Source organism: Carya illinoinensis, chromosome 3 (genome assembly GCF_018687715.1).
Source record: "Carya illinoinensis cultivar Pawnee chromosome 3, C.illinoinensisPawnee_v1, whole genome shotgun sequence".
Classification (NCBI taxonomy): domain Eukaryota; kingdom Viridiplantae; phylum Streptophyta; class Magnoliopsida; order Fagales; family Juglandaceae; genus Carya; species Carya illinoinensis.
Window position 1 is genome coordinate 45,832,619 of NC_056754.1, and position 57,807 is coordinate 45,890,425.

A 57,807-nucleotide genomic window follows, 5' to 3' on the forward strand; every position below is an offset into this window, starting at 1 on the left:
TTTGACGAAAAACAGTGTGTTGTTCTTTTTGGAAAAAAGAGAGAGGTATATAAATTGTGTATATATTTTTGAGAGATTTTTCAGACAATATAAAAATGTGTTTTCTGAGTTGAGCTTTGAGTTTAGCTACTTGTGCAGAATTAGTTTGAGTTATACGACGATCAGTTGGGCTGTTGTATCATGGAGGAGTCAAGTCAAGAAGAGTTCTAATATACCGGTTAATTTGAATCTTTTTAAAGAAAGTGAGATTTTCGTGCCTCAGTCTAAACTGGCTTCGTTTCAATTTTAACTTTATTGTAATTTTCATTACATTATTATGTAATTTTACCAACAATTAAAAAAAATGTTGAATCTCCTTAAAATATTTAAAAATATTTAGATAAAATAAGATGATATGAATTGAGAATTATTTGTGGCTTTTGTTTTTTCTTTCCCATAAAGTATGTAATTATTTAATAAAAATTTATACTTCATGTCAAAGTCATGTGAAATCTCAAGATATATATATATATATATATATGAAAAAGTCTATATGCAACCGGGGTATATTCTCAGTGCGGCCTCAGGTCCTACGTGGCGTCATAATGTAAACGACGCCGTTTACATTTTGATTGAATTTGGCTTGACGCTGGCTTTCTCCTTCCGGACTTGTTTTACTCTCATCTCTCGCTTCTCTCTCGTCCCCCCTCTCATCTCTCTCTTTCCTCTCATCTCACAGGAACCCTAACCCTAACCCTCTCAGCTCCCTCTCATCTCTCCTTTCTCATCATCCCTCTCATCCGACGCTAACCAAGACAAACCCTAACCCAGAGAACCCATTTGAAGGCAACACGAACCCTAACCCAAAGCCGTGAAGCCACTCGTCCTCACTCTCCCCGTTTTCCTCCCAGAGAGCCGTGAACCCACTTGTCTTCCCAGAAAACCCACTCAGTCTTCTCCCCGTGCCCTCCCCCAAACCTCCACCCAATCGTCTTCACCCCCTTGAGGCCGCGATGAGACACGAACCCGAAAAGCACAAATCTTCTTCGGAGAACCCAGGTTTTATTTTTATTTTTATTTTTTGTTGATTTTAGTTTTATGAATGAAACTAAAAATTGTGATTGTGATTATGATTTTTAAAGTGTTAATTAGTTGAGTAGTTGATTTTGGATCATCGGCCATTCAGTTTATTCCCATATTTTGAAATTTGGAATTTCTTTTTATGAATGCAAGTTGTGATTGTGATTATGATTTGCCATTATAACACCAAATTAGAGGGGATTCATCACTCATTATTGGACATATCGTCTTAGCTTCTCTGAGTTAGGATTAAGACGTGTATTTATTTTATTTCTTTTAAGGATTAAGATGTGTGACTTTATGGGTTTAAGTGTATATAGTTGAGAAGTTTAGCCTGTTCTTTCTCAAGTAATCTAATCATCAACCCAAGTTTATGGGGGAAAGGCAAATGAGAGTAGCCATCTAACAGTACTTCACAGATCAGAAACAAAAATAATAATAATAAATGCATGAAATTCTAAATTCACATTTCGTGATCAAGAGTTGGATTATGGAGACTCAATTTGAAAAATATTCCTTATAAATTATTGATTTTCTTCCAAAATAAGTTGAGAGAACTTCCTCCATTTTAATGTGTAAATTTATCGAATATTCTTTGAGAATATAACAAATGTGTAACATTTTAATAGTCTAGTCTGTAAAATGTCAATGTCTTTTGAATACAGGATTCATCAAAAGGGATGAAAGGCCCTTAGTTGATTTTGGTGATTTTAGTTGAATTGTTGATAAACTTTGGAATTTTGAAAAATGAATGGGTTAAAAAGCTGTAGTGGACCCAACCCAGCACCTCTAAAAAATTGCTGTCTATTGCTTGATTTTAAGTAGATTAAGAGCTCAAGGTCTGACAATATTGTACCAACTAAGACATTTGTCAAAACTTGCTGCTCTTCATTAATAACAGCATCATTATTCAACTGTTATTCAATTTTTTTATGGGGGTTCATCTTAGAATGTCAAAATCATCTTCATCAATATCTTCATTATCTTTTCGCAAACGTATTTTGGAAAAAGAATTGTGCTTCTACGAGCTGGAAGCCACATTGAAATGGTCAACTACTACAAAAAATCCTAGACGGCCCTTCTTAAGGTGTTCAAAGTATAATACGCAGGTAACTACATTATTTGTTGCCTAAAACATTTTTTGTATATAATGATTAATATATTGTACAATTCAAAGATGTCTAATATATGCATTAAATGAAATGAGCAGGGCTTACCATACTGTAAGTTTTTCAAGTGGTTGGATGGTAATGAAGTGACTGAGTTACAATATAGAGAAAGAATTGATGAACTGTTAAAGAAAGAGAGAGATGTCGAGAAGATACTTGAGCTGCTCGGAAAGAGGGAGATTGAGCTCCATAAGATAGTGGATCGCCTCGAGAGGGTGCAGATGGTGCTGTCCAATAAAAGCGACGAGATTATGCAAAAGGAGTTGATATTTAACGCACAAGAAGCTAAAAGAAGGCATTTATGCACACTACTTTGGATTTATTGTTGTTTTGTATTTGTACATGCATTTTACCTAGTGTTATATAAGTAATTTGGGATTGTTATTAGTAGTTATGTGTTTAGGTATTTTGGAAATTATTTTGGTGTTTATGCAAAGTTATTTTGTGGAAGTTGTTGATTAATGTGTTAAATATGTGACCGGTTTCACTTTATGTACTGTTTTATATGTATGGATGTGAAAGACAGGTTGAAGCAACTTTTTTAATATTTTTTTGGTGATTCTGCTATTTTTGGGTGATTTTTACTAGTTTTTGGTATGTTCTGGCCTTGCCACTAAATACTCAGATTTATTATCCTGTTAGTGATCGTGTGGGAATTTAAATACTGCATTTTTGCTGGAACAGTCTAATATTATTACCGTTTTCCTATAAAGACTACTTATACTGGGGGTTTCATTTCTGCTTATCTTGATGGGCTATTTGGAATGGCAATATTTCAACATTTTTGTATCTTTTTAGTGTATATGTGGGTTAGAAGTCAGTTTCTACAAAACTACTAAAAAATTCCCTTCGGACTGGTCTTATCAGAATGCTTTCTAGTCATGGGTATTTAATACTCTCAGGATTGTAACATGTTGAAGTTTCAAAATCCTTCATTTTAGTTTTTTCTGTTCTTTTGCAAATTGGGTGTTTCTGAAATTGCTAAAAAGCATGGGATGAAGGTGAGCTTCCAGTTTTTGTCAGACATGAAATCTCCACTTTTGAAAAGATAAATTTTTGTTGGCCTTGAAGGTTTGAAAATAACTAACAAATCCCTTTAGAAGAAAATTTCTCATGAAAAGACTAGGTGTTGCCTAAAGTATGAAAGTTGTCCCTAAAAAAACGTTAACACTGAACCAATTGGTCAAGTTCAAAAAAAGAGTCCCTGCTTAGCCTTAAAATTTTCCAGTTTTGCTATTGGAATTTTTTTTAATACTGAACCATTACTACAAGAAAATGGGAATGCATATCTAACAGTAACTCTTGTTGTCAAACGTGTTATAATTGTTCAAAAAATTCCTGCAAAATTCCTGCTGGTCACATTAAATAGCTACACAAAGTGCACAATCCAAGTGGAATAAAGTCACAACAAGAAGCTAAATCCATCCAAGTGCCTCAAATACATTCAATAATATTCATCATCTTATCCAAGTGCAACACAAAGTGCACAATCCAAGTGGAATAAAGTCACAACAAGAAGCTAAATCCATCCAAGTGCCTCAAATACATTCAATAATATTCATCATCTTATCCAAGTGCACAACAAAGTGCACAATCCCAGTGGAATAAATTCACAAAATTAAGCTAAATCCATCCAAGTGCTTCAAATATACAAAAAATATTCATCATCTTATCCATGTGCACAAGAAAGTCCCTAAAATATATTCAATACACATATATTTCATCCTAGGAATACATTCAATAAACGACCCGATATATATTCACAATCCCAACCATCAAAAGCACTTCCTCAATTCATTGCAAAGGTTGTGATCCTTCCAACCCAAAGTGCACCAATTGTGATTTTTTCAACCCGATTTCCATCTGTAAATAATAACCCAAAATATTAATTGATACCACATAAAAATTAGTATTAAACTCGGAGAAAAAATTTGATATCACTTACGCTTTCTTGACTCTGAATAGTTATTTCTCGAGACTGGGTTTCAATAATGTCGATAGCCACGCTTTCTCTTTCAGGAATAGCCTGTTGGAAATGAAAGGTAAGTTATACAGCCAAATATTGTAAATTAGTAATAAAATTAAACTTATTAATATACCTGCATGTGTCCAACATTAGAGACATTCATCTCAGAATGGTCAAATAAATTCCTGCATACTTCCGTCACAGGTGTATCTCCTTTATCCACAACCTGGATATCTCCTCCATCCCGCTAATAATTAATTAACAAAAAAATATACATTAAATCTTCTTCATTAATATAATATAAATAAAATGCGGATATTAAAATATCTGCACCTCTTTACGCTTCCCTCTTTGCTGGTGGTTTCTTCATCTTTGCTTTAGCTTTCTGCATGTCTATCTCCATCATGGATGCTTTCCTTAGAGATGGAGGTCTGCCTTTGCCTCGCACAACGCGTGGACTACGTACTTCCCCAGAAACACCGACTACAGAGTCATTCGCCGTACTATCAACATTGGAACCAATTTGAGTCATCGATGGGTGTTATTGATTAGCACGATACAACTTAATCATTGCATATAACTTATTTCTCGCATCCTCAGTATGCTCTCTCGAACCCGATGCATAAGTAATCATCTGATAACAGATATTTAAAAGACTTAAATAGCTATTCGAATCTGCGTGTTGTTCCCCTGCATCGTAGCTACTGTGGATTAATGTGTATCGCCTTCTAATATCCTTCCTCCATCGATCTAAAATATACATTTCAGGCAAAAATTTAATATCATTACACCTGAATACGACCAAAATGTGACGACACAATATCCTCCTCATCTCAAATAATCCACATGAGCACTTTGTAAATGCGTCTTCCTCACTAAAGTCCACAAAATGTTTAACCAACTTAGTGAACTCTTCCAAACAAACTTCATCCTCAACCATATATGTCTTTATTGCACCAACAGAATTATGTAACTTTGGATTCAAGTCAATGATACCGTTGACTTCATGTTGAACTTCTTTGAACTTATCTATCGTGTACAACTCTTGAAACCTCTTTTCAATCAAAGATCTAGATATGCAGGGGATTGTCACATTAAATGATTGGAAGTCCGCGAGATTTTCATTCTCAATCTTTTTTTTCAATGCATTATCAAATTGGTCTATAAACTCCTTTAAGTTTGTCCTAGAATGTACATAACCATTAAAGAATGCATTCATGCTCTCGCTTCGCTGTGTTGTACTCATTCCAGCCCAAAAACACTCCTTCAAAAATGCCGGTACCCAATGCTCACGCTCAACGTATAGGCTCTGCAACCACGCATTCTCTCCCAAGTTGTAAGTGGTAAGCAACTGATCCCAACATTTCTCAAACTCATCAACACATTGAGTGTCATATACACATTTCATCAATGCACTCTTCATCCCAGTTTTGTATAAACCATATGAGCCAAACTTCTCAGGAACTTTCTTCAGTATATGCCAAAGAAAAAATCTATGCCGAGTATTTGGGAAGATAATTGCAATTGCATTTTTCATCGCTCTATCTTGATCAGTGATAATAGCTTTTGGAGCGTTACCATCCATGCATTGCAACCATGTTTTGAATAACCACACAAATGTCTTGGTATCCTCACTAGAAATCAAGCCTGCTCCCAACAGAATTGACTGTCCATGGTGGTTTACACCAACAAATGGTGCAAATGGCATCCCATATCGATTCGTTAGGTATGTGGTGTCGAATGTGACCACATCGCCAAAATACTGGTACGCTACTCTACTACGGGGGTTTGTCCAGAAGACGTTCTTTAACCTCCCATCATCATCTATATCCATCATATAAAAGAACCCAGAATTTTTGTATTGCATCCGTAAAAAATACTGTCAGAGCGCTCCAGCACCACCCGCGCCAAGTCGCAAATGTCTTGCCTTATCAATATAATTACGACAATCCTTTTCCAAGAATGGGAGATTCTCAAATCCACCCGCACCAACAATGAGAGATCCGTAACTCTTATTCGCTCGGATGCCAACCAAGTCATTTGTATCTAGGACCCTTTTTACTGCATCACTAACTTCTCTATTACATCGAAAGAAGCGAGATTTCTTTGGACTGAGACCATGGTTATGGATATTATGTACTATCGTCAACCGAAGCACTCCATCTTGCCTTAAGGCATTAATCTTTGCCTTGCATTCCGTCTTTCCTGTCGGGCGTAGGTTGGCAACATTCAGCGCCCTATTCCAGGCCTTCCCACCACAGGCACAAGAAATAGTGACGTATCTAACAGAGTCATCTTCTTCCCTCTCAGTCCGTTTTATCATCACCCAAAACCCGCATTTTTTATCATATTCCTTATAATAACTGAATAGCTCTTTAAGGGAATTATACTCCATTCTCGACTTTGGCTCATCAATCGTATCATCATCAACCACTTGGACATTATGAGATTTCTTGGCACTGCCATTATTAGAGTCATCAACTATAGGAGATCCACATGGCGCTTCAGATTCCCCACCATCAGTAGTATTATCCAGCCTTGAACCAACTATTTTGCTCGTGGTAGAGCTTTTATTGCTGATATGACTAGGAGGTTCCATGATATGTTCAAATGAGTAACCAGCATTCTACAAAAAATTATAAAAGGTCATCAATTAAACCACTGCAATTAAGCCACCTTATTCTTTTAATAGTTGCAACAAAGCCAACTTATTAAGAATAAATTAGGATAAGTTATCACTACCAGTATGTTGATTGGATATTGATTACTAGCCGGATATGGTAGAAAATTGTTGGTGACCACGTAGGCACTAGTCCAAAGTAACCAGACATATAATTTGGAATGTTTTGACTAGTTGATGTTATGGCCTAACATGTTATTAGATATAGTTATTGATGTATTTTGCAAAACAAAATATCAACAGTACCAATGTTAAATATTTTTCCAATTATATAACATACATACCTTAGATGGGGGATTTGAGCTAGATAATGTCTGCGTAGTTGGTTGTTCTTTCTCATTTTCCATGCTAGAAAAATATAATAGAACTGGCAACAATTAAGTAATTCAACATAAATCTACAATCTTAAATACTTTCTAATTCCATTTAATCATATGACCACATAGTATTAATTGCAACCTCAAATCTCTTACCACATGAATATATTAACATTTATATTCATCAACTGGTGCCAGATTGTATCTTCATTAACTGGTGCCACATTTATATATTAACAACAGATTGTGCATGCTAATAAAGATAGAAACCATTTATATCAACTATTGTTAATGAAGAAATAAACATTATCAAATAAAGGTGAAATAAACAATCAAATAATTGTTCAAAAAAAAAACAATCAAATATTTTTATTCTTAACACATTGCACTCTCTCTGTACTTAAAAAAAAAAAAAAAAAACATTTCATGCTTTGTTTTGTCAAATGAATACCAAGCAATAGGAAAAGAAAAAAAAAAAAAAAAAAAAAAAAGAAAGAAAAGGAAAACAAACAAAGAACGACAAAGGTAGAGCAAAAACCCAGATCAAACCGTTCTAATGTTTACCCACAAATGCAGATGAAAGAATAAGCTGGCTACCCAGTTAAAGCTCATCGGTCTCGGTCCCTGGTTCCAATTTGGGCTCTTGCGTAGGTTTCATCGCTCGGGTTAATCAACCCTTCTCTTTCCCACGCTCAAGGCAGATCAAAGCAGCTAGAAAAATATTCAGTTGAAACTCGTCGGCGAGGTGGGAGGACTGGAAGACGGGAATGGCGCTCTGTTTTAGATGAAAACAGTTCAAATCACGTGAAATGCTTCCCCCCCACTCCCGCATTACCTTTCTGCCTTTTTTTTTTTAATTAATTACCGACTGACGTGGCAGGCAGGATTACTCCCCGGGGATATATAGCATAACTGTATATATATATGGGAAAATTCTTCTTGTCATCTTCACACTTCACACACCACATTTATTTTAATTTTTTTTTTTTCATTTTTTCTATAATAAATATGTAGTGTGTAGATGATAAATAGAATAATTCAATTAGTTTAATAAGAATAAAATGAAATAAAAAATAAAAAAAATAAAAAATAATATTTTAATATATAAAATATGTGGTATGAGATGATATGTAACATTTCTCATATATATATATATATTATTGTTTGATGTTGATTACCTTTCCCACTCAACAATTTTAAAAAGTTAAAAAAAATAAATAATTTTCATGTTGAATTGTCTACGTACGTCCTCTCTTATTACTTTAATACTTTTGTGCTAATGAGATACAGATACTAGGGCGGTAGTCATGATGTCGCTTTTGTTCTTTCTTTCCCAAAAAGTATGTAATTCTTTAATAAAAATTTATATTTTATGTCAAAGTCACGTGAAATCTTATGGTATCTATATACTCAACCATTTTAAAAAGTTAAATAAATAAATAATTTTCATGTTTAAATGTATGCGTTTGGTTCGTTATCTCGTACTACTTTAAAATTATTCTAAAATAAAAACCGCCTCCCATTTTCGTTTCTTTGTTACCAGCTGGTCGTCTCGGTCTTCGTCTTCTACATTTTCAGTCGCAGATAGATAGAGAGAAGGAAAGGGCGACGGCGCGATCTTGACCGCATATCTTTGGGTTATCTTTCCGATTCGGTTGCAATCGAGGTCTTAAAGCCGAGAGCTCTTGATCGAGGTACGTTTCGCTAATATTCGTTGGTTGAAGCTCTAAATTTTTTAGTAAGAACAAAAACGAAGAGATTAGAAAAAATAGAATCTTGGTTTTTAGAGTTTAGTTCCGTTCTCTTCTTTGGTTATTTTCGTAAAAAAAAAAAGGAACTTTCTGCGTTGAAGCGTGTTTGAAGAGACGATCAGAACTCTACGATCACTATGCGAAGGTAGAGAGAGCTTTTTGGGTCCAGACCATCGATAACAGGAAGGGACCTAGAACCCGTCTTACGGAAGGAAGATAAATGCGAGGGAAAGAAAGCGGAACAGTTGGGTTAAAATGATTAAAATAATCATTCGGTCTGTGAACTGTAACTCGTCAATATTGACTAAATTCCTTATTGCTCGTATCTTGAGCTTTGGAACGGGTTTTGACTTTTCAACATTCTAATAGTTTATTTTTTTTTTAATTTTTATTTTTTTTATTAAATATTTAATATATAAATAAGAAATAAAATAATTAAATTAATTTAAAAAAAATAAATTCAAAAAAAAATATTAAAAAATTAAAAAAAAAATAAGATATTAAATTGAGAGGTTGTGTAGATTTTTTCTACAGCCAAATTTGGGTAGAACTGTTTGTCCCAACAGAGCACCAGCAAATTGTGGGTCCCAATGGCTTTTCTATTTCGCTTGCTTCAATCGGCCTTCATTTCAGTATAATAAAGCAGGGATCGATCCAGCACCGATCAATATCGTTGGCTAAGCATGCACTTATAATTTAAGTACTGTGCTTGCAAGTTCTTGCTGCTAGCTTGCTGCTGCTCAAACCCAGCCCTGCAGGCACCGTCTCTCTCTCTCTAATGATTGCTTGTATTAATCGAGGATGATATTTGGCAATTTCTGTAGGTATCTGTACTTTTGTGTACGTGTATTTTTTCTTTTTTTTTTTTTCCAGTAGTTATTATTGTTCATATGGAATTTTTGCCAATAAATACTATAGTAATATTTAAGAACATTCATATTTGGTGACTTAAAGTAATGAATTTTCTATATACGATTTTAATCAAAATATCGCATACATTTATATTCTTATTTTAAGGATTCTTATTTTAAGAAAAAAGTTTAGAAAATAAACGATGATTGTTCATATTTAGATAATCATTATTTATTTTTTAAACTATATTTTATTAATATTTTATTCTAATACATAAAATAAATTATTTTTTCAATCATTTACACTTTTTATCATACTCATATTTGTTATAGTTTTAAATAATAATTTTAAAAATAAGTTAAATAATTACGAAAATATAAAAAAATAATTTTAAAAATATTATTGTACTCACAAAAAAATAATTTAAATTTTCGTTTAAAATTTTTACTAGAGTAATAGTTTAAAAAAAATATTGAATAGTTAAGTTTGTAAATAAAACTGAGAAAATAATAATAAAAAAAAAAAGATAGAGAAATATTATTTTAAAAGAATAGATAAAGTATAGAGAATGAGATATATGAGGTTTTTGAAAAATGAGTAAAATTTATGAAAAACTTTTAAGAAATGTTATTTTTAATTAAATTATAGGAAATTTTATATAGAACTCAATGTGAATGGTCTAATCTATTTCTTTCTTAAAATTTTCAAGTTCACTGAAATTTGAAAAGATCTTGATTAGATGATATTTGACCGTACTACTGATCTGTCAATGTTTATAGCTGAGAATATATATATATATATATATATATATATATATATATATATATATATATATATATATATATATTTATAGCTAGTTTGTTCCTAATTCACCCTCTTAATTCCTTCTTTGGGTGGGGTTATATACCAATCAATAATATATAATTAGTGAAACGAGGGTAACTTTGCTCTGGTCATGATATATATAATTAGCATGCATCATGGATCATTTTTTTAATTCTTTTTTCTCTTCTGCATTTTTTCATAAATAAATTTGTCTTATGGTGCAATTAATTCCTTTGTTACCAGCCAGTTTGGAGGATTATATATGTAATATGTTTGGGTTTGACTTCCTTCGGTAACTTTGTGTAATTTGTATATATATAAGTACTGATCATGTGTCCGTATGGAAACATTTAAAAGTGAAGAGGTTATACATATAAATATATATATATATATGTATATATATATAGCAAGAGAGAGCAGGGGTGGCTCAATACAAATTGAGATCTAAGGCAAAATTTAAGTTAGTCATTCGTAATTATAATACAATTAAATATAAGTTATTATATGGAATATTTTTAAAATTTTCAATGAAATGAGATTTTATTTAAAATCTTTAAATAAATTTTTTTTGAATTTATATTTAATACAAAAACTTAAAATGAGGCCTCGATGCAAATTTTGTACCTCAATTTAGCAAGATCTTAAAAAATTATTTATAATATAAATAATTTATTGTATTAAATATTAAATATAGTATTACGGGGCCTTGCACACTTTGAAAAATATAAAACTTATTTGAAATTTTATTTGATGAAATGATTTTTATTTTTTATTTTTTAAATTTAAAATACGTCTTTTTTAATTTTAAGAGGCTTAGATAGGATGGTGGCCTTAGGCAATGGCCTCAACGGCCTTACTATTGAGCTGGCCCTCAGAGAGAGAGAGAGAGAGTAGTGCTACAAAATTATAAAGATTGAATATAAGTCATGTTCTAATTAAATCTATATAAGTAAGTGATCTTTGCATGTTCAGGGAACATCAGAGTCCTAAATGGAAAACAAAACAAAGCAAAAATTAGTGATGAAGGGCCATGTAATATTGCAAAGTGAGGATTTATTGGAGGTACGTACGTATAACTCCCATAATTATCTTAGTTTCTTTTTCTTTTTCTTTTTCTTTTTAACTTTAGCTGCTAATTATTATTTGTTTATTTATAATGACGTCCGATCGATCTAATAATTTTGCACTAATGATCTGGCAGTATATACTAGCCACTAGTGTGTTCCCAAGAGAACCACAGCCTCTCAAGGACCTGAGGGAAGCTACTGCAAAACACCCTTTGTAATTCTTCTATCTACACTTGCATGAGTGACTACTGGAAGAGTTTTATTTAACTATATGTCTCATACACCTATATCTAATGGGTTTAGATTAGCTCAATTTTATCACTTAATTTAATGAGTTACAATAGGACTAAAATAGCTTTATATCTAGTCATAGTGAGACACAGAGTCTCTAAATTATTTCATGATGGCCAGAAGTCTATAAATAGCATTGAGGAGTTAAAGGATTCTCACCTATAACACCATTGTGTCTCTAACCATCGAGAGACACTCGGAGGTAAAGTTGCTAGGATGATCATTTTCTTATAGTCAGGTCAAATTCATTATCAAACTGTAATAGAGGGAGGTACATTTTTCTAATTATTATTATTTATTACCATGAATCATAGAAAATTGAAGATCTAATTATTAATGTTCATGTTAAAATATTTAACAACTACATGAAATATATGTAAGGCTGATGAGCAAACATATTATTGTGCAGTGCATTTCTGGGCACATCACCAGATGCAGGTCAGTTAATGGCTATGATCTTAAAGTTAATGAATGCAAAGAAGACCATTGAAATTGGAGTCTTCACTGGATACTCTCTTCTCCTTACTGCTCTTTCCTTACCTGATGATGGCCAGGTTTGCATAGCATGCAAGTCTTGTACTAATCATGTATTTATATATTTGTCTCAGTTTGTAATTTCTAGGATCCGTGCAATCCTAAATTGCAGATTACAGCTATAGATCCCGATCGGAAAGCCTACGAGATAGGGTTGCCATTTATAAAGAAAGCTGCTGTTGAACACAAGATTAACTTTATCGAGTCACAAGCTTTACCGGTTCTTGATGATCTTACACAAGACGTAAGCTAGCTTTGCCTGTCTGCTGTTTACATCTGAGCTTCACCTGAAAACTGGTTTTCCTGTTTTCATCAACTTTACTCAACGACTCTCTCTCTCTCTCTCTCTCTCTCTCTCTCTCTCTGTTACATATATATCATGATTAATGCAGCTAAAGAACGAAGGGAGTTTTGACTTTGCTTTTGTTGATGCGGACAAGAACAATTACTGGAGTTACCACGAGAGGCTGCTGAAACTTGTTAAGGTTGGGGGGGTGATTGTCTACGATAACTCGTTGTGGGGAGGAAACGTTGCTGCTCCCGAAGAAGCCATTCCAGAAAAGAAAAGAGCCTCAACGAAGACTACCATTGAGTTTAATAGTTTCGTCGCTGCTGACTCTCGTGTTGAAATATCTCATGCTTCTGTGGGTGATGGCATGCTCATCTGCAGGCGAATTTCCTAGAATATTTTCAGTTTTTGTTTTCTTACTTAGTTATGAAGAAAAACTGTTCAGTGTTGTTTATCCCTTTTTCCATAAGATCATGATTGCAGTGTCTTCAGCAAAAGAACTGCTGAGAATAAAGGACTCGACTATTTCTTTGGAATTGCTCGACTGCTAGCTTTTATTTGGAAAATCTCGAACTATAATCATTATTATCAATTTCATGGTGGGTGCATGTGCATGGAAGAAGCGGACAAGAGCAGATTTATCTTAGAGGCAACAGTTGGAGACGAGGACAAAAGAGATAAATGCAGAAGACAGGAAAGGAAAAGAAAGGAAAAACAAGTATAGAATGGGAGGCGCAAAGAGTGACAGAGTTCACCACCAGTTGGGAATTTGAATACCGTTTGTTCTCTTCTTTCCTCCACACAGCGGATTTGAATCCAGTGTTCTTAAACTTAAAAGCTACCATTTAAGTTCTAATTTTCTCTCCTTCACCAAAAACGACGTCGAACTTTCTCAGAATGCGAAATTTAATTGATACGTTTTGATCAACACTAGTCCAGCGATGCACAAGAGTGCCATTGCTACTCTTATCTTCTTCGTTTTTTTTGAAGAAATTGCTATTCTTATCTTTGATTTTACTGAAGAAAGTATGGTCATATAACTTAGTCTTCACATGGTGACATGGAGGAAAATATAAGTTCAATATTCGGATGCAAAAACGGCCAAACATGACTACAATTGCTGCAGGCAAAAGCTCACTCAGTCTCAAGATTTTGGTGAACAATCCCAATCAGAAAAGTTTCAGGGGAAAACAATCAGAAATTCAATACCCTCTCCTACCCATATATTCGCTTCTCCAAGCTCCCCTCCCAATCCCATATCAAGGCAGTAACCCATTTCAGGGGTTGCTAGTGCCTATCAGAAATAGCCTGTCTTAGACTGCTGGCTGGATCTTTTTTTTCCCAAGCAAATTAAGAGTTCTGTCAAGATCAGTTATTTTGCACCAATAAATGAATATGCACTTTGGCAAATCTTATCGAGCCTTATTCTTGAAGAAATTCTTTCTCCTTCGAGGCAAAGGTCTCTGCAACCAGTAGAGGGAAAGCAATGGTTGCATCACAATGTACCTGGTAGTTCAATCAAAAGGCAAAGAATAAGAATCATGCGTACAAGGAAAGATAGCAAACATCTACAAGATTGTGCTTGTAGAAAATTAAAATAGGAGTGAGAAGAAAAGCTGGAACGCAACAAGGGTAAATGATGAGACACAAAATGATATACCTTAACAGTCTTAGCTGAGCCTCGTATTTTCCCCCACGATACGGCCTCATCAGGACGAGCACCAGAGTCACTTCCATCAAACTCTTGTGCAGTATTGATGAAGACAGCATAATCTGCACCATTTCGCATCATATTGGCATTGCAAATGTGATGCTTGGGAAGGCCCCCTCCAAGAACTATCATGCCAGTCTTCCTGGGACTTGCATGGACAGCTTCACCATTCATGGCTCTAATGTCTGTTCAAAATCTAACAATTGTAGTTCTCAAATCTCAACTATTGAAATACAAGCATGCACCGACATTGAAAACTGGTATAAATACCTTGCACAATGTCGACAACCAGACCTGGGCTGCGAAAGGAATGGAAGTACAACATGTCCCCTAGTGAGCCATCCGTTAGGCCTGGACAGTAAACTGGGATGTTGTTCTGGAAATAATCAAAAAGGAAAAGCAAAACACAATCAATATTACCAATAACAAAGCATTACGTTGAGGCCCTTTAAAGTAGCAAGTGCACAATGCTCCATCAGTAATTGGAGTTCTAACACCTACTAGAATACCATAAAAAAATTACTACAACGTTTCCATTTAGTCCAAACACAAAAGCCAAAACCCCTCCATACAAAGCTTTTATTCACTTAATTTGAGTTGCCATTCCTAATTGGATTGCAAATTCTGTCATGCATGAAAATGTGCATATGAATATTGGAAAGAAGCCTCCTCCCAAAATATTAAGCCATGGGCACCTGCCTTGTACGCCCAGTAGAGGTATGAACTCTTGTCATTAATTTCTTTTCCCAAGCGAGCAATCAGCCTAGATGGCGTCCACAATACGTTCTGCAAAACCAAAAAGGAAAAAGGTGAGAAAGCTCTGGAAACATTCACATAGGGCAGTACATAATAAACAAGAAAGTGGGAGAGAAAAGGCTTTTCCATCAAGAGGCAAGAACAAAAGAAAAATACATATTAAAACTTTTATCCTTTATATAAATCATACATGGACTGGCAGGCCAAAACATAAGTATCAGCACTCATACGATACGAATAGACAACTCTGAACCCTTTTTCCTGCTTGTGGACCCTGGGGTAGGTAGGGGACTGTGGCTGAGCAAAATAACATGAACCACCATAATTTGTAATGATCCACAAAACATCAAACATTTCAATGTTGTTGTAGCCACTTTTTGGTGACGTAATTACTGATGAAGTACAACCTATGCAATAGTTTTTTCTTTTTTCAGTTTCAGTTACATACCAAGAAATATTCTTGAGCTAGATATCAGGTAGTGACACATCCTTTTTGAAAACCTCATATTTTTAGTTGCCACAGATGTGAGACCGACAGATTTGAAGCAAACCCAAGAGTCCAGACCCAAGTATGATAGATTTAGGTATTGTTTGGCCATTGGAATTTTTCATCTCAAACACAAAATTATCATCTCATTATTACAACTTTCTCAAATCTCCATACAAAATATAATAAACAATTCAACTTTTTCTTAACTTTTTCAAATCCCAAAAAAATAATAATATTAAAATATAATATTTTAACATTTAATCTTAAAACTCAAAATTCTCATCTGAGAATTCTCAATGGCCAAGCAGATCCTTAGACATCATATGTTAATTTTATGGAACAACAAGCCGAGCATATGGTAAAAAATCACAAAAGAAAGTCACGACTAGCAAATGAATTTAAGTTGAAATTCTCAAATTATGGTAGAACAGCATCAAAGAATTACCTCTCCAATTTGTTCCTTCAGCATTTGATCAAAAATTGGAATTATCCAGTCCTCGAATTTGCAGTAGTTGTTATTAGGAACCAACAAGTTACCAATGCGGTTCAGCCCTTGTGAGCGTAAATAGGCTCCTGGTAGAGAAAATTCACCTTTATATGTGGGTGCAAGGCATTTTATAAGATCTTCTTCTATACCACCAGTTGTTGTAACCACAACATCAACCTGCAATCAGAAGAGAACACTTCTATTGATAAAGTTGACACAGAAGAAAACAATACAAAGATATGATGAGATACTGATATAAATCCTTTTAATACCTCGCAACCAAGAAAATCAAACTTATAATGAAAGAGCCTTCCAGGTCTACTTACCATATGATGCTCGACAAGATAGCGAACGACATCCCTCACACCAGAAGATATAAGATTTGATGTAAAACCCAGAAAAACTTTGCATCTCATAGACTTTCTGTATGACAGATCCCTCTCTTCCTCGCTGCAATCGTCTGTTACAACCTCATCAGCAAGCCTCCAATCTAGCTTCAATCCAATTCAAAATATCTTTAATAAAATGAAACTTTGTAATATTTGAGTAGATTTCATATCAACCAAGTAGTATCTGTTTAAGAAATACTAACCATTTGATTAATGACTTCGATGGCATCTCCCAAATTGGAGGCTTGAAACCCTGTGGTGACCATGGACCTAAGAAGCTGAGAGTAGTCCACTCCACGATTGAAATCATAACCCTCAATTTTAACACAACTCACTTCCAGATTTTCGGACTCCTTGAAAACCGTGGAATGCACAGATGATAGAACATCCTTCCGCGCTTCCCCCATTATTTATGCAATGTCCCAAACCTCAAAAGGATAGAATTTCAGCTAAAACTAGTCCTTCCCCTGTTTACAAATATTCACAAGAAAAAATTACAAAATTTCCAGATCAATGTTTGAAAATTCAATTCTCAGATGTTGTGTCAGAGCATGTAAACCTTATTTAAAAATCCAATTTTCAATAAAATATTAAGGAAAATTTCAAATAAAAGCAACTAAAAAAATCTCCGAGACTCGAGGAATCTCTAACCAGCTCAACTCAGAGGACTCTGGATGTAGAATTGGAGCAGAAGAACCCCTTGCTAATCATAGACCTTATTTAAAAATCCAATAGTCAATAAAACTTTAAAGAAAATTTCAAATAAAATCTACCTAAAAGATCTCCAAGACTCAAAGAATCTCTAACCAATTCAAACTCAGAGGACTCTCTAGCTGTAGACTTGGACTAGAAGAATCCCTTACTCATTCAAAAAGCGTGAAAAGAATACGGTGAGTTACAACATGCACTAGTTAACAAAATTAATGGGATGGAAAAATTGACAATTCAATTATTAAATTCTTTTGGATAGGTCATTTTAATTATAAAATTACTCCGAGAAAACATATTGTGAGCCACATAAGTTCCCACACAATATACTTAAATCAACACATATTACTGTATTTTATGGATTTTCTTTATCATACATCATTTTCAAAAATGTGCACTTTACTTCAATCAAGTGCACACTTACACTTTGCACGTAGGCTCTATACAGCATTTGCGCTTAAGTGCGCTTTACACTTTCATCAACACTGATCCAAATGCAAATGTTCCTTGAAATTGCAAAGTAGTCACTTTGGACCTCAGTCAAAATCGACATATCATCAACATCTATACCACGTTCAAATCCACCTTCATGGCTTTAAAATAGATCAATCTATAATAAGAGATATTTACAACTTAACTAAGTCCAATAATCAAAGATTCACTATTCTCTCATTGTACTTGGATGTAACCTTTTTGTGCTTTTTAATGAGATTCTTCCTACTTATTAAAAAATGACTCCCTTCAACAAATCCACATAGCCCCAAATCAATTTTAAAATCCTTCTATAATAATTAAAAACCCAAAATTTTAAGAGTTACAACACATGCCGCTACACAACATATATGAAGAACTTAATCTTTGTAACCCGAGATGCAAACAGTCCTAAACTTGTGCTAATTAAAACAACATAAATATAATGACCCAAGGAAAGCCTGAGCCACATATGAACCTATACTCCAAAATGAGTAGTCAATGTTACAATCAGAGCCCCTTGGAATCATTATGAAAGGCTAGAACCCTCCCACACGGGCAATTTGGGATCCCATCCATCAACCTTTTATATTCAATCCATAGTATTGCAATCTCCCCTCTTAAATCCATGATGTTCTCAACAGGCTATTCCATTGTGGGTGTGGCACAGCTCAAACTACACACCTAGTTGGAAATTGGCTTTGAAGCCATTTGTAATGACCTAGAGAAAGCACTAACCACATTTGAGCTAACCCTGAAAAGGTCAGTCAATTTCAAGCTTCCCTCTAATATATATATATTGATGTCGGGGAACCTCTCCAAGGCATGACCCTTCGGATCCACCCCTACAGAGTAAACCCCGATCCCATGCATCACGCACTTATAAAATTCCCAAGGAGCTTCCCTCTAAAAATTCATAAAGTCCAATTTCATCAAGTAAGTAATCAATGTGGGACTTATCACATAAATACTTTTCTCACTTACCCACTATATGTGGCTTATTCACATTCCCAGTGTGGGATTAGGCTTTACAATAAAACTTGCCTATTCAGGGTCCACTAAAAGCATTACACGGCTATTCAGGTTGCAAGAAAACCCTTGAACCAGATTTAGTATAGACCTTGTTTACTTTGGTGCCTCACACAACCAATTCATTCTGGTAATAAATAACGTGTCAATCAACTTATAGGTCAAAATTCTTTATGTAACCTACCCGGACAGATTTAAATACTTCCTAGAAAAAAAATGCATGACTAGCTTCCAAGCATTCCCACTATCCAACATGCAGCTGTGTTTAGGTGTTGAGAATACCTCAACACTTTTCGACATACTCAACTACTATTTATTACTTTATTATTACTTTTCACCTACTTTTTACTACTATTCATTACTTTTTATAACTATTCAATATTCTATTATTACTTTTCACTACTTTTTCACTACTATTCACAACATACCTCACCACTTCTCAATACCCAAATCCAACATCAAAGTGATTCATAAGTTAGAAGACAAAACCAGCTTCAAAATGCTTCAAACAGTTTGTGAAATTAACTATTTGCAACTGTCACATGCATATTCCGGCTAAAACCGACTTAGTAAGAAAAAAAAAACAATTTCTATGGGCAGCATTGTTAAGTCTTAACTTCATTACAAGATTTAACTTTTGAAATCATCATATACTCATTATCATTTTTCATTATGTTTATTCTAACACATCGAGACAACCCGCCATATTTAACCCGCACGTTAAGACTCCAACAAGGTCTCATGAATTACTCTACAGAAACTCTACATAGCCCGTATTATCTGCTAACCGAATCAAAACAGCTTTCCTTAACCGAAATTTCACAAAATAAAAACCTCGGCTCACGCACAAACCACCATTGTTCAATCACACCCATATAGGTTAACCTCCAAAACCTAAGAAGATACGGGTTATAGAAATTTATTTTTTATAAAGTAAATATGGGTCACAGAAATGATCATGAATTCTGGCGGAAGTGGAGATCAGCGCAGCTATTGGATTGTGTTTCAGTAGACACCAATACAAATGTAGAACGTCCGAGAGAGATAGAGGTGCTTACCGAGAGTGTGGTTGTTTGTCTGAATTTTTACTCCCGAACCGGAGGAGTGAGTATCGGCCTGCTGTTGAGTTTTGATGTTGCCGTCGGCGCCTTGGGCGAAGAGCACGGCGTGGTTAGTGGCCTAGGGCACCTCGTTCTTGAAGCGCAAATGATTCTTTTTCTAATTCATTTATCATTATGGGCCTTTGGGCTATAATCTTTTTTATTTTCCTGGGAGTCCAAAATAATTTTTTTCCCTCCTTTTAATGAGCTTTTTTAAATGGATTTGGGTGACCGAACGGTATATTTCTGTTAGAGTACTTCTATATACCACCGGGGTTGCGTCCCGTCGCGTCCCACGTCAGTTGACTTATTAAAAAAATAAAAAAAAATAACGAAGCATAAAGAGGAGGGAAACGATTTTGAGCAACATTTTTGAGCATTTTGAACTGGAGAACAAAAATCAGTCAGAGAGGAGATCTGAGCTACTTGTGGGTTCGGTCGCCGTCGTCAGCTGTCTTTGGTCGCCGTCGTTCATTCCGTACTCGCCATCCCAGCTTCCAGATCTCTGAGTCGCGTAAGTAGCTTAGCACCTTCATTCTGTACTCTCGGGCTTCTCTCTTTTGGGTTATCGGCGGCAGCTATGCTTGCCTTTGGTTTTGTTCTGGTGATTCGGTGCCATCTGGGTTCAGTTTCAGTTTCATTATGAACAGATTGAAAGAATTCTGATTTGGGACCTTTTGTGGATGTTGTGTGTCTGTTCGTGGTTTTGGAGCCTGCCTGTGTTCAAGCTGCTTGTGTTGTTTTTTTATATTATATATATGGGATAGATAGATAGGTGTTGTTCAGATGAAAGATATGATGATGATTTCAGGAAAACTTACTCTTAGAGCTTTCTTCTTGAATTTATTCATCAAGCAGAACTGCCTGATCTTTATTCTGACATTATCTCCCAAAGAAACATTACGAACATGATTTTTGTTTTTAATCCAAGTAGTATGTTCTTCATCATCATGTACATAACAAAAAAAAAAAAAAAACAGGACAATGATTAGTTCATTTATTATATCACTCAAATATTTCTTTTGTATATTTAAAGTACGAGTATGCACATGACAAATGCTAGAAAAGCAAGCAGCCATTCTGTATTTGGTTTCCAGATTTTTTTCTTATTGCCTTTGCTCCATAAACCCTTTATTGTTTGGCTTAGTCAAGCAATCATCAATATGTTCTGATCTAGGAAAGGGGAACGAGATCAGCTTGCCCTTGTCTAAAATATCAACAACAGTGCTTTTTGCATTCTAGATCTGGACTAACATTTGTTGAATTTATTTCTCTCATGTTGAGTGTCTGCAGACTGCAGCTTTGAAGTCCATGAATGTTTGGACCAAAGTTTGCACTGGGTTTGGATTACTGGGTCGAGTTTTACATGAAGGTTTCATTGATATATATTAGAGTTAGAGGGAAAATATCATAGGATGCAAGGTACGTTGCAAAGTGCTGGATATGTTTTATAAATAGGGTAAACTTTCATAATCTTGGTGCTTGTAAATCAAGGCTTGAATTCTAACAAAAAGCATCATAAAGTTAAAGCTTAACTTTTCACAATTGAAGCATAAAACTTGCTGCGTGTAGACCTTTTGTTGCGTGTAGAAATACCATTGGTGATCATCTTTGAATAAAGCTTGCTTGTAAAGTTGAAGAAAGCCATTCACTTTACCTTAGTTTCCACTAGTCGAAATATTACTCCAGCTTGAGTTATATATGTCAAGTGTTAAAAGTGTCACATTGCATGCATGTTGTTTTTAGCTAGATGCATTAATTGGTTCTGAAATGTACTAATTTTGTAACCAAATTTTGATGACATATAGTATCTACTGTTTTATTTTTGTTAGTTGGGTTTTTCAGGAGTTTAATTGCAGATTTTTTTTTTTTTCCTTTATGCAGAATTCTGGTTACTCATTTCAACATGGCATGAAACATCTGACTCCTTCATCAATCAAGCTCCGCTACATCCTCTAGAGTTGAAGCACCATGTAAAGAGGATTGTTGTGTATTGAATGGGTTCCCAGTGAATTGTTGTGTATTGAATGTATTCCATTTATTTTTTTGTGGATTGAATGCATTTGTGGGACTTTGTTGTGTATTGAACATTTTTTTGTGTATTCAAGGTATTCTAGGTTCTAATTGTGTATTGAATGTATCCCATCTATTTTTTTTTGTTTGTGGATTGAATGGATTTGAGCGACTTTGTTGTGTCCAGAGGATATTTTTTTGTGTATTCAATGCATTCCAGGAAATTGTTGTGTAAATTGTCCCTTTTTATCACCTTTTTTTGTGTATTGAATATGTAAGGTAGGGACTACTATTTTTTTGTGCAGCTGATACAAGAGTTGTTAGAAGGGGATTGACTTACCTCAGTTTCATCAACCCCTAGTATTTTTTTGCACACTAGATTTTGTGTATAACTGATACAAAATTTTATTAATATCCCTCCTGTTTCAAATGTTTTTCTTAAAATCAATGTTATGGTGTTTGAACTGTATAATATTGGATAGTGATCTGATCAACTTACTTTATATTAAAAAATAATGTTACGTATCATTATACAAACATTATTAAAAGAATAATAATAGAAGAATGAAAGCACAATTAAGGAACCCACGGTTTACAAAGTGCATTGTTACAACTTGAAATTATAGTTACATATTACATTGCATCCATATTGGATGGAAAAGCACAAGTAAATTATATGAAGAAGGCAGACTCTCTTGGCATCATCTTTGTTGTCTTCTGGGAGCTCCTCCTGCGTGTTGCCCTGCAGTGACACTCATCAATAGAGCTGTCTTCTGGGAACCTAATTAAGAAGACAGAATGCCTAAATAATGTTAAAGAGCTGGTGAATAATTGGACAACTAAAACCATCAAAAGTCATGAATATTGTCAAAAGGTCAGATCTTACATGTTAAAAATACATAATCATATACAGCCATTCTCTATGCAAGTTTTACACTTGGCTTGGTCAGAGTCGGTGCACAAAGAAAAACAAGAATACAGGACATGTTACAGGTATATAACTTGTAACTGGAACTGTATTCATCATTAACTCACCTAAACTCTTATGCCTTGAAGATTCTCTCATCAAACTCGCACAAAACTTGTCCCCATCATTTAAAGAGTGGCTATTCAAGAATTCCATCCACTCCCCAATACACATAATGTGCAACCAAACGGGCATTTTGAAATCCTTTATGCTTTTAGCATCAATCATCTGCACTGGAAAGCAGGTCTTTCTTTGGTAGTCTTTAACTGCAACATTTCAAACAATCAATCTTTTTGCTTCTAACCAAGTAAATCTTTTTGCTTTTGAAGGGAATCATGAAAGGATTAACACCTCCTTTCATTATAAAATTAACACCTATTTTGGATACAATGAAGATAGTCTAAAAGCACCCGAACAAAAAGAGAAATCTCAACCACTAATAAGTCGGCTCTTGTTAATAACTTGAAATCCATTTTTTCCTTCAAGTTTCCATCTCAACAAATTCCAAGAAAATATTTTCTCACAAAAAAACATGGAAATTTCAGTAGCGCAAATCTAAGAAAAAAAAAATACACAAAACTAGTTAACAAAGTCAGCAACCTAAAATCAGTGTACAAGATCTAACGGTGGTGCAGATCTAAGCATATAACTAGTACAATCAGGGTTTAGCAGGAAACTTACCATGACGTGGCCATAGATCTAGATGTAAGGAGATTCGCACGGTGCTATGGAGAAGACGAAGAGAAAGACCAGATCTGGGTTAGGGTTCGTTTTGTGGGTTGATGGAGACAGATCGATGGAGAAGACGATTTCTAGAAGAAGAAGAAGAAATGTTGGTGAAGAAGATGATGAAGAAAATGATTTCTAGGGATGGAGAAGAAGAAGAAGACGAAGAAGAAGAAGAGTGTTTCGGAGAAGAGAGTGGGACACGAGGACATGGGGTTTGAAATGAGCTTAGATGCGAGGAACCCCTTGGAAGACCCAATCCGTGCGAAATGAAAACGACGCAGTTTCATTTTTTTGCCACATCGGATGCGAGGCTGCAGCGAGGACGTGAGGCGGTTGTACCTAGCATTTTTCGGATAACATAACGTTATATTCTATACTTTTATTTTATTTTTATTATGTAAAAAGTGATATATTTATTATTATTAGACGATAAAAAATTATTTAATAAAATATCATCTAATATTAATAAATATGTCATATCTTATATATTAGGATAAGAGTGAGATGATAATATGGTGTATAGAATTTTTTTTTTTCTAATTATTAAAAAAAATTTTTACTACTCATCATCTCTATATGCTGCTACACATTACATTTTTTATTTTTTAAATTTTTGAATTTTTTATTATTTTATTATTTTTAAACTAATTAAATTTTTTTATTCATCATCTATATACTACATATTTAATAAAAAAAATGAAATATAATATATGAAAATAATGAATAAAATTTTTTATTTAAAAAATAGAAAAATATAATGTTTTGTCACATGCTTCAGCCACCACCTTTGAACAGCCAAGCATTTTTTTTATATCCATGAAAAATCAACACTTGAGGTTTTATTTTTTTAGAGCCCAAAATAATTTTTTCACCTTTTATTATCAGTTTTTTTAAATGGACCATGTTACTATGTTTAAAGGCGTTGACCGAAGATGTGACAGAACAGTATATTTTTTACTAACTATTAAAAAAAAAATGTACTGTTCTGTCACATGACTCAGTCACCACCTTCGAACACATAAGCATTTTCTTTTTTAAATTATACCCATGAAAATTTAACACTTGAGGCTAACTTAAATACTAATTGATTACGTTTAAGAAATGAACAGGTTACAAGTTCTATTTTGTAATTATCGGAGTTAAAATTCTTCTTTTTTTCTTCCAAAAACAGATTTGCCGTAGGCATGGATGGAGTAATTTTGTCAAGTCCAACTCTTCTCCGTCGTGACCATTATTTTTTTATCCCTAATTTTGACTTTTCTAATTATGCGGATTAATATAACAAATTTTTAATAACTTATAAGTAGACTACTAAATGAAAAGTTGCATCAAATGTAACACACTTGTGTGATGAAAAATAATAAAATTTAAGATGATAATAATAATAATAATAATAATGGTTTTCTTTGACAACGAGCGAGCAAACCATGTTTTTATAACCTTAGTAAAACATTTAAGTTGCGTTTGGGTACTGAGGTGATCTTATATGATCTAAAAATAGTAATATTTTGTAAATCCCATTGAGATATATTTGAATAAATGAATTATGTTAAGATATGTATTTGAAAATATGAAGTATGTTGAGATATGTTTAACTTTTTATAAGAAATTGAAAAAGTAATAGATTCTATCAATAATTGATTAAGATAAATTAATATGAATTCCACACCCCAGACATACCAGGTTAGAGAAGAATCTGGTTTGCCTTATACTGCTACTTTAAAAGGAAGAAGAAAAAAAAAAAAAAGGATCATGAATGGGTGAATCAATCGAAAGCAGGCCCTAGAATTCAAGAATTTTGAACACCACTGTGCATCTTTTACAGAGTGCCATCAATTAGTTTGTCTTTCCTTCTCTTTTTGCATTGGCTTCCCTCCCTATTGGGGCCATGGTTTCAAGTTAACCATCTCATTCGACAGCCACAGTAACCCAAGCAATCTCTTCTCCAAATGAAACAATCCAACAATGAGATTTATGCCACAAGCCAACAGTGATAAGGATCACATCCCTCAACAGTGACTGGCTGAATAAAATATCGGACTAAAAATGTAAACAGATAAATGGCCTTTGCAAGAGATATTACTGGGTTGATTGATCTAGCAGTGAAAACCATTTGGATGCAAACCATATGAAGTACAATCATAAATTGAGAATGGATTACAGGTTCAGCATCTATGAACTGTCAAATTAAGAAATATTTTCTGAAACAATAGGACCAAATGTTCTGCATAGATCTAATTTGATATGTCCTAGTTCCATAACTGAACAAACAACAAACTTATGAAGAGGAAGAAACAGAAGCTTGTCCATCATCTCCTTCATTGGTACATAAAAAATTTAGATAGACTGAATTAGAAGGAAGATAACAAACAGTTCTTGCCTGCATAGACAAGGTTTGGGTCTAATGGAAATAACCCAGAACCTGTCCACCCACATTCCTTTTAATAGCTTCTTCATGATCCAAAACACCATCTGGTGTTGTGATTACAACATAACCCCACTGCACGTAGAGAGAGCAAGAGAGGTAATGAGATGAGTTTGTAGAAAGTAACATTCATCCTTTGGAAAACAAGATCCTATAAACAAAGTATATTGGAAAGCCCTTCTTCCCCAAGCCTTTTTCATGATATGAGGGCTAATGAGAGATTCTCGACTATCGATGTTAACAAACCTGATGTGTTGGAAGCATTCGCACTCTGTACCCTTCAATATCCCTTGCCTTGATATCCTGCCTGTAAGTGAGTGCCCGACAATCATTAATCCTGCCTTGCAGTTCAACTGTTATCCTCCCCACCCTGTGTGGATCATAGACCTGAAAATTCTTGATGTACCCTGCAAGTATACCAAACCAATGAAAATGGGTTGGCTGAAAGAACAAGTTAGTCATTGTGCAACATGCAAAATATTAACTGATTGCCTTTGCCTTTCAAAACTTGAAAGAGAGAAACAAGTAGAGTACATTGTCCCTGCTCCAGCAAAATCATAGAAAATGCTCATCTAGAGCAGCAGCTCCAAACCTAGTGAGTGGCAGAGCTTTCTTGTTTAGAAAACGATGGTTCAAATTAACTTCCGAAGTGTCTTTCGATAGGCATGCATTCTTGTAGAAGTGACAGAACTATTAGCAAGTGACTGGCCTTGCCTAAGCAGCTAAAGATGTTTAACCGATATGACCAATAGAGGTTTGTGGATAAAGAAAATTCTATGCAAAAATAATCCTTCTGGGACCCTTGGAACAAACAGGTATCTACAAGTTACCAAATGAAAATCTTAAAACATATGACAAACTTTCACTTAAAAATAACAAATGTTAAAACATACGAAGAAATCACCCACCTTCATTTATGATAGCCAATTAAAAATCCTGACATTTAAAGAGACAACCCTTTTCATTTTATCTTTTTATTTATTCTTATAAGGTCACAGTGATGCCCATTTGTCCAGCATTACGAGAAGCATAAACTCTAATAGAACAGTCCTCCCTGGTAAAAGATAAATAACAAGTCCAAAGAAAACACAATACCCAATCCTTACATAAATGGCTCCAGGAACTGCAAGAATAGTTCCGCAAAAAAGAAACAGCAAAAGACTGTGAAATTTAATAGCAATAGACTTCAAATTCTACACACTGGAAAGGGAATCCTCAAATATCCTCTAAAATTCATATTCAACTGTGCGCGTGTGTGATTCCTCGACTGCCAAATTAAAATTACCATAAGGGAATTCCCATTCGATGTCATAGAAAGAAAAATACCAGAGGAAAAAGCAAAAGAAAAAGCGCTGAAGTCGCATAGATAAGCCCATGAAACCCCGACAATTTTCCTCAAATTAGAGAATTGAAAGCAAATTGCAAACCCAATGATCCACAAGAAGAAAACTATTGAATATATGAAAACAGAAAAAAATTCAGATCGTGCAATCAAAAGAACCAAACCATAATAGCTTTTACCTCGATCTTTCATGATCTTTAGAAAAGAAGACATGACAGTGGATATGGGCTTCAACTCCACCGTTGCTTTTCTTCTCCGCTCTGCATTCACCATCGCTCTCAACGCTTCGTTCAGTATCCTCCTCCCCATCTCTCTCCGTGAGTGAACCCTGAAGTCCCACCAAAAGCCACAACTCCACTGGCGGCGGCGGTGAAATTGAACTTACGGTGGTATTTTGGCATTTATGTGAAGATCAGGGACAGTTTTTAAAAAGTCCTAGCCATTACACACAGCACGCGCATTTAGAAGAGCGTGTAAACACGGTAGCTAATTCTCTCTTTAGATACCGAATATTCAAATGCTACGCCGTTTCAACTCCAAGCTCAGAAGGCTCGCTCTCTTTCTACATGGAGGAGCTGCCACCGCCTCTGATTGTCGAAATCCTGGGTCGACTTGTGGACTCGGCCGAGCTCGCTAGCTGCCGGCTCGTCTCGAAAAACCTCAACGCGCTCTCCTACGAGGTCGCCTCCGTCCACCTGATCTGGACCTTATCGCGCTACCTAAAGTCTCGTGCACCCGAGACGAAGCACTCGGTCACGCCATTCAAGGCCGTTTTCAGCACCCTGGTTCGCAACTCTCGGACCCTCGAATCCGTCTCGATTGGCGTGGACAAGTCTCTCGGAAGCATATCGTATGACGACGTTGAGGACGAGTCCGACGACCTTTACCTCACCGATGTGAGCTTCGTGAGGGAGTGGTTGCCGGAGATCGGCGGAGGTCTGAAATCGTTATCTTTTTCAGACTTTTGGGTTCAGTCTTGCTGGAGAAAGTCGGAGGTTCTGTCTCTGATTTCATCATGCTGTGAGTTCCGTGCACACGTTCTATGTCTACGAGTTTTTCCTCTTTCTTTTTCCTGTTTTTCCTGGGTAAAAGTACCTATGAAATCTTCCTTTACTTGTTAATAAGAGGAGCTTATAGCTATATATTATTAGGGCAGTGCATGAAACAAGTTGCGCTATATTGATATTTACTCATTTAGCATAAGATTCCTGTTGGTTGGTAATTTTTGTATGGTTTTTTGTTTGTTCTGTGGATTAGAAAGAAATTAATGACCTAATTCAATTCTTCACTGTAATCTCGAGAGAAATGAGTTTTCACTTGCTATGTGAATGCATTGGAATGAATAATAAGATTGTAAATGTCACCGTTACATTCCCTTCAATTGCTTTATGAGTCTGCACCATACCACATCGACGAAAGAAAATTTCTGAAACAATACATTATATATCTCAACTTGTAAAAAGATTTGTGAGTTTCAAATAGAAATTTAAGTCATAAGATGCCAGAGAAATAATGAACAATAACCTTAGGAAATAGGATTATTTTTTATATACACAACAGGAGTGTGCAAGGAAGATGTTGATGCTGAGAGATATGAGTTTCGAATATGACTGTACTAGTTCATTTCCCATCTATTGTTTAATTTCATGAATACCTGAGCTTCGGTTATACATTTACTCAATCATGCTGGATGTGATCTTTTATATATATATATATATATATATATATATTATATATATCAAAGTTGATCAAATGGCATTAATGTTTGTAGTTGCATGTGTAGGTCATACTCTTCTCGAACTAAAGGTAAAGAATGCTTGGCTGTCAGTGGATGGCCTGGATCCAATGCCTACGCTGACAAGCTTGACACTTGAGTTCATAAGACTGGATGATGAAGACCTAAACAAGGTTAACAATTGCTTCCCCTCTCTGGAAACTCTGAATTTGATAGGTGTGGGAGGACTTAAGGACCCAAAGATTCATCTTCTGCACCTTAAGAACTGTCATTGGACAGTGTCAAATGCTCCACTTTCTCTAGCTATATTGGCACCCAACCTTGTCAATCTCACACTGAAGTGTATTAAACCACAGTCTCTTGTCCTTGAAACCCCTTCGTTATCTGATTTCCACCTTTCCCTTGAGGAAGCAAATGAATTTGAAGTAAAAGACCTTAATCATTTGAAAACCCTTCAGCTTCAGTCTGTGAATCTTTATAGTCTCATTTGCATGTTCACATGGGGTAGAACTGTCAAGAAGCTCACACTAGATTCGTCGCAATTGAAAATGACATCACCTATGTGTACCATAACCCACACATACGACAAGAGGTCATGCCACATTAAATGCTCAGAGACGGCAATAAGCAACTATCATGGATAGAGCCTGACCTGTTCCAGAAATTTAGATAGTGCACTCACCTTCCCCAACCTGCCATAGGGAGCAGATGTGAAAATGAGCATGCCCGCATTCAATGCGACAACATGGTGTCTGGGGTGGCAAGTAGTCACCTTATCTCTGACAGTGAGTGGGGACCACCTTGGTTAGGGTATATAAAATCACGTCCAAGTTTAGGTAAGGGATCTTTTTTGGCTCTCTGAAATCTTCTCTTGTCATATGACATTCTTACACTCTATACTGACTTAGGAATTGAAGATATCACACACCACCCTAGGTCATCACCCTCAAGTGTCTACAGGTTTGTTGGATGACTTACGGGAAGCCTTCGCAGTCTTGCGCCAGTGTAAATTAAAGCTTAACCCGTTGAAGTGCACCTCTGGGGTGAAATCAGGTAAGTTCTTGGTTTTATGGTCTCTGACCGTGGGATCGAGGCCAACCTGGAGAAGATCAAAGGCATAATGAGTATGCTTCCACAATGAAACATTCATGACGTACAAAAGTTAGCCAGGCAGGTGGCCACCCTCAACCGTGTATCTATCAGCGTCACTGCATGCCATCTTGGCGATCTTAGTCTGAGATAAAAAAGGGTGTTAGAAGCCTATGTACTATACCAGCCATGCATTTCAAGGAGCCAAGGCCAGATACCCGCGAATGGACATGATGGCCTCCCATTGGTGATAACGACGTAGCATTTGAGGCCATTCTTCCAAGCCTACCCGATGAAGGTGCTAACCGTTACTCCTCTCAAGAAGGTTTTGCAGAGGCCTGACGCCTTAAGACACCTGATGATCTATGTAGTTGAGCTGAGCAAGTTTGACATAAAATATCTCTCTTGCATCCCGATAAAGGGGAATGTATTTGTTGATTTTGTGGCTAAATTCACCAACTTCCCAGAAGAAATTCCTGTTTCACCCACAGGAAAGCCTTGGAAGGTCTTATTAGATGGCTCATCCTGCCGAACTAAAGGGGGAGGGGGGTGCACATCAGCACAGAGTTTAGGGAAGAGCACAACTACACGATCAAGCTCGCCTTCAAAACCACCAACAATGAAGCCAAGTAAGAAGCACTACTACCCAACCATCTATAGCCGAGATGTTGGGAGCAACGAAGATTGAAGTTAAGGCCGACTCCCAGGTGGTCGTCAACTAAGTGCTAGGTGGATTAGACACAAAGGGCGAGAAACTTTACAAGTTTCTACAACGAATACGGGAAAAATGTGACTACTTTTGTTACTTTTGTATTCAACAGATACCCAAGGAAGAGAGCCAGAGAGTCGACAAGTTGAACGAATTGCGTCAAGACAAGAAGACTCACTACTGCTAGAACACATGGTTGCACAGACGATGGATTTCCCTACCATAGGAGGTCTTGGTAGTATGGCCAAGGGCGCTAGAATAGGCGTTGGACCTGATAAAGTACCTCGATGCTAATGAAGTGCCACATAAAAATGGGAAGCTCGGAAAGTCTAAAATAGGGCAGCACACTTCACCCTAATAGATGGGGTCCTATACAGGCAAGGTTTCTTAGAGCCCCTCTTAAAATGTGTCTCATAGGAGAAAGCCCAATACATACTAGTTGAGATGCATGAGGGAATCTGCAAGAACTACTCTAGAGTAGACTTAGTCAAACCCCTACTGACAAGCAAAAGGGGCATAAAGTTTGTGGTCGCCACTATTGATTATTTCACCAAGTCGGTATAAGTGGGAAGCCTTAGCAACCATAACCATTGGTGCCATCGCAAGATTCTTGTGGAAATTGATTATCTGCCAGTTCAGCATCCAGCATAGCATCGTAACGGACAATGGACAACAGTTCAATTCTTGCCATTACCATGACTGGTGCGCAGAATTAGAAATCAAGTTCAAATACTCTTCCCCGGATAACCCACAATCTAATGGATAGGTCACGGCAACTAATAAAACTCTACTGAGAATCCTAAAGAAGAAGCTTACAGATAAAAAAGGGAACTGGGTAGAAGATTCCTGGTGTCTTATAGGCGTATTGGACAACCGTCAAAACACCAACGGGAGAAACACTGTTTGCCCTAACTTATGGTAGCGAGCCAGTAGTACCGACAAAGGTAGGAGTGCCAACCTTAGGGTTCAACACTTTGTCCTAGGCTCCAACGAAAAGAAATTGAGGGAGCAGTTAGACCTACTAGAAGAAAGAAGACAGGAAGCCGAGATGCGGATGATGGTTAAGAAGAAGAAGGTTGAGCATTATTTCAATATGTGAGTCAAGCTCAAGTCTTTCAAGGTGGGTGGCTTGGTGTTGAAATGGACCAGGATAACCACACAAGAATAAGGGAAGCTAGGACCATGATGAGAAGGGTCATTCATCGTCGTTGGTAATAGTTGACCGAGATTGTATCACTTGAAGGATACCCAGGGAAATGAGCTACTGCATCCGTGAAATGCCAAACACCTAAGGAGATATTTTCCATAAGTTGTAGCCAAGGGGTGTATTGGTAAACCTTATAATCTATGAATAAAACTATTTTTCTTTTTGAAATGTCTCATTTGAATAAATACGGAACAAATCAAGTCGAGTCCCTAGACTCGCTACGATGCAAAAGTCAAGCCCAAGTCACTTTGTTGCCCAGATGAATAACACAAGAACAAGGTGAATTAAGTTGTATTTAAAAAAAATAACAATTATAAATCAAATATACAATATAAAATATAAACAAAATACAAAACATCAATAAATATAAAGAGTAAGGGTAAGAGAGAAGCAAACCAGTATGTTAATGAGGTTCGGCCCCATTGCCTATGTCCTCGCCTCAAGCTACCCCTTGAAGATCCCCAAATTTACTATTCAACCTCCTTTAGGTAGAGATAAAAACCTATTACACCTTTAAACAACACCGCTACAAAGGATCCGTGTAAAACATCCTCTACACTTGCAATTACCTTACACGTGGTGATTCAACTATTTCCTGTGTGGAACACTTTCTACACGCACAGGGTTATACACACCCTTTTACTGATATAAGAGCTGATAGCGGGTAGGTTATCAGAAAACACTCCTCAATGAGTGAAATAAAAGCAATATAACGTAAACTATATCTCTTTCAAAATGAATAAAGTTTAAGACTCAATGTTTAGAGAAGAGATAATGAAAACTTTGAATGAATGTTGTATGCTCTTGGTGTTGTGAATATGAAGCTCTCAAATGATCTATTTATAGGCATATGAGACTTCATATTCAAATTTAAAAAGATTCACATGTCAAAGACAACATCATTCACTTTTCAAAAATTTCAAACCTAATAATTTTACTTTTTGTATATAACAAAAGGAGCACATTTTACTTTTCAAATTTTTTAAACAAATCATCTACATTTTGCATAAGTAAAAAAAAATATCGATCACTTTTGAAAATATTCAAATAAAGCATGCACATGTAAAAGATAACATTAATCATCTTTAATATTTTCAAAGTTCAAACATTTAATCATGTCATGCACATTTGAAAGATGACAATCAATCATTTTTCAAAATTTTCAAAATATTCATGCACATGTTGAAAATGTATTTTAATGTTTTATGATAAAATATTAATTTTGAAGCTTAATCCTAATTTCAAATTTTTAAGAGATTTACAACATTACTCTATGACTTTAATGTGAATTTATTCTCTTCTTGCTCATACTTGGTTCCTTGATGTGCTTAACTCTATTGTGTAGACAACTTAAATTTGAAACTACTTTATTCTTTGAATTCATTTGTTATCATCAAAATCCATATGTAGATATATAATTACACGAAACTTGAAACTTTGGATTCAACAATCTCCCACTTTTTGATGATGACAAATACTTGATAGAACTTGAAACATGTATTAATATTTAAGCTCTCCCTATAAATGTGCGTTAGTTTCAAATAAAAGTATAAATATAATTTCAAACTTATATAACAAGTTTAGCAATTCAGACAATGTTAATGTTTTAGTCTAAAACTTCTCTCCATTTTGACATCATTAAAAAGGATCCGTAGCAAGTAAATGGACTGAACAAAAATGTGTGTTAGTAGACACTGTAGATAGTTGAAAAATTGGAGCCGCCCGTGACTTGACAAGTGTGGCTGGAGATTTAAACAATCGCCTGATATTGTTAACAAACAAGATTGATGGTTCTGAGTTTCTATAAAATCAGTTTTAAAATTCATTCAATTCGCACCAAATCTTGTTCTCATCTGCATTTCTTCAACGTTCTCGCTTTAAGCTTTCAATTCTTTTCTCAATGGTTCATTCTTCTAACATTTCTCTAAATCCATCAATGAGGTATTCTACACCTTAACCTCATATCCTTTCTGCAGCTGCCATTGGTGCCATGTTACAACAAGAAAATAATAATTTGGCTAATAAGTCAGATTCCAATGTTATCTACGACTTGGTGAGTCTCAGGACTCGCTACTCCTCCTCTATTGTTGCTTTTTCTCAGCGGCTACAAGTCAAAAACTATGAGGTTGAAAAACTTAAAGAACAAATTGTTGTACTTTAGCGAATTGTTCAAGAGTCTCACACAAGGGAATGAATCATTCGGCAGAAGAATAAACAGTTGAAATCTCTATTAGATTCTTCATTCCGCTTGCCAATTTCCATAGATAAGGATGGCATGATATTGTATGAAGAGAATAAATGTCTCAAACATGAGGCTAAGAACCTCAAATTTATGTAAAAGTATTTAAAAAAATCCCTCTCTAATTTTTATTGACTCTAGTGTGTCTTTTAAGAGATATTCATAACATGCATCATACATATTTCTCTTCTAATCATACATAATTTATCTTCTGATAAATGTTTTGTGAAAATATCTACTAACTGATCGTGTATGTTTGTGAACTCTAGTAATATATCGCCTTTCTGCACATGGTCTCGAAGAAAATGATATCTTATTTCAAATGCAAATTGTTGCTTCATGTAAAGTACTTGAGCACAACAACTACTTGCAGCAACATATTCTGTCACAGCAGTAGATAGTATAACAGAATTTTACTTTTTACTAAACCAGGAAACTAGTGCATGACCTAAGAAATGACATGCTCTACTAGTACTTCTTCGATCAATTTTACAACCAGTATAATCGGCATCTGTGTAACTGATTAGATCGAAATATGTGTGCTTAGGGTACCATAACCCTAGGTCAATTGTACCACTAAAATATCTAAGAATGTGCTTAACTGCAATTAAATGTGATTCTTTTGGAGATGATTGAAAGCGTGCACATAAGCACATACTAAACATAATATCTGGTCTACTAGCTGTCAAATATAATAAACTGTCAATCATACCTCAATATATCTTCAAGTCAACTGGTTTATCGGATTCATCTTTATCAAATTTAGTGGATGGACTCATTGGTGTTCCAATTTCTTTCACACCTTCTATCACAAACTTTTTCAGTAATTCCTTAATATATTTTGACTGATTAATGAATGTCTCACTTTTTGCTTGCTTAATTTGCAATCCGAGAAAGAATATAAGTTCTCCCATCATGCTCATTTCAAATTCTTCTTACATAGTCTTAGCAAAAACTTGACACATATTTTCATTAATAGCACAGAATATTATATCATCAATATAAATCTGAATTAAAAGAATATCATCATTTTCATGTTTAATGAATAGAGTTGTATCGATTTTTTCTCTTGAAAAACTTTTTTCAATCAAAAAACTACCGAGTCTCTCATATGAAGCTCTAAGAGCTTGTTTGAGTCCATATAATGCTTTTATGAGTTTGAAAACATGATTTGGCGAAATATGATTTTCAAAACCTGGAGGTCGCTCAACATATACCTCTTCATTTATAAAACCATTTAAGAAAACACTTTTAACATCCATTTGAAAAAATTTTAAATCTTTATAACAATCATATGCAAGTAGCATTCGAATAGCTTCTAATCTTGCGACTGGTGCATATGTCTCATCATAATCAATTCCTTCTTTTTGATTGAAACATTGGGCTACAAGTTGAGCCTTATTTTTAATAATGATTCCAAACTCATCTTTCTTGTTTCTAAAAAACTATTTTGTTCCAATAATAGTATGATTTTTAAGTCTATGAACAAGTGTCCAAACATCATTTCTTTCAAATTGATTCAACTCTTCTTACATAGTTAGAATCCAAAATTCATCAAGAATTGTTTCATCAATATTTTTGAGTTCAATCTAAGATAGAAAAACAGTATGATTGTAAATATTTCTAAGAGATGATCGAGTACTTACACCTCGTGAAAGTTCTCCCAAAATGTGTTCCACTGGATGATCTTTCACAAATGTTTACTATTTAGTTGCATCTTGGATTAAATTTTGATGATCTTTCCTTATGTCTCCATGTTGGACTTCCTTTATTATGTTCTCTTTGTTGCGATTGAGACTTTCCATATTATTTATACCTTATGTTTCTTTATCAATGGATTTCTTGGAGAGTAGAGAATTATATTCATCAAATACTATATGCATAGATTCTTGTACAGTCAAAGTCATTTTACTAAATATTCTATAAGCTTTACTATTAGTAGAATACCCGATAAAGATACATTCATCAGATTTTGCATCAAACTTGTCTAAATTATCCCTGTCATTTCAAAATAAAACATTTGCATCCAAATACATGTAGGTAACCAATGTTGGACTTTTTCTCATTCCAAAACTCATAAGGAGTTTTATCTAATTTAGATTTTAACATAACTCTATTTATAATATAATATGCAGTACTTACCGCTTCGGCCCAAAAGTAATTAGGCAAGTTGTTCTCATTGAGTATTATTATTGTCATCTCTTGAAGAAATATATTTTTCCTCTCTACTATTTCATTTTGTTGATGAGTTCGAGGAGCAGAAAAATTATGCACAAAACCATTTTCATTACAAAATGTTTCAATACTTTTATTAACAAACTATTTTCCCCTATTGCTTTAGATACTTGAAATAGTACAGCCATTTTCATTTTGAATTCTCTTACATAACTTGATAAATGCATTATGTGCATCATCTTTATAAGTAAGAAAGATGACCCAAGTATATCTAAAGAAATCATCAATAATAACAAATGCATAATATTTTCTTCCTAAACTTGCAACTTTATTTGGTCTAAAAAGATCCATATGTATCAGTTACAATAGTCTAGCAGTGGAAATATGTTTCTTGGTTTTAAAAGAAGTTTTTGTTTGTTTGCCAAATTGGCATGCATCACAAATTTTATCTTTAAGAAAATTTATCTTTGGTAAACCTCTCACGAGATCATTTTTTGAAAGTCTAGAAATAAATTTCATGTTGGCATGACCTAGTCTTCTATGGCATAACCAACTAGTTTCATTTTAAACTGAAAAGTAAATAGCATCTTGTAAGGTAATTTATTCAAAATCGATTGTATAAATATTGTTGCTTCTAAAGTAGTAAAACAAATATTACAATCATGATTATTCAAAGTAATGCACTTATCCATTTTGAAAGTAACTGTAAATCCTTTATCACATAATTGACTTATACTCAAAAAATTATGTTTTAGACTTTCAACAAGTAGAACATCTTCAATTATGAGAGAAGATTCATTACCAATTTTATCTATTCCCACGATGTTTCCTTTCAAATTGTCTCTCAATGTCACATGTCATTCTTCTATAGATCTAAAATCAAAAAAACTTAGTCTTATCTCCCGTTATGTGTCTTCAACATTCAATATTTAAAAATTATTTATTTTTACTTATGGAGGACTTAATGCATACCTATAAAAACAATTAAAATGATTTTTCTTGGTACCCAAATTATTTGGATCCTTTATTTATTAATATTAGAAGAAATAAGATTTTAGGTACCTATATAACCCTAATAGTCATTGTATGCTTTCTTCTAATAGGACAAGCATGATAATTATGACTATTTCTATTAAAAAAATTACAAATAGTATGTGGCATATATGAAGAACTTGAATGATTATAATAGTATCTTTCTTTGACAAAATTATTTTTATAAAAAGAATTTTGAATATTAGACTTTGATGTAAAAGGATTATCAAAGAAATTTTTATAAGGTTTGTATTTTTGTTTTGGCATATATTCCAAGTCTGCTTTGTCAAAAGCACATCTTTGACTACCAAAAGTTTTTCAAAATTTCTTTTTCCATTCGTAAAGTTTTCAACAATATTTTCTAAATCAGTTTTCTTCTTCTTCAACTCAAGATTTTCATCTTTTAAAATGATGCTTTCTTTTCTTAAAATATCAATTTCGTTTGTTAAAGAAGATTTTTTCTTTTTCAAAACATTATACTTTATACCTAATTTTTTAAGTTTCTCATATACCTCTTCTAAAATATTTTGCAATTCTTCATATGAAGGATGTTTAATATTATCAAGACTTGTTACCTCAATGTCATCTTTAGCCATAAGACAAAGATTTGTTGATTTTCTATTGCTTGCTTCACTATCTGAGTTACTTGAAATCATCACATGTAGCTTTCATTACTTTCTTGCCCTTGTTTCGATCTTTCTTTACCAGAGGACAATCTGGTTTGATATGACTTGGCTTATTGCATTTATAACAAATTAAAATGTCATTTTTATCTAAATCTTTCTTGAAAAACTTTTTGAAAGATTTCCTTGGAAGAGTTTTATTTTTCTTTAAGAGTATCTGAATTCTTCTTGTTATTATTGCAACTTCTTCAGCTTTGTCGTTCTTTTCTTCATCTTCATCACTTTTACTTTCATGAGGAACAGCTTTAAGTACCAAGCTCTTCTTTGACTTTCCTTTTTCTTCTCCTCTTTTCAATGTGTACTCATAGATAATAAGCGACCCAATGAGTTCATTCATTTCGAGCTTTTTTAGGTCTCTAACTTCAAGAATCGTTGTCCCTTTTGATTCACAACTTTTTGGTAGAGAATTGAAAATTTTTCTTACTATCTCCACATTGGAATAAATTTTGACAAGAGCTGTCAAGCTATTTATGATGTTAGTAAAACGAGTGTGTATACTAGAAATAAATTAATCATCATTCATCTTAAACATTTCATATTCATGATTAAGAATATAAATTTTTGATTCATTGACTTACGAAATTCCTTCATAAGTAACTTTTAAATTATCCTAAATTTCATTTGTCATAGCGCAAGTCATTATTCTATTAAACTCATTACCATTGAAAACATTATATAATAAATTCATATCAGATAAATTCAATGTATAAAGTCTATCGTCTTCACGATCAAACTCTTATTCTTTCTTTTTGACCTTTACTTTATCAATCACTTTTGTTGGAATATAAGATCCATTTACAATACATTTCCAGATTTCTCGAACCTTGAGCCTGAAGGAATATCCTCATTCTAACTTTTCAGAATGAGTAATTGTCTCCACAAAAGAGTGAATGCCGACTGCTAGATTGACCTTCACCAAATGAAACTGTAATATTAGTCATAAGATCTTAACTCAAAAGATAGTTAATCTTATAATACAGTCCTGGCTCTAATATCAATTGTTGCCCTAATGACTAACATAAGAGGGGGGTAAATTGAGTTGTATTTAAAAAGAAATAACAATTATAAATCAAATATACAATATAAAATATAAACAAAATACGAAACATCAATAAATATAAAGAGTAAGGGTAAGAAAGAAACAAACTCATTATATTAGCAATGTTCGACCCCACTACCGACGTCCTCACCTCAAACTATCCCTTGAGGATCTCCAAATTCACTATTCAATATCATTCAGATGGAGATAGAAACCTATTATACCTTTGAACAACACCGCTACAAAGGATCCGTGTACAACACCCTTTACACTTGTAATCACCTTACACGTGGTGATTCAACTATTTTCTGTATAGAACACTTTCTACACACACAAGGGTTATACACACATTTTTACTGATACAAGAGCTGATAGCGGGTAGGTTATCAGAAAACACTCATCAATGAGTGAAATAAGAACAATACAGCTCAAACTATATCTCTCTCAAAATAAACAAGGTTTAAGACTCAATGCTTAGAGAAGAGAGAATGAAAGCTTTGAATAAATGTTATGTACTCTTGGTGTTGTGAATGTGAAGCTCTCAAATGATTTATTTATAGACATATGAGATTTCATATTCAAATTTAAAAGGATTCACATGTCAAAGACAACATCATTCACTTTTCAAAAATTTTAAACCTAGTCTTTTTACTTTTTACATATAACGAAAGAAGCACACTTTACTTTTCAAAAATTTTAAATATAATATTTTTACTTTTTACATATGACAAAAGGAGCACGCTTTACTTTTTAAAATTTTCAAACAAATCATCTACCTTTTGTATAAGTTAAAAAAATATCAATCACCTTTGAAAATATTTAAATAAAACATGTACATGTAAAAGATAACAATCAACCATCTTTAATATTTTCAAAATTCAATCCTTAATCATATATGCATATGTGAAAAATGATAATCAATCATCTTTCAAAATTTTCAAAATATTCATGCATATATTGAAAATGTATTTTAATATTTTATGATAAAATATTAATTTTGAACCTTAATCCTAATTTTGAATTTTTAAGAGATTTACAACATTATTCTATGACTTTAATGTGAATTTATTCACTTCTTGGTCATACTTGGTTCCTTGATGTGCTTGACTCCATTGTGTAGATAATTTAAACTTGAAACTCATTTATTCTTTGAATCATTTTTTATCATCAAAATCCATGTATAAATATATAATTACATGAAACTTGAAACCTTAGATTCAACACTCTTAACTTTTCGACCCTCATATAAATAAAGCTAAGTCCCTAGACTACCTTGATGCAAAAGTTGGGTCCAAATCCCTTGACTTTCCGACCCTCGTGCAGATAAAGTTTAGTCCCTGAACTCACAGTGATACAAAAGTTGAGTCCAAGTCCCTTGACTTCCTAACCCTCGTGCAAATAAAATCGAGTCTCTAAACTCATTGCGATGCAAAAGTCGGGCCTAAGTTCCTTGGCTTCCCAACCCTCACATAAAACAATGCAAAGTCTCCGAACTCGCTTTGCAACAATGATCGAGATGGTAGCCAAATATGAAATAAGAAGTTAAACAGGAGAAATAGAAAGGGAGAAAAGGCAGAGGATGAGCAAAGCGAATAACATTCCACATTAAATCATTTATATACAAGAAGAGAAGAATGAGAGTACAAGCAAACTACAAAAACACAAAAACAAGGATATTCAAGATCTTAAGGGTGTGTTAGAAAGGCATCAGACATCAAGTCTTTGCCCATAGACTTGGCAAAGCAAAGGGCTTGTTAGTCAAGTTAGAGAGAAGCTAGATTGAGAGTTCTCAAGTTGGTCCCAGGGTTCTGCAACAAATGGTCTCGCAACCTATCGAGACCCTCTTTGTAACCATAGCCCTAGGCTTGGTTGCGAACTTCTTTAGCTTTCAGCATTTAGGCCGACATGCCCATCAAAGACGTAAGGGTAGCCTCCTAACTGGATTTTTGAGCTTGGATCTATAGGTCACAAGATCGGATTACATCATAGTCTAAAGTCAATCTGGACTTGAGAGTCATGATATGAGCATCCCACTATTTCAAGACCTCCCCCTTGCACTTCACTGACTTGGTTAACTCCATATACTTACTTTGTATCCAGTTGTATGACCTCACTTTCTCACCCTTAAGGGCATCAAACGATCCCCTTAACTCCTCTAGCTCCTGCTCCCATTTTGTTAGTAAGTCCTTGAACTAGTCTTGCTCTTCCTTTAGGAGCTTGGTTTTAAGTGGTTATGGTTGTCTGTGTCCTAAGCCTTGATCAAATCATCCTTGAGGAAGGCTATATCTTATTGAAGCTCCACTAACTCTCACTTTTGGCCTTGGCCGTTGGCCTGTAGTTCAATAATGTTCTCCACCACGGCCTTATTTTCATAAACCACCTCTTCTGCCTCTTGATTCACCTTGCAGATTTTGAGGCGGGCTAGTATGAAAAGGGACCGTAGTAGGGCTTCCTTCTCGAGCTCCCCTTTCTCTTCCATGATCAAGGTAGCCAATTGATCGGCACCCTGAGACATAAACAAGATTGAGAAGGAAAGGGAGCAAATAAATCACCAAAGGAATTCTAACTAGATTACTTGTGAGAAAAAGCCCCTTAGTTTATCAGCCTCACGCTTGATGGCCTCAGTCATTGCCCTATCAAAACCTGGGATGGTCGCCCCAGGATAACTTTTGCCAGCATGTGAAAAAGGCTTGACACCTCCCAATTGCCAAAAGGGATGAGGGCAGTGTAAAGGGCCGAAAGGAACCAACACCATCGACATCCCCTACATCGGTTTGCCCTCCATCCACAATGGGCCTTAACCTCGGTGTCTCCTCAGGCGTGACCTTTTCCTCTGCTCCGAATCCCCCCAATCCAATATTTCCTACCATGTGGGCCTCTTCTTCCATAACAAGAGGCTATTGTGACTCTTGCACGACCTCACGCTCGATTAAGGTATGTTAGCGGACAGGTAATTCCTTCACGGTCACCCCCGTGGCACTCGAACTTGCCACCTGCTCAGCCATGGTGACTTCCCCTACTCGCAAGACACTAACATTGTCTATAGGAGGCATGTTACATGCAAGCACTTCCAATACGGAAAACGAAGCAATCTTAGGCTCATAAGTTTGGCTAAAGGGCGAGGAAGGTATGGAGACTCAAATAAACCCTCCAATGCCGCAGCAGAAGTCGCAACCTCTGGAACTACACCCTCAATCTGGGGCTCTGTGATGGGTGGTTGAGTCACCTTCGGAACATCATTGAACGGTGCAACCGGCTCACGGAACTCCATTGGGCAAGTTTAAAGAAGGCTGTAAAAAAGGCCATCTAGAGATCGGCCTCGTCATGGCTGATTTCCTCATCGAGATCCTGGTCATCTGGCGGGGTAGAGCCTGGAACCACCATCTCTGGTGGTATCGGTGCACTGCTGAACCACAACATCATAACACCCCATCTGGCTGGAGGATGCACTAGCCACAAAGGCCCCAACCTTCGAGTGAGTGGGGACCTCAAGGGACCGGCCAAACCCCGTGAGAGAGACTAATGCCCTTTTGGCCTTAGTCCCACTACCAGAAGCGTTCGAGGATTGGTCAGGACCCTCACAATGAGAAAACCTCTTCTCAACCATGGTTCTACTAGTGTTGGCCCCCGAGGTCTCACTAGGGGCCCTGTGTTCTACGCGGGGTCTCCTCCTCCTACCTTCAGCCACTTAGGGACTGGGCGGCCTTTTCTGACCATGAGGGACTAAAGACTCCTTTAGAAAGTGTCGGCCCAAGACATAAGAGTGATCAAGCGTAGAAAGGTATCGGGTAATATTAGCGTCAGTCAACAGAGCATTTATCCAAACATCATTAGGATGATCTTTGATGCAAGTGTTAACGACTGCCAACCGGGCCTTGTCCTGTTTGAACAAAGTAATGGAGATGCTCTTGTCGTTCCGGCCAACTCCCTAAACATCGCAGACTGGAAATTCCTGATGAATGGCTTCACCCTCAGGGAATTCCCAATCTAGGCTCAATACGAAAAAGAAGCGCCTGGTTCGATCTTTGATATGAGAAAAGCAAGACTCCAAATGGGCATTCATTCTTTCCCTGCGCCTAAAAATTGCACAGGTTGTCCTCGAGACGCAACACCCCAAGGGCAAAGAGAAATTCCCTTGCAGTCAGATCAGGGTACTCCTCCCTCCCGACTACCATTGCTATGCTATAAATCACACAGCATGAAATCAAAATCTGCCAAGCGTTCAGGTAAAGTTGGGTAGGAGCCAATAGGAGGTAATCCAGAATGTCACAAACGGGTAGGCAAAAAGGTAATCACAATCCATTCATAAACATTGAAGGAAAATGGGCCACCTTCGTAGTGAAACCTTCTGAATCGATGACCATTTGCAAGTTCCAAAAGTCTCTAGAACCACATAATAGGGAACGTCGTAGGCCTCGCCTTAACGAAACAAGGTCTACGAGAAAGGCCTTCAATGATCATTTGTGCTCCTCAAAGAATAGCGGGGTCACACGAACCTCAGGGAGAGCTGAGCCCTCAGGTTCCCTAGAAAGGTCTTGAGGATGGGCAAAGTGAGATTTCTTGGGACCGAGGCATGAAGTGTTCTTATGAGCCATTGACAAGAGGAAGATTAATGGAGAAGTGCCTGGAACAGTTGGCAACAAAAGGAGGCGAAATGGCAAGAACCGAAGGGAGAAGGCAAGAAAGAAAGTAAAAAGTGACGAGGGAACTGGGGTTTAAATAGGGGCTCACTCCGATTGGACTGCCCAACGCATGGAAGGGACAAGAGCTACCTAAGAGGAAACGTCGAAAAAAGGATCCCAATATCCTCGCTGCATGTAATGATGGAAAACTGAATTGTCGCACAGCACCAGGCACGAAAGAGAGAAACTCACGCCATGGACCAGTCCGATACCAACAGCTTGGGTTGGTAATTGCTTTACCCGACAAAAGGATATTTCCCTTTTTTGGGGCCAAGCAAATTCCCCTACTTAAAGGCCTACCTAACTCACAGATGGGCAACCTCTGTGTGTGTAAAAGGGGAACACCAGGTCTTGGCCCCTGAGGTATGTGTCAGGGAGGAAGGGGTTGTCGCATCACTTGCCTGTATTGCAACCCACATGCTCGGCAGGAGGTCACGCCACATAAAATGTGTAGAAACGATAACAAGCAACGATGATGGCTAGAGCCTCACCTTTTCCAGAAATTCTTATAGTGGGCGCCTTCCCCAACCTGCCATAGGGAGCAGACGTGAAAACGAGCATGCCCACATTCAAAGTAGCTGCATGGTGTATGGGGTGACAGGTAGTCAGTCGCTTATCACAAGTGCAGCACCCAGTACAGCGCACGAATAGCTCGCTAATAGTGAGTGGGGACCACCTCGGCCGAGGTATATAAACCCACCTCCAGGCTTAGATAAGGGATCTTTTTTGGCTCTTTGAGTTCTTCTTTCATACAACATTCTTAAACTTTACACCGACTTAGGCATTGGAGGTGCCACACACCACCCCTCACCCCCACCTTCAAGTGTCTTGCAGGTCCGATGGACAGGCTAAAGGAGTTTACCAGCATACGAAACATGTCATTAACAAGACCCATTAACGTTGTGTAGTGCCTCAATGTCTTCTACTTCATTCACATCATTTCCTTTGCTTCTAATTATCATTGGCCACAATAAATTAAAGCTTTTATGGAACAACCTTCATGAACATGAAAATTCTTTCTATGTCAAAACCCCCATGTTAAGGAAAATATATGATAAAGTGTGATGAACAATAAACTAAATTGTGGTAAAGAATATTAGATATTCTATCAATATTATATGACTCATTATATGTTTTTATCTTTCTCACTTTATACTCTAATCTTTTCATTCAAATCTAGTAGAAGAATAACATCATTTCACGCAAAGAAAAACCCATCCTATATGGATTGTTTTAAATTTTTAGTTAATAATATACCTACAACTTTTTTACAACCCCTTCACAATCAATCAATGCAAACCTTCCATTTCAAAGCGAAATCTCAATTTTACAAAAGTACGTTACATTTCATCTTAAGTTATATAATAAATATATCTAAATTTGTAACATAATTATAAAAACAAATTGGATAGTTAATAGCCCCACCAAACCAATTTGTTTAAAAAAGATAATTTGTATAATCTTAAAATGTATGAATCTGCGACATATGAAAAAAGTGGATTACTCCAGGATGGTAGGCCACACTTTTTTGAATCAAATAACTTGGCATACTTTGAAACTGGCCTATCTTAAAACAAATTAAACAAGAGCTTCGCTATTCATAAGTCTCTACACTATACCACATAATTTTTTATTTATTTGTTATTTTTTCAAAAAAATTTTAAAATTTTATTTAGTTTTATTCTTCTTAAAATAATTGAAGTCTTCTACTAATTATTAATATATCACATATTTAGTAAGAGAATAAAATAAAAATAATAATAAAAAAAATAATATATGGTATATAAAACTTATGAATATAATTTTTCATTAAACAATAATCAAGTCCTAATTGAAGTGGGCCTTAGTTGATAAGGTTTTTTTTTTTTTTTTTTTTAAATGTCATGTCGACTCGTGCAACGCGGAATAATCGCCTCCTGCTTGTATAAAAAACCCGTCACCGATTCCTTCACGGTTCGTGCGGTATTATTTTCCCGCCTCTCTTCCTCCCATTTCCCGCTCTGGAAAACCCTAAGCCCCCAAAAATGGGCCAGAAGCAGCAAGCCACCGCCGATCCCAACGCCGACCCCAAGAAACGAAGGCGCGTCGGCTTCTCCAACATCGGTGAGTTATCTCAGTTCCGATTATCTCATTTACGTGGTTTTGTTTCCATTCTTTGTTTTCGGAAGCAATTTCATCATTTTAGCTCATTTCCACTGTTTCTTTTGTGTTTGTACTCAGCAGATGCTGGAGTTGAGGCTAAGGAGTGCATTAAAATTTACCTGGGTATGATTGAATTATGGGTGTTAATTAAGAGTACTAGATTGATTTTGGTTTTAACATTTCTAGTAATGCAAGATTAGATTTTGTTTTTCGTTGACATTATATCCTGGTTGCATATGTAGTTAAAAAGAAATATGTTCGGTTCTTGTCGTGGTTTGTATAAAAAAACTCGGGTATATAGAAGTAGAACTTAGCCAAAAAAAAAGTTGGATTTGGGGGTTAAATGCTCATGGGCATTGATTTTTTCGGTTTTTCTTAGTGAGATAATGCGGGACAATTAAAATGGTATGGATTTTGAAGATTACTTTCTTTCATTTATTTTTCCCTTTATTTTGGGTTGATGATTAATGTCCTCAATAGTCAACAGCAAAATCATGGCGAATAACAATAACTTGATTAATATTATTTTTTCTTGGACTGTTAAGTTAATGTTATCAAGGATTGAAAGCTACGATTTTATTAGCTGAGGTTCTTTGGGAATTAATGTGGTTTCTTGAGAACTTGGAATCTGATCTTGTTGAGCCCATCCTGCGCTGTGGAAGTGAGATATAAAGAGTCAGTTGGTGAAATGTCCGTCTGGGGATAAAGAATATAACCCTTCTATGGGCTTCGACTATTGTATTCAATGGAACTCGTGTTCATGGTTTCCTTGTATCTTTTTCTAGTTCCTAAATTGTAACTAGCTGTTCACGTTTCTATACTTCCTCAATACTTGGGTTACACCTATTTACTTGAGTAAATAAAGTCTCATTCTTACTCATCAAAACAAATATCATATCCCTATTATTTGTAATACTTTATATTGTTATCTTTAGAAATTTTCTCTGGGTTAGTTGCTTAGTCTAAAAAAATTGGTAATCTAAAACCTGTTAATGCTTGTGTTAACGTGGTAATTGATGCTTGTGCGCATAAACATGTGTATTTGTGCATGTTCAATAATCTTAATAGACTCTGATATTTTGTGGGGCGAATCAAGTTTAGATCCACTTCTTGAGGGCACTTTTTTAATGCTTTGAGGTTATTTCTTATTTAAAAGTGTTGGTTCTGGTAAGAAATTTTTCTTATGATAGGAAAGGGCTTTACATTTCCAGCTCTTGATGGAGATCCTTGCTAGTATATTTGGGTTCAAGGCATCCTCTCTGCCTATGAAATACCTTGCCTCCCTTTGGAAGCCTCTTTCAAGGCCAAGTCTATTTGGGATGGTGTGCTTGAAAAGATGGAGCACAAATTGACTAATTAGAAAAGGATGTATTTGTCTTATGGTGGAAAGGAAATTATGTAGCTCCCATACGTTTTACATAATTTCCTTGTATTGACTTCTTTTAATTAGGCGTTTTCTTATGTACACGTACCGTGTATTTGGGCTACTCCTCTTGTTTTTATCAATAAAAATCTCGATTACTTGTCAAAAGAAAAAAAAAAAAAACTGTAGGGCAGAGAAATACCACCCTGGCATGGTTAATGCTCTTATGATAACAATCTTGATATTGCATCACCCTTGGTTCTTTACAATTCAAGCTTCCAATTCGTCCTTGTAACTTATCACATAAGCAACTCGAGATCAGATGTTTTGTCGATTTCCTCCCTAATTTATTTTTTCCTTTCATTACATGTTATCTTTCTTGTATTGGTTTGAACTTCATGTCTTCTTGCTGATATAATGATTGTTTGTGTCTTAGTTTCAAGAAAAGAGGAGGTGGATTCTGCAGGCAGTTTCTGCATCGACCCTATTGACTTGAGCAGCTTTTTTGATGAAGATGGGAAGATATATGGTTACCAAGGTTTAAAGGTAATTAAAATTTTGCAATTGTGGCATATTGAATCTTGCTGGTGAAAGATGAATGTAGTCAAACCAATGTTTTCCTTTTTAAGTATATAAGTAGAATGGTAAGTTCTCTACAAGGGCCCTTTCATTAATGCATCTTTTAATGCATTTTATGCAGATTACCATCTGGGTTAGCTGCATATCATTTCATGCATATGCCGACATTACATTTCAGAGCACAGCTGATGTAAGTATCCATGTCTGCTAGAATTGTTTTTGGATAAGCAAGAAAAAGTATATTAGTATAGGAACAATGGTCTACGAGATTCTAGGTTCTTCTTAGATTGAGTCAATATCTTTTACTTGAAGAATCGAAACTACTTTTACTCTTCATCCACATTTAATAATTGGTCTTGTTTGTTGGAAGGGAGGAAAAGGTATCACAGATCTGAAAGCTGCTCTTCAGGTATATAATAATTGTCTGCTTTTAATTATCGCTTCTCATTGTTCCCATAGATCTGCTGATCAGTTGGTCATTTTCTACAGAGAATGTTCGCCGAGACTATTATTGAGAATAAAGATGACTTTCTTCAGACTTTTTCAACAGAGACTAATCTTATTAGGTACCATTTCATGCTGCAAATTATATGTTCAATCCTTTTTCCTTTTTTTTTTTTTTTTTTTTTTTTTTTTTTTTTTTTTTTCTGCATGCAGTGTTTGGTTTTGGTTCCTTGTACTTTTATTTCCATCTTTTAATCTTTCACAGATCTATTATCTCAAGCGGGGAGATATTGAAGTACAAAGCCTTGAATGGGCACATCAACAATTCTAAGAGTCATTTGGAAGCAGCTAACTCAGATGTTGAGGTTCTTTTTGTATATCTTTGTGATTCATTCTCATGAACAAAATATAGTTGCTTGTCTAGAAGTCTGTAATCACAGCCGCTGAATGTGGTTTTTTGTCGACAATGGTGGTTGATACCTTATTGTTTCAATACCAAGATTTCCCAATGTCCAAATTATATGGCCTAAACCATTGAGAGGTGACCATTATATTAGTAAAGTACTAGATTTACTTCTGTGGTAAAAGCAAAGCTGCTCTTCTTCAATGCATTTTTTCAGAAGATTTTTGCATTCCCTGGTTTTTGTTTTGTCAGTTGGTTACTGTGCAGATTTTAAAAATGTTAGGTTATGCGCAGCCATCCCATAAAGACATTTAAAATACTGACAGTTTCTATTTCCAGTTCCCTCCAATGATTGCGACTTCTATTTTTTCCTTGTTAATTTTCTTAACACCTTTTTTGGGTTGGGAGGGGTTGGGGGGTGAGGGGGGAATGCCAATATTGACAGTTGACCTCAATCATGTAGATGTTTTTGTTTCTAGATGATATATATGCTAGGGGTGAAAACCGATGGCATCGGCACAGTTTCGGTCCAAAATTGATGCCGCACCAACAGATTTCTCAAGTGTTTAGGACCGGCCAATTAAGGGGGAGCAAACCGGAAGTCTTGGTGTTGGCGTGATTCCGGTCGGTTCTTCACTTTTCCGTTGGTGACGATGTGAATGAGGAGGTGAGCGGAGGGCATTGGGGCTACATGTGATTGTGTGAGAGATATTCCGAAGAAAGAAGAATCAGGAAGAAGAAGAAGAAGAAGAGGGATGGGAGGGGGTGTGGTTATTAAACCCTACTCGAAACAACGCCCGCCGTTTCATATAAGTTTTTTTTATAAATGTCAGGTCTAAAACGACGCTGTTTACTCACTTAAGTGAAATGGCGTCGTTTTATATATGTATAATATATATAATAGGCCAGTTTGGCAGTTTGAACTAGGTTCAAACCGAGACCGAACCAGCTGACGTCGGTTTTCATATTTTTTTGCCTCCGGCCGACCCATTCTCTGTCGGTTTGGTCCGGTTTGCGTCGGTGACGGCCAGTGTGGTTGTTTTTGTATATCCGTAATATATACACCTAATGTGTCCCTTTGTATTGTTATGATACCAGCCTGCCCTGGTACACAAAAATATCTATTTATTTTTTATGTCATGGAATCTCAGCCTCGCAATGCCTTTCAGACCAACCCCAAGGAGTAAACCCCTTATGCATGATTCTACTTGCCAGAACTCATCAGTTAATCCAGGGTAACCCCAAGTGCAGAATTGAACCTGAGATGTTTGAGTTCACAGCTCATCTCAAGTCTGCTCTTTGACCACTAGGCTGCATCCTGAAGAGTAGTGCATATAGAAAAGCAATTGTCTTTTTGTTGTTTACCTTGTGATCAGTATCACATCAAGGTGCACTTGTGGGGAACTCCTTGTCGAGGGCCTGTGCACCCCTAGGATGAGTCGGGACGTTGTTCCTGGACACTTGATGCCAATAAAAGAAAGTATCACATCAAAAAGGACTTCGGAATGGCCATTTCATTTCATGCTTCTGTTTGCACGTGTATATCTAGGCCTGTTTATTCGAGACTAAGTACCATAGTTAATGTGCTTTCCTGGGTCAGGTTGTCCGAATGGTAGTGGGCAGTACAGCTGCTGGGCACCTTTATAGTTGCTTGATACCTCTTGTTCTTCTTCTTGTTGACGGTAATGCTCTTGCTCATCTTGGCTGTTGCAACCTTTGAACTATTTTTTTGACAGTATAGCTTCAGGTTTTAATGGTGCTATTTTCTGAATTAGGTAGCAGCCCTATTGATGTTATTGATCCACGATGGGAGTTGTATGTCTTGATTCAGAAGAAACCTGATCAGCAGGGCGAGATTCAATGCAGATTGCTTGGTTTTACAGCCGTTTATCGTTTTTTCCATTATCCAGAAAGTTCTCGCTTGCGACTTAGTCAGGTTTGCTCTTCTTTATTGTCGTTAATCAAATCTTGCCTTGCTTGATACAGAGAATCCAATTTTGGTGCCCTTATGTGAGTGGGATTTGTACTTCACTGGATCATCTATTTAGCATTCATTGAGATTTCGCTTGTTGCAGATATTGGTATTACCTCCTTACCAACATAAAGGCTATGGCCGTTACCTTCTGGAGGTGCTAAATGATGTTGCAGTGTCTGAAGATGTTTACGACTTGACAGTTGAAGAGCCACTAGACCACTTCCAGCACGTGCGAACTTGTGTTGACATCCCACGCTTGCTTGTTTTTGACCCGATCCAGCATGCAGTTAGTTCAGCTGTTTCACGCATGAAGGAAGGGAAACTGTCAAAGAAAATCCACATCCCTCGGTTCATGCCACCTCCAAGTGTCATTGAAGATGTTAGGAAAAGTTTGAAGATTAACAAAAAACAGTTTCTCAAGTGTTGGGAGGTTTTAATGTATCTTGCCCTTGATCCTGTTGACAAGTACATGGAAGATTATGTGAGCGTCATTTCTAAACGTGTGAAGGATGATATTATTGGGAAAGATTCTGGGACTGCTGGAAAGCGACTAATTGAAGTTCCAGGTGATTATGATCAGGAGATGTCGTTTGTAATGTGTAGGTCTCAGGCTGGTGAAGCTAGTAGCGTTCAGATGGATGAAAATGAGACAACTCAAGAAGAGCAGCTCCAGCAATTAGTCGATGAGAGGGTCAAAGAAATCAAGTTAATTGCACAGAAGGTATCTTTGCATTGAGTGAATCGGGGCTGAGCCATTCTAGTGAACCATCTGTGAAGTTCCTAAGTATTATCAAATGATGCAATCATACGAGAGGTCTCAGTGATGCTATTCATTTTTAAGAACGGAAGATTTTCTATAGATTATTAGGCTGTACTTGGAAGTTCTAACTTATGTTGATTTAGAAAATTTATTAAAATATTCGCTGAATTCGAGCATCTAAAGTGCTATTGTTGTTGTGGTTAGGATGTATTCTATATGAATTGCGCTACACTTATTAACTCCAAAGCGAGTAGTGAACCCATTTGCCAGTTTTTCCCCAAGGGACACCAGCTGCATCCATCATCTTTACTTTAAATTGATGGTTTCCAGTATATCTTTAACCATCGGCCAAAAGCTTAATTTTTGTGAAATGTTTAAAGCATTCTAGTCATATTCACATCTGCCTCAGTTGTAGAGGATATGCTTGATGCTAGGACTTATATTGGATGGTGAGATGTAGAGAAAAAATTGAGACATTGGGAATGTAAGTTTTGAAGATTTCTGTGAAAAGGTCCAGTTCTAGTTTAGTTCCCAATCAGCCTCTCTACTTCATTGTGTTATGTCGATGCAATTCCCCAATAATTTTGATAAAGCTAGTTCACTAATTGATTTAAAACTACAACCAAATTATACACCTTCTCTCAATGGCTCCGCCGGATTAATCTTCTGAAGTATGCATCTATAACAGAGGCACATGTGCCTAGGCACTGGCTTTATGTTACAATATCTTCATTCATTGTTGGTCTTTGCACCCAAATCTTCCAGTGAAATCAAGCAAGTGGAGAAGGTAGCTCTATCTGAGACCCCCCAGACGCATAGCAAGTGCACTAAATCTTGTGGACGCTGAAACCTGTATCCTCTGATGTCAAGTTCTCTTTCCAGTTCTCAAATTCGGATCCACCAAACATCAGTTGCTTGATTCCAATTATGCTGTTAAATCAAAAGACAACAGGGGTAAAAGAATAGACAAATATGAGTTTTTCTAAGAAACATCAGATTCAGAAGAATCCAATTAAGGCCAAGCCAAGACCAATTAAGGAGCTGAAAGAGTGAAAAAAAAGGAATCCTAGCCATTTCCGTATGCATGCCTGTCTTAACCTCACATTCCTATGTAGAAACACAGAGATGCAGAGGCAAGTTAATCAGTACTTCCTGGCCCAAACCTTAATTGGTGAGTCACTACAACTAAAAGGATAATTTGAAAAAAAATAAAGAGAAATGCAGAGCTTACTCAGAACTTAGTTGTGTCAATGCATTTATCAGAACATCCAGAAGCAGCGGTTCACGGGTCCCAATATCCACCCTGTTAAAATTGAAATTTTTTATCAGTCTGTTAAAATTGCTATTATATCTATTAGCAAGATCTCTCTCTCTCTCTCTCTCTCTCTCTCTCTCTCTCTCTCTCTCTCTCTCTCTCTCTCTCTCTCAATGTATGTACATAATACTTCCATTGCCAATTACCAAAAACAATCAGCACACCTATATTGAGCATTATCCAGAAAAGAATATTAAAAAAAGAAAACACAAACACACTCCCATCCATTATCCATAATTTCAGAACTTAGTTGTGTCAATGCATTTATCAAAACATCCAGAAGTAGCTGTTCACAGGTCCCAATATCCACCCTGTTAAAACTGAATTTTTTATCAGTCTGTTAAAATTGTTAACATATCTATGAGCAAGATCTCTCTCTCTCTCTCTCTAAATGTATGTATATAAATAATTCCATTGCCAATTATCAAAAATAATCAGCTTACCTATATTGAGCATTATCCAATATCCAGAAAGGAATATTAAAAAAAACATAAACACACCCGCATCCATTATCCACAATTTCAAAATGGTTCCCTACCAGAATCGTGCCAAGTTGTCTTGAATCTCAAGATCCCCAATATTGTAAAATGTAGCTGGTGTCGCATTTGCTCCCTGAACAGCATCATAACTTGGTCTTTTATCTGACTGAGATTGTGACAGCTGCAGGAACAACATTGTGTACTATGTAATTAACAAAGAACTTTTGCTTTTGATGGGCAGTGTAATTAACAAAGAACCTAGATGGCTTAAAAATTCTCCTTTAAGTTTCCAAGTAACTTGCCATCCATCCATGTCCACAACTTCCTATAGGGTATGGCATGAAATATATATCAAAATGTTACGAAAATCAAACTTACTTGCATATTCATGGAATTGCATCCACCAAGACGTCCAATAATGTGCCACGATCGAATGGTCTGAAAATAAACCAAATCAAGTCAGTAGACTTCAAACCAAGAAAAAAAAAAGGTAAGGTTAAAGAAAGAAAAAGAAAAGGTCAACAACCTCATCTTGTGGAAAGGTCACTGTTAAGTTGAAGAGCAGTCACTTACATCACAAATTAGGGTAATATCTTTCTCCAATGGAACATTGTAGAACTCGAACCATATGTATGAGTTTGAGAAATCAAATCTGGATATGTCAGTCGACAAAGAGTAAATTGACACCAGAATACTGATTAATTGCACACCTATTGGAAATCTCAATGAAAGAGACCAAGTATAATACAAGAAACAGCAAATGATGAAACAGTTGTAGTCACATCTATTATAGGAAGTTGATGAAGGATACCGTCTCCAGAAACAAGAAACATGTACTTAAAATATTTCGGCCCTCAAGGAAAATTTAGGTTCAGCTACAAACATGGTGGACTCTGCAACCATTCGTGATGAATGCAAAAATACTTATGAACTCAATTTATCACACTTATGAACTCAATTTATCACTTTGAATTCAATAAGTCCAATTGACTTGGGATCCTATCCGGTCTAAAATGAAAAAGATGAAATAAAAAAACTAATTGTTAAAACATTTACATTGGGAAAAAAATCAGCCAACATTGCGTTGAGGTCCATAAAGCTTAAGTAGGGATAAAACTGTGTTTGAACATGGGGATCTCTCCTAAATTCTGCATCCATAATATTGGTAACAATGCAAACTTGCAAATGTCATCCTATACGACCCTTTTCTTTGCTGAACCAGTGATACAAAAGAGCAGTGATCTTATGAAACAAATTGAAGTGATATTTATCGTAGGTGCAGGTTCAAACAAACTGAAGAACAAACCAAAAACTCGCATGTTCTTATGAAAAGCAATCATGTGAGGATAATTAGCATATATAAAACTATTAATGCATTCTGCATTTCGTTACGCACCACAGAGTTGCATTAGTTGAATGTCACATTATGCACCACATAATGTCCCATGTACTCAACTTACTTGTTGAATGTCACTTTCATTGGTATTGCTGAACCAGTCTTTGTCTGCAAAATTTTGTTCCTCTTCTTCCTCAACCTCTCCTCCATCTGCGATTCGACAAATCCCCTTTTAAGTCACAGACGAAAAATCCCCAAAAGCTACTACTAACAGCTCCAAAACCATACCCCCTATCCACACTATTTCTCAAACACTTCCACCAAAACTAACACTCAAAACTTTACTTGATAGTTTTTTTTTTTTTTTTGGAAAAAAAAATAGAACAGGAATTGAGCAAAGAAGTTCTGACGATGCGTTGCTTACTTTGGAACGTGCCTTTTGCGGGTCGTCCAGACAACTACCGAGGATTTCAGCGAACTCGGGGTCTCTATCGTAATCTTTCTCTTCTTCTCTCCCTCGGTACCCACCGCCCGCTGAGAATTCAAATTCATTCTCATCTCTACCGTCATCTTCGTCCTCGCCTTCTACTTTTTCTGGTTCAGATTCTCTCTGCAACTTTTGGGTATTCAGTTTCTGTGTTGGACTCGATTTAGCGGTACACAGGAACGTTCTGGTTCGAGTACAGTTCGGATTGGAAAGATTGAAGGCCGGGAAGCGGCGGGTGTTGAGTGAAGAAATGGGGAACGGGATCGGAATGTTTGGCAGTGAAGGAGATGGTGGGTAGGGGCGTAGGATAAGCATCCTTTTGGGGAGCTGACCGATGTTAGCAACAGATGATTCCATGTGCTGTGGAGGCTGGTGTCATCGTTTATCCATATCCTGCCGGCTTTCCTTAACCTGCGCCTCTTCAGTCCCCACAGGATTAGCAAGCCGGATTATTATTTATTAGAAAAATGCTGGAGACAGTCGGCTGTGCAAACGGTGTCTACGTGTAAAAGAAACGGTGCGTTTTTGGCTTGGATGAAACGGCGCGTCTTGACTCTAATTCTCCCTCCCTCACCTTTTCTATTCTCTCGAAACTTGTCTTTTCCATTCTCCTTCTCCATTCTCCCCCCACCTCCTTCTCGGCCCCATCTTTCTTCGAACCTATTCCCTTGTTGATGATCTACTGGTTGCATGTGAGAAATAATCTCCATTTAATTGTACAAAAATCCCTCCTTGGAGAATGTTCTCAAATCTTTTGCAAGTCACTCTTTTTGCTCTTTGATCTTATATTGCGGTTCCAAAGTCATATTGATCGATTATATGAAGGCATATGCGAGCTAGAAGGAAGATATTCATCTTTTATTTAGAGTTTTCCTTTCCAAAAAAAAAATCCACTACCATGGAAATCCCATTTGTAGGTAAAAAATGAATGTTGGAGACAATTGCATTTACAGTTTTCCAAGAATCAAAAAAACCCATTACCATGAATGCTATCCGAAGGGGAAAAAAAAAAAAAAATGAGAGTTTGAATGCCAGGGAAACCAACGAAGCAAGATAAAATACAGTTAGATATCAAGTGCCAGTTTGAACATACCCCCTGAAACCTAAAATGAGAAACTTGTTTCTTCCTCAAATAGTGGATCTACAACTGTCACAAAAATCCCCCGACAAAGTTTGGGAGAAAATGCTCTAGACAGAGGCTTTGAGTTTGGACGAAGGATTTGTATGAGTTCGTCGATGAACTATACGTGTTTAGTTTATTTAGTTTCTGCTTCTTCTTCTTTTCTTTTTTTTTTTTTTTAATTCTGACGTGGCAGCCACCTCATCAGCCGACTGCATCCAGACTCTTTCACATCATTGTCCGTGGAAGAACTGCCTTTATTTAGAAAAATCTAATTATAATCACAACTCCGTATTAATATGTATACTAATCTAATGTGATTAATTAAAAAATAGATTTTATTAAAAATAGTTCTAATTTAAATTTTAAATATGAAGGAATCAGTATTGATATGCAGATTAGTATGCGACTTTACTTGTACGTAATAAAACTCTTATTATTTTGAGCATTCTCGCAAGAAGATAGGGGTGGGAATATGTCTCAAGATCTATTAATTCAACACAAACACGACATGATATAGCAGGTTTAGATTTAGTCTTAACGAATTCAAGTCAAAACGGATTAGCCGATTAAGATACAATTGTTTAACAGATTAATAACATATCAACCTATTTTGACACGTTATAACCCATTAAGAAAGTTAAAGTTACAATTATACCTTTATACCTAAAAGTAACATTTTTAAAATTTTAATTTCAATATTTTTATTATTTGGATTGTAATTTTGGACTTGTAGTTAATTTTATAATTTTTATATATATTGTGATTTGAATATTTATATAAAATTATACTAAATTTAATCATGTCAAACCAGTTAATTTTGAATCTATTCAATCTATTTATATAAACGAATTGAAACGGGTTGACATGACATGACTCGTTATGTTAATGGATCGTGTTAGGGTTTGATATTTTGACACGATAAATTTAACGGGTCAAGTTCGGGTTTACCCATATGGTATAATATACATACCTTGATACGATCTATTAATACAATTTGACACCCTTAAGAAGATATGTGTAGGGCCCATTTGGTATTTAAGCCCAATGGAAAAGGCTCTTTGTTGACTGATCTAAATTAAAGAGTCCAAGCCCACCTGAGATCAACACACTACACGCCACCTTATATGGGAATATAAGAATTTCATGCACGTATGAGGTTGTTTTGATTATTCAGTGATGATTTAAACCTATAAGCACCGCATAAGATAGGTATCATGTTGAGGTGATCCTATGTAGTGCTAATCTAGTTTTAACTGGAAATTTATATATATCAGATAATCCTTAAAGGTAATCTATCTTGATCTCTCTCTGAATTCTGAATTATTTGATAGTTCACTTGACTGACTTAGGCATCGGAGTGTTTTTAGGCGAAACATGCTGAAATCTTCTTACAT

General features: G+C 35.8%; 8 protein-coding genes across 13 annotated transcripts; 4 read left to right on the top strand and 4 right to left on the bottom strand.

Annotated features, from left to right (window-relative positions):
* Positions 1-545: 545 nt before the first annotated feature.
* LOC122305819 lies at positions 546-2,678 on the top strand. The gene is made up of 3 exons (XM_043118356.1): positions 546-1,038; positions 2,071-2,168; positions 2,270-2,678. Exons 1-3 carry the CDS (start codon positions 993-995, stop codon positions 2,597-2,599), a joined length of 474 nt encoding a protein of 157 aa, XP_042974290.1. The 5' UTR covers positions 546-992; the 3' UTR covers positions 2,600-2,678.
* Positions 2,679-4,735: 2,057 nt separating this feature from the next.
* On the bottom strand, positions 4,736-6,028 carry LOC122304869 (protein FAR1-RELATED SEQUENCE 5-like). The gene is made up of 2 exons (XM_043117132.1): positions 5,457-6,028; positions 4,736-5,378 (listed from the first exon to the last, which is right to left on the bottom strand). Exons 1-2 carry the CDS (start codon positions 6,026-6,028, stop codon positions 4,736-4,738), a joined length of 1,215 nt encoding a protein of 404 aa, XP_042973066.1.
* A 2,642-nt stretch (positions 6,029-8,670) lies between these two features.
* On the top strand, positions 8,671-13,336 carry LOC122304396 (probable caffeoyl-CoA O-methyltransferase At4g26220). Its single transcript, XM_043116652.1, has 6 exons — positions 8,671-8,885; positions 11,592-11,681; positions 11,821-11,900; positions 12,387-12,531; positions 12,624-12,755; positions 12,904-13,336. Exons 2-6 carry the CDS (start codon positions 11,610-11,612, stop codon positions 13,192-13,194), a joined length of 720 nt encoding a protein of 239 aa, XP_042972586.1. The 5' UTR covers positions 8,671-8,885; positions 11,592-11,609; the 3' UTR covers positions 13,195-13,336.
* A 525-nt stretch (positions 13,337-13,861) lies between these two features.
* LOC122304394 (deoxyhypusine synthase) lies at positions 13,862-20,067 on the bottom strand. 3 transcript variants are annotated; one of them, XM_043116650.1, is made up of 9 exons: positions 19,900-20,067; positions 17,285-17,348; positions 16,837-17,100; positions 16,571-16,738; positions 16,203-16,421; positions 15,211-15,297; positions 14,782-14,887; positions 14,461-14,696; positions 13,862-14,306 (listed from the first exon to the last, which is right to left on the bottom strand). In XM_043116650.1, exons 3-9 carry the CDS (start codon positions 17,038-17,040, stop codon positions 14,223-14,225), a joined length of 1,104 nt encoding a protein of 367 aa, XP_042972584.1. In that variant the 5' UTR covers positions 17,041-17,100; positions 17,285-17,348; positions 19,900-20,067; the 3' UTR covers positions 13,862-14,222. The 3 variants fall into 3 exon arrangements, with proteins under 3 accessions (XP_042972584.1, XP_042972583.1, XP_042972585.1); XM_043116649.1 differs by lacking the exon at positions 17,285-17,348; XM_043116651.1 differs by lacking the exons at positions 17,285-17,348; positions 19,900-20,067 and having other exon boundaries at positions 16,571-16,734; positions 16,837-16,979.
* Positions 20,068-25,762: 5,695 nt separating this feature from the next.
* LOC122304398 (40S ribosomal protein S15a-5) lies at positions 25,763-27,730 on the bottom strand. The gene is made up of 3 exons (XM_043116656.1): positions 27,597-27,730; positions 26,322-26,482; positions 25,763-26,150 (listed from the first exon to the last, which is right to left on the bottom strand). The coding sequence occupies exons 1-3, from the start codon at positions 27,724-27,726 to the stop codon at positions 26,052-26,054; spliced, it is 390 nt and encodes a 129-aa protein (XP_042972590.1). The 5' UTR covers positions 27,727-27,730; the 3' UTR covers positions 25,763-26,051.
* A 242-nt stretch (positions 27,731-27,972) lies between these two features.
* LOC122304397 (F-box/LRR-repeat protein At4g29420) lies at positions 27,973-34,536 on the top strand. Of its 2 annotated transcripts, XM_043116655.1 has the most exons (3): positions 27,973-28,437; positions 29,201-29,325; positions 34,134-34,536. In XM_043116655.1, exons 1-3 carry the CDS (start codon positions 27,984-27,986, stop codon positions 34,212-34,214), a joined length of 660 nt encoding a protein of 219 aa, XP_042972589.1. In that variant the 5' UTR covers positions 27,973-27,983; the 3' UTR covers positions 34,215-34,536. The 2 variants fall into 2 exon arrangements, with proteins under 2 accessions (XP_042972589.1, XP_042972587.1); XM_043116653.1 differs by lacking the exon at positions 34,134-34,536 and having other exon boundaries at positions 29,201-32,566.
* An 11,403-nt stretch (positions 34,537-45,939) lies between these two features.
* LOC122304399 (histone acetyltransferase type B catalytic subunit) lies at positions 45,940-51,849 on the top strand. Of its 2 annotated transcripts, none has more exons than XM_043116657.1 (10): positions 45,940-46,110; positions 46,228-46,272; positions 47,949-48,058; positions 48,213-48,281; positions 48,462-48,500; positions 48,581-48,657; positions 48,801-48,900; positions 50,539-50,620; positions 50,714-50,874; positions 51,014-51,849. In XM_043116657.1, the coding sequence occupies exons 1-10, from the start codon at positions 46,032-46,034 to the stop codon at positions 51,647-51,649; spliced, it is 1,398 nt and encodes a 465-aa protein (XP_042972591.1). In that variant the 5' UTR covers positions 45,940-46,031; the 3' UTR covers positions 51,650-51,849. The 2 variants fall into 2 exon arrangements, with proteins under 2 accessions (XP_042972591.1, XP_042972592.1); XM_043116658.1 differs by having other exon boundaries at positions 45,942-46,110; positions 46,231-46,272.
* Positions 51,850-52,141: 292 nt separating this feature from the next.
* LOC122304400 lies at positions 52,142-55,733 on the bottom strand. Of its 2 annotated transcripts, XM_043116659.1 has the most exons (7): positions 55,228-55,732; positions 54,928-55,013; positions 54,041-54,119; positions 53,846-53,905; positions 53,527-53,648; positions 52,905-52,976; positions 52,142-52,603 (listed from the first exon to the last, which is right to left on the bottom strand). In XM_043116659.1, the coding sequence occupies exons 1-7, from the start codon at positions 55,645-55,647 to the stop codon at positions 52,501-52,503; spliced, it is 942 nt and encodes a 313-aa protein (XP_042972593.1). In that variant the 5' UTR covers positions 55,648-55,732; the 3' UTR covers positions 52,142-52,500. The 2 variants fall into 2 exon arrangements, with proteins under 2 accessions (XP_042972593.1, XP_042972594.1); XM_043116660.1 differs by lacking the exons at positions 52,142-52,603; positions 52,905-52,976 and adding an exon at positions 53,167-53,299 and having other exon boundaries at positions 55,228-55,733.
* Positions 55,734-57,807: the final 2,074 nt, after the last annotated feature.

Coding starts and splice junctions, on each gene's coding strand:
- LOC122305819 (XM_043118356.1), top strand. CDS start 993: ATGAGACACGAACCCGAAAAGCACAAATCTTCTTCGGAGAACCCAG. Junction 1,039..2,070: donor ATCTTCTTCGGAGAACCCAG/GTTTTATTTTTA, acceptor TTTTGGAAAAAG/AATTGTGCTTCTACGAGCTG. Junction 2,169..2,269: donor GTTCAAAGTATAATACGCAG/GTAACTACATTA, acceptor TGAAATGAGCAG/GGCTTACCATACTGTAAGTT.
- LOC122304869 (XM_043117132.1), bottom strand. CDS start 6,028: ATGGATATAGATGATGATGGGAGGTTAAAGAACGTCTTCTGGACAAAC. Junction 5,379..5,456: donor GTACCGGCATTTTTGAAGGA/GTGTTTTTGGGC, acceptor TGTACATTCTAG/GACAAACTTAAAGGAGTTTA.
- LOC122304396 (XM_043116652.1), top strand. CDS start 11,610: ATGGAAAACAAAACAAAGCAAAAATTAGTGATGAAGGGCCATGTAATA. Junction 12,532..12,623: donor CCTTACCTGATGATGGCCAG/GTTTGCATAGCA, acceptor CCTAAATTGCAG/ATTACAGCTATAGATCCCGA. Junction 12,756..12,903: donor TTGATGATCTTACACAAGAC/GTAAGCTAGCTT, acceptor TGATTAATGCAG/CTAAAGAACGAAGGGAGTTT.
- LOC122304394 (XM_043116649.1), bottom strand. CDS start 17,040: ATGGGGGAAGCGCGGAAGGATGTTCTATCATCTGTGCATTCCACGGTT. Junction 16,422..16,570: donor ATCTTGTCGAGCATCATATG/GTAAGTAGACCT, acceptor TTCTGATTGCAG/GTTGATGTTGTGGTTACAAC. Junction 14,307..14,460: donor GCTCAGCTAAGACTGTTAAG/GTATATCATTTT, acceptor TTGAACTACCAG/GTACATTGTGATGCAACCAT.
- LOC122304398 (XM_043116656.1), bottom strand. CDS start 27,726: ATGGGGAGGAGGATACTGAACGAAGCGTTGAGAGCGATGGTGAATGCA. Junction 26,483..27,596: donor AAAGATCATGAAAGATCGAG/GTAAAAGCTATT, acceptor GTATACTTGCAG/GGTACATCAAGAATTTTCAG. Junction 26,151..26,321: donor GAATGCTTCCAACACATCAG/GTTTGTTAACAT, acceptor CTCTACGTGCAG/TGGGGTTATGTTGTAATCAC.
- LOC122304397 (XM_043116653.1), top strand. CDS start 27,984: ATGGAGGAGCTGCCACCGCCTCTGATTGTCGAAATCCTGGGTCGACTT. Junction 28,438..29,200: donor GTCTCTGATTTCATCATGCT/GTGAGTTCCGTG, acceptor TTGCATGTGTAG/GTCATACTCTTCTCGAACTA.
- LOC122304399 (XM_043116657.1), top strand. CDS start 46,032: ATGGGCCAGAAGCAGCAAGCCACCGCCGATCCCAACGCCGACCCCAAG. Junction 48,059..48,212: donor ATGGTTACCAAGGTTTAAAG/GTAATTAAAATT, acceptor CATTTTATGCAG/ATTACCATCTGGGTTAGCTG. Junction 48,658..48,800: donor ACAGAGACTAATCTTATTAG/GTACCATTTCAT, acceptor AATCTTTCACAG/ATCTATTATCTCAAGCGGGG.
- LOC122304400 (XM_043116659.1), bottom strand. CDS start 55,647: ATGGAATCATCTGTTGCTAACATCGGTCAGCTCCCCAAAAGGATGCTT. Junction 55,014..55,227: donor CGCAAAAGGCACGTTCCAAA/GTAAGCAACGCA, acceptor GTCGAATCGCAG/ATGGAGGAGAGGTTGAGGAA. Junction 54,120..54,927: donor ATGAAAGTGACATTCAACAA/GTAAGTTGAGTA, acceptor TGACATATCCAG/ATTTGATTTCTCAAACTCAT.